This window comes from Stylophora pistillata, chromosome 10 (genome assembly GCF_964205215.1).
Source record: "Stylophora pistillata chromosome 10, jaStyPist1.2, whole genome shotgun sequence".
NCBI classification, from domain to species: domain Eukaryota; kingdom Metazoa; phylum Cnidaria; class Anthozoa; order Scleractinia; family Pocilloporidae; genus Stylophora; species Stylophora pistillata.
Window position 1 is genome coordinate 8,076,224 of NC_142528.1, and position 68,219 is coordinate 8,144,442.

The 68,219-nt window shown below is 39.0% G+C and overlaps 10 protein-coding genes across 13 annotated transcripts in view; 7 read left to right on the forward strand and 3 right to left on the reverse strand.

Annotated features, from left to right (window-relative positions):
* Positions 1 to 7,400: 7,400 nt before the first annotated feature.
* Positions 7,401 to 19,088, reverse strand: LOC111334036 (18S rRNA aminocarboxypropyltransferase). The gene is made up of 7 exons (XM_022939720.2): positions 18,866 to 19,088; positions 17,049 to 17,104; positions 16,492 to 16,828; positions 15,648 to 15,717; positions 9,879 to 9,988; positions 8,564 to 8,621; positions 7,401 to 8,464 (listed from the first exon to the last, which is right to left on the reverse strand). Exons 1-7 carry the CDS (start codon positions 19,038 to 19,040, stop codon positions 8,095 to 8,097), a joined length of 1,176 nt encoding a protein of 391 aa, XP_022795455.2. The 5' UTR covers positions 19,041 to 19,088; the 3' UTR covers positions 7,401 to 8,094.
* Positions 19,089 to 19,103: 15 nt separating this feature from the next.
* Positions 19,104 to 25,042, forward strand: LOC111334038 (cornifelin homolog). Its single transcript, XM_022939721.2, has 4 exons — positions 19,104 to 19,230; positions 21,773 to 22,103; positions 22,358 to 22,497; positions 24,114 to 25,042. The coding sequence occupies exons 2-4, from the start codon at positions 21,794 to 21,796 to the stop codon at positions 24,210 to 24,212; spliced, it is 549 nt and encodes a 182-aa protein (XP_022795456.1). The 5' UTR covers positions 19,104 to 19,230; positions 21,773 to 21,793; the 3' UTR covers positions 24,213 to 25,042.
* Positions 25,043 to 26,906: 1,864 nt separating this feature from the next.
* Positions 26,907 to 31,199, forward strand: LOC111334034 (cornifelin homolog). The gene is made up of 4 exons (XM_088736698.1): positions 26,907 to 27,058; positions 28,757 to 28,949; positions 29,377 to 29,516; positions 29,754 to 31,199. Exons 1-4 carry the CDS (start codon positions 26,957 to 26,959, stop codon positions 29,850 to 29,852), a joined length of 534 nt encoding a protein of 177 aa, XP_088592824.1. The 5' UTR covers positions 26,907 to 26,956; the 3' UTR covers positions 29,853 to 31,199.
* Positions 31,200 to 33,222: 2,023 nt separating this feature from the next.
* On the forward strand, positions 33,223 to 34,598 carry LOC148721667 (uncharacterized). Its single transcript, XM_088736697.1, has one exon. It carries the CDS (start codon positions 33,232 to 33,234, stop codon positions 33,994 to 33,996), a length of 765 nt encoding a protein of 254 aa, XP_088592823.1. The 5' UTR covers positions 33,223 to 33,231; the 3' UTR covers positions 33,997 to 34,598.
* Positions 34,599 to 41,475: 6,877 nt separating this feature from the next.
* On the forward strand, positions 41,476 to 46,575 carry LOC111334035 (cornifelin homolog). The gene is made up of 4 exons (XM_088736699.1): positions 41,476 to 41,613; positions 44,605 to 44,758; positions 45,740 to 45,879; positions 46,106 to 46,575. Exons 1-4 carry the CDS (start codon positions 41,608 to 41,610, stop codon positions 46,202 to 46,204), a joined length of 399 nt encoding a protein of 132 aa, XP_088592825.1. The 5' UTR covers positions 41,476 to 41,607; the 3' UTR covers positions 46,205 to 46,575.
* Positions 46,576 to 47,265: 690 nt separating this feature from the next.
* On the forward strand, positions 47,266 to 47,728 carry LOC111334016 (small ribosomal subunit protein uS8-like). Its single transcript, XM_022939697.2, has one exon. It carries the CDS (start codon positions 47,325 to 47,327, stop codon positions 47,715 to 47,717), a length of 393 nt encoding a protein of 130 aa, XP_022795432.2. The 5' UTR covers positions 47,266 to 47,324; the 3' UTR covers positions 47,718 to 47,728.
* A 420-nt stretch (positions 47,729 to 48,148) lies between these two features.
* Positions 48,149 to 53,156, forward strand: LOC111334000 (DNA-directed RNA polymerase III subunit RPC8). The gene is made up of 6 exons (XM_022939677.2): positions 48,149 to 48,305; positions 48,384 to 48,480; positions 49,475 to 49,561; positions 50,026 to 50,089; positions 51,240 to 51,435; positions 52,714 to 53,156. The coding sequence occupies exons 1-6, from the start codon at positions 48,195 to 48,197 to the stop codon at positions 52,762 to 52,764; spliced, it is 606 nt and encodes a 201-aa protein (XP_022795412.1). The 5' UTR covers positions 48,149 to 48,194; the 3' UTR covers positions 52,765 to 53,156.
* On the reverse strand, positions 52,786 to 57,317 carry LOC111334001 (armadillo repeat-containing protein 7). Of its 3 annotated transcripts, XM_022939678.2 has the most exons (7): positions 57,154 to 57,314; positions 56,650 to 56,748; positions 55,895 to 55,963; positions 55,749 to 55,815; positions 54,815 to 54,885; positions 54,091 to 54,182; positions 52,786 to 53,537 (listed from the first exon to the last, which is right to left on the reverse strand). In XM_022939678.2, exons 1-7 carry the CDS (start codon positions 57,260 to 57,262, stop codon positions 53,493 to 53,495), a joined length of 552 nt encoding a protein of 183 aa, XP_022795413.1. In that variant the 5' UTR covers positions 57,263 to 57,314; the 3' UTR covers positions 52,786 to 53,492. The 3 variants fall into 3 exon arrangements, with proteins under 3 accessions (XP_022795413.1, XP_022795414.1, XP_088592830.1); XM_022939679.2 differs by lacking the exon at positions 56,650 to 56,748 and having other exon boundaries at positions 57,154 to 57,315; XM_088736704.1 differs by lacking the exon at positions 52,786 to 53,537 and having other exon boundaries at positions 54,139 to 54,266; positions 57,154 to 57,317.
* Positions 57,318 to 57,352: 35 nt separating this feature from the next.
* On the forward strand, positions 57,353 to 63,052 carry LOC111333999 (ras-related protein Rab-24). 2 transcript variants are annotated; one of them, XM_022939675.2, is made up of 8 exons: positions 57,353 to 57,573; positions 58,931 to 58,999; positions 60,205 to 60,283; positions 60,424 to 60,491; positions 60,804 to 60,903; positions 61,302 to 61,355; positions 61,702 to 61,752; positions 62,189 to 63,052. In XM_022939675.2, the coding sequence occupies exons 1-8, from the start codon at positions 57,457 to 57,459 to the stop codon at positions 62,266 to 62,268; spliced, it is 618 nt and encodes a 205-aa protein (XP_022795410.2). In that variant the 5' UTR covers positions 57,353 to 57,456; the 3' UTR covers positions 62,269 to 63,052. The 2 variants fall into 2 exon arrangements, with proteins under 2 accessions (XP_022795410.2, XP_022795411.2); XM_022939676.2 differs by lacking the exon at positions 58,931 to 58,999.
* A 197-nt stretch (positions 63,053 to 63,249) lies between these two features.
* Positions 63,250 to 68,219, reverse strand: part of LOC111333998 (putative ATP-dependent RNA helicase DDX47) — an 8,885-nt gene continuing 3,915 nt past the window's right edge. Inside the window, exons 8-16 of the mRNA XM_022939674.2 lie at positions 67,140 to 67,211; positions 66,717 to 66,775; positions 66,533 to 66,590; positions 66,145 to 66,227; positions 65,828 to 65,891; positions 65,109 to 65,246; positions 64,307 to 64,377; positions 63,919 to 64,048; positions 63,250 to 63,388 (exon numbers count right to left, since the gene is read on the reverse strand). Coding sequence (XP_022795409.1) covers positions 63,260 to 63,388; positions 63,919 to 64,048; positions 64,307 to 64,377; positions 65,109 to 65,246; positions 65,828 to 65,891; positions 66,145 to 66,227; positions 66,533 to 66,590; positions 66,717 to 66,775; positions 67,140 to 67,211 — 804 coding nt within the window. The 3' untranslated portion in view covers positions 63,250 to 63,259. The remainder of the gene's footprint in view (positions 63,389 to 63,918; positions 64,049 to 64,306; positions 64,378 to 65,108; positions 65,247 to 65,827; positions 65,892 to 66,144; positions 66,228 to 66,532; positions 66,591 to 66,716; positions 66,776 to 67,139; positions 67,212 to 68,219) is intronic.

Here is a 68,219-nt window from a genome sequence, read left to right on the forward strand (position 1 = left end):
GCATTTACTTTATTCCGTGTGATACACTCTACCCACTCTACAAATTCCATCCCATCTACACACGGCTTCGCCCAGCTGCAGGGTTATGACATTTATTTTGAGTTGTTTTTTGTGTCCTTGTTTTTTCGTCGTTAATTTGACCGATCAGACGAACACCAAGAACAACGATGACATGGATGACGAAAGATTGTCAGGACATAATCACGCAGTACAATCCGCACTCGTAGACTAAACTAGAATTGTCCCGACAAAATCAAAGGACAAATTTCGTCTTGACAAATTTTTGTCTACTCTGTTGCATCTTGCATCCGCACTAAAAATGTCGAAGCTGTTAAAGCTGTCAAATTCGGTTAACAGCCAAAAATAACACCGATACTATATTTTACTTTAATTTTAATCAATTTAGCTTTTCCTTTCCCTTTGCTTTGAGTGGGCACTTCTGGATCTCGCGCCACATTTACTGCTTCATTGTTGGACTGGTAAAGCGGCGACTGGAAAATCAATCAACCGTTGTACCTTGCCCCGGCTGCATCCAGGCCAGCGCCTGACCTGCCCGTAATACTGGCCGCTATAATTTGTTTATTTGTTTTTATGTTTTTTTTCATAAGTTTTCCTAGTTTTAGTAAATATCAGGTGGTTATTACTAGGCTGGCTTGCAAATAGCGAAGAGCTAGTCGCGGCAAGCCAGACAATTGAAAAGTAATTTTACACAATTTTACCTAATAATATTCACATAAAATTACAACATGACAGAGGAAAGAGGAAAACTACAGACTAAAGAGACTAGAGACTAAACATAATTACAGTTACAAATTAACCTTTCATCAAATGATAAAAAGTATCTAATTCGCCTTTGGAGTCGACTACAGACTAAACATAATTACAGTTAGAAGTTAACCATGTTCATCTTATTAATTAGAGTATCTATTTCAACATAGGAGTTTTCAATTTCTAGAATTTCGATTATTTTTGTTCTAATGGATTTTTTAAAAGAGTTCTTGGATAAGTTTTTAACACTAGTTGGTATCCCATTCCAGATTTAAACGCCAACACGTGAAAAAGCCTTACTTTGAACATTAAGCGCAGATTTTTTAGTATAAAAATGCTCAGACGTTTATGAACGTGTGCCGTAAGAGTGAATGCTGGAAATGTTAGAAAATAAATTCGAAATATTACTTGGTGCAGAAGTAGCATTGATGTCGTATATCAGATTAGCAATTTTTTCATAATATTGGAATTCTAGTGGAAGAAGTTTTGCTTTCAAAAAAAAGGGTATTGCATGCTCCCTTACTGGGGCAAAGTGAATAAGACGGAGTACGCGTTTTTGTTTAGATGCAGTTCCCCAAGAAGTTAATCCATACGTTATAAAAGGTGCAATGTAAGGTGCAATAATTTTCCTGTTTGAACACAGGGAGCCCAGACAAGCGACGAGTGTGGCTGTTTATTCGAAATATAAAGAAATGTATGGAAGACACTTCAATAAAGTTTATGTATGTATGTATGTAGAATATTGAAGATTCTTCTTATCGTAAACTTATATCATGAAATGTCTGAGTTAAAGCTCAAAATAAATGTAAACCTACCTCACTTGCTGTGTATTGTCGTTTCTGTGGCTCTAAATGGCGAATTTGAGCGATTTGGTGGGTTTTGCGTCGACTGTTACTATACATTATAAGAAGGAGACAAGGGTTGAAAAGTTCATTTTCGACCGCGCTAGCGCGAAGCCGATTTTCACCCAGAAATAAGAATCGCCCGGATTCCAAATCGAAAACCAGATAAACTGAAAGGTTGACGCTTCTTCTCGTCGCATTCAATCGAAGATCCATTCAAAATCCAAGCGCTAACCGCCAAAAAATTTTCGAGAAATGCAGCTTTCGAAGCGATCAGCATCCGCGGCCCCGATTTCGTGTGCCAAGGAGCAACCGTCACGCTGTTTGCCCCACACTGATTGGATGATGCTAAACAATGCCCGGGGTGAGATGTAGACATGGTGGTCCAACAACTTTTGTACTCAAAACCGGTTTTCGCATAAAGAGATCGAGAAGAGTGAGTGAGTGAGTGAGTGTAACAATAGAATTCCAATCTTGACGCAATTTTGACTCAATTCTTCCCAGTGCTACTTATTGTTTTTTTTCAGAGTGTCTTAGTTATTCGAAATTCGCACTCAATACACAGCAGACTTCTCTCCTATAGGAGGCAATAGCCCCAACCGCTCTGTCATGTCGGGCGGTTTACCAGCATAATAACTTGCTTAGGGGTTATTGAAGCGAACACTCAAAAAGTAAACTTTTCTCGTGCTCTTAACATCCCTAGCCAGCCTTGACACCCATTCGTTTATCATTTCTCTAAAGTGTTTTTCCCTCGCACTGGATATACATTTTTAGTCTCGTTGAAACTTAATGTAGTTTCACGTGGCGGAATACGAAAAGGGAAAAAGAAGAAATTTTTCGGTTGAAGCATCAAACCGTACGTGAGTGCCAACACCCACAGGGTGTTGGTTAGTGCAAATTAGGCATTTGAAAAATTTATCCGTTGTTGTTTTAAGTTGCGCAAACTATGAGGTCATTCCTTTACTTTTAAACTTAATTGAATGTTTCATGGTACTTCGGGCGATAAAGCTCATTTTAGGACAGAAGAAGAGCGAAAGATCTGCAAAGGGCATAGCCCATCATACATCACTGCAGATGTGCGACAAAGAAAAGTGTAGAGTTTGAATATTTGTTTATTTAAAAGAAGTTTTATAAGGGTCAAACCTGGAAAACCACAACTTTCGCTGAAATGTTTGTTAAAGCCAACGTTCAACAGCTTTATATTTAAAGGCTGATAGTTTCGAAAGAAACTGTTTGGGGCTGCTTCGGTGGGAGTAACGAAATAATTTGGATATATCAACAAAGTTGAAATGGTAAATTGGCCACCGTAACGATTACAAAAGCTGACGTTTCAAGCGTTAGCCCTTCGTCGGAGCGAATAGAATGCTGTGGATTGAAAAATGCTAAGACAAAAGTTAGTAGTCGCAGCAATCAAAATACTCCGACGAAAATCGCTCCGACGAATGGCTAACGCTCGAAACGTCAGCTCTTGTAATCGTTTCGGTGGCCAATTTACCATTTCAACTTTGTTGATATATCCAAATTATATAGCTTTATATTTATACTACTTGTTCTCCAGAGGCTACTGTGCCTAGTTAAGTTACTCGTGCCGGTAGTAAGACTACGACCCAGGTAGCACGTTCACAATTTTCACACCCACCTTTTCCCGGCAGCGGTCCAAAAAAAGCTCACATCTGGAAATAAAACCATTTTTGCGTATCTCGGAACACAAGAAACGCTTCGAGTAATCATTGCACCAGCTGACACAGCAGACTCGAGTGCGAGTCGGTATACCTACATCAAAGACTTGCATTTTGGAAACAGTGGCTTTGAAAAATCAACTCAACTAGTTAGTCATTTAGTATTCTTGCCCAAGAAGGTAGCCAAGTAGTGATCTATCCCCCTCAAATATGGTCGGGTCCAAAGCCATCAATGCATTATATGGCGAAATATTATAGAGCGTGGCTGATGCGTAATGAAAAATTTAACATAATAGTGTTGTCTGGTCAGACCAGAATGTTCACGCCCATCGGGAAAAGATTGACATCTAGATTTAACCAGAAAAAAGAAAGTAAACAAACCCATGTTGTGCCTATCTCCTTAAATCGTTCCTTCCATGATAATAAATTTGAGAAGTGAATAACTACTTCTTATAGGAGTCCAAAGCCAATCAATGCATCACATGGCGATATATTATTGAGCATGGTTTGATATATCAGAAGGAACTCTGCGCCTCGAACTAGAGCCTCTCGTTCACCCCAAACCAAGCTTTGTCATGGAATGTATGTCAGCAGGAGGAGAGAATGTGGCTGCTCGGCTAAGAACTAGGTCAACCTCGTCTTTTGGCCCGGAAAAACCGAGGCTAGCGGAATTGCTCTCAATCCGCCTTGAACAGGCAAGAAGAGGTATAATTACTGTTTCCCCTTTTCTGGATCGTCTATCGAAGTCAAAGTGTACTCTTACTATAGTTTTGAACGAGCAACGGACATCCTTATGAGGAGAACGACACGCAATGCTGTTGCAGAGTTCATATCTTTTCTCTGCAATTCACTTTATTGGTAAACGAAAATGCCAGTTTCAAGGTAATTTCTGTAATTAATCAAACATTAAAATAGTAAGGAAGAGGAAAGAAATACGATTCAATTTTTCAGCGTCTTAAAAAATACTTGCAAATGATTTAAAATTCTTACCTCTACTCGAGACAATTGTCATCTCGACCGGTTCCTTCTTACACAAAGTAAGCGCCAAGTGTTTCTATACTCAGTGTGGTTTCAGCGACTAACGATAAAAATACCCCTCTGAATTTCATTTGGTAGGTTTGACTGTAACTCATTTTGAATATTACCATGACATACCGTCAATGGAAGAAAATTTAGTAAGAGTGCAGGGAAGTTGAATACTTATCAACAGTAAAATACAGTAGAATTGTAGCAAGCAGAGGTTTTAATCACCGAACTAGGTTTATCATTTCGTTCTTTTTGTCCTAAAATGAGCTTTATCAACCTAAACAATAATTAACAAAATAAAAATATGAACTCAACAAGGATCGGAGTTAAATAATTGTTTGCTCCTGTTTCCTTTAAGTAACACACGACCTTAGTTCCTACAGCCACGAGAAACATGTTTCTAACTAGCAACATTTCGCCAACATTTGGTTCGCGGTTTAGTTGAAGACTTATATTTAAACAAAGATCTCCCACGTGAAGTAATTACAGCCTCCTTTTCAACGAAATGGAAAGAGAGAAACCCTGAGATACGCTTTGTAAACAATCATTATCAGGATGCGTTGACTATGCTGCCAAGTTATAACGTTATTATGGGAGCAATGCAACAATTTCAGGACTGTAATCCCCTTTTATGGTACAGCAATATGGACGGTAAGATGATATTACATTAAATAAGCTGTAGATTGGATGTGAAATGCGAAACAATCGAGTTTGCGTGTGAATGTGTACATTTTCGAATAACTGATGGCATCGTCATATAGGCTCATTTTATCGAACTTTAAAGTTTGATTAAATCGCACTGAATCATTTTCCCAAAAACTCCTTTCGAGATCGAAAAGAACCACACTTCGCCTTCCAAAAGGGATGTTACTAAAACTGGTAACGGAGAATGGGGAACGGGGAACGGGGAACGGGGAACGGGGAACGGGGAACGGGGAACGGGGAACGGGGAACGGGGAACGGGGAACGGGGAACGGGGAACGGAGAACGGAGAACGGAGAACGGGGAACGGGGAACGGGGAACGGGGAACAGGGGAACGGGGAACGGAGAACGAAGAACGGGGAACGGGGAACGGGAAACGGAAAACTAGGAAAGAGGAACGGGGAACGGGGAACGGGAAACGGGAAACGGGAAACGGGAAACGGGAAACGGGGAACGGGTGTACAGCGGTAATCCACCTGAGAATTCAATATAGCGGAGTAAACGATGCTTACAAACACTGATTTTATCGCTAGGTCGCCGCTTACAGCGAAATTAGACGACCCACTTTTATTTAATTATTGCCCAGGCGAAGCCACGAAGCCTAGTATTCCGAGGCGAGAATTTGAAGTCAACGTTTCTGCAATGGCTGCCACCATTTGTTCTGACGTCTCTCTTTGTTTTTCCTTCCTGAAATCTGCATCTTTTGGTAGAGTTTGGGTATGTTGGTTGTTTGCATTGCCCAACAGCATTTTTTGCAGATAAGTAGCCAGGAGGTAATATCTTAGATTAACAGAAATGAGCGAGGAAACGTAATAACCAGCCTAGTTATTAAAATTACTACATGCAGATATCTACTTACCTAACCGCAAAATAACATCGGGAACATATCTTTGTATCGACCCAAAAACTTCCATGTAAACAATAGAGAAATCAAACATTGACAGAACTTTTAATAACATTTAATTTAACAGGAAAACATCAGTTATGTCTTCAAGAATGTAGGTGTATGAATTCACATTCATGCTAATGCTTACAATAATATTTACACTGCATTGATCATATTCAAGAGAAAGTGATTCCCATAATGGGCGTGAAAGTCATTCAGCTGTTTGCTTTACAACATTATTGATATTGCTAGGTTGTAACGGTGAAGATATTGGAGGTAAACTTCATTACCTTGCAGTACAATTACTCTATGAATATAAGAATAAATGCCGCGAACTTGTAGTTCTGTGTTGATTGTTCAAATGTTGTGCATGAATTGTCTGATACTCACCTCTCCGAGGATTTGATTTCTATGCAACCTGCAATGTGTGCCAGACAAAAACTAAATTTATGAGGCATTCAACATTTCAAAGTAAAATCCTTCAACAAAACCTACACTTATTGTCCATGCTTTTGGCTCCGACGATCGCGCTCTAAGAGAGTGCTCTAAACTAGTTGCCAGACCCTTTTAGTTCCCTTTACTCCGCCATTTTGAATTCTCAGGCGGGTTACCGCTGTACACCCGTTCCCCATTCGCCGTTCCCCGTTCCCCATTCTCAGTTTTAGTAACATCCTTCCAAAAGCCAGATTTTCAGTCGATTATTTTGTATTGCACATAGTTAAATAACAGGTTACTTTTGACCTATTTTTAATCTTGTTAGAAGAAGGTCGGATAAATTCAATTACGTTGTGTAAATAAATGATCAAGAATTGCTCAAATTGCTGTCAAATTATGTATTGATGTTGTTTTTCAAGATTTAGTAGTTTTTATCGGTCCAAGTGTTTTCAATTCGTGGCGGGACGCTCCGAGGTTCGTCTGAAATTTTGAGCTTCGAAAGCGGCAATTGGACGAAATTCAGCTTTTGTCGATTTTCTCGAAAAGAAATCGATATTCAGCCAAACGAAGTATTGAGTGCTTTGTTTCACCATAAGGCCTACCTAACTTGAGAATATGGGCCGAATCGATTTTTCGGCTGTTGTCACCACATTTTGAAAATGTTCGATTTTTGACAACATTTCCTCTTAACATCAAGCGCCTGTTTTCGGTCTTGAGACTCGATGAATATTCTGGTGATTGCACAGTTAATGGTCTCTCAGGGTACTTAAGCTTGAGAAACATCTCTTTCAGGTTGTCACATTCGGTAGCGAAGAGGTCAGATGAAGATGAGAGTCGATGTGCACGATTTAACGTAGTCGTTAGAAGAGATCGTTTATACCTATTGTCCAAGATAAGGGTGTCTAAGAACTTAACCGGCGTATAAGAACCAGTCAAGTTTCCCTCCGAACCGACTATCGACATGAAAATCGCTAAGAACTAAAGAAAAAAGCCGAAAGTGACGATCCAGACCTAGTTAAGAAAATAAGGTTAAGGTATTAGCAACAAAAACAACTTCATCGTTGACCGCTTTTTGCTGATTTAATAATACTAAGACATAAGTGGAAACACTCTTTCAAGTGCATTAACAAAAATTTCCATTATTGAAAAACCTATCACGCAAATCTTGAGCAAACTACTTGCTGGCTACAACCCACATGAATGGGGGAAAAACGGTGGGCGGGGGCCCGGGAAAATACTGGGTGCAAGGTTACCGTAGGGATAAAGGGGTTACCGTAGGGATAAAGGGGTTACCGTAGGGATAAAGGGGATACGAAGACAAAAGAGGAAAGGGTGGCTACTGGGACTCTAATGATGGCGGGAAATGTAAGAGTAATACAAAAATGTGAGCATTTGTTAATCAGTAATCTGCAGTTTTTAGTATAATGAGCATGAGACGAGAGTCGAAGTTGTAAGATGCGGGACAGCCGGATGTGGGAAGCGGGAGATCATCACTGAACTCCCTTTCTCGCAAAACCCCTCCCCCCTCCCCTCCCCCTCCCCTCCCCTCCCCCTCCCTTCCTCCTCCCCCTCCCCTTCCCCTCCCCCACAGACAGGTACATCACTCTGGTTCACATTCCTACTATGTTCTCGGTGTATCAAAGTTAGGTGAAAGCATAAAAAATCCATTTCACATCTCTTCTGATCTTCTATTTCAGACAGGTATGGGTTCAGAAGAACAGATTACCCGCTTTGGAATATTAAATAAAACCATTACTATCCATCACCTAAATGAACAAGTTCGGTCCTTGTGCATAATTCCAGCGTATCATCCCTAGCGGAAGAGTCAAGATTGTGATCATTTTTTCGCAAGTTTTCTTTGCCAAAACAATCTCCCAAATGTTTCTCTTCAACAGAACTAGTACCGCAATACAAACCAACAGTTTCGTCGCCTAACAACTTTTGATTTTCTGTTTCTTTTTGTCCTTTTTCGTTTCCAATATTACCAAAATGCAGTCCAGCTTTGTCATCTTCGTCACTTTCGTATCCATTCTCGGCATCATCATCTGCTACATCGTCCCCATCTTCGTCGTCATCGTTAGCATCATCACTGACGTCACTGTTACTGCCATTTGACTCACTTTCACTGTGGAGAAAGGATTAATTGAATTTGTCTCAAGAAAATGCCGATTCTGATTTCAAAACTAAATTATAAAAGCTTTTTTTGAAACTCGAGTCAACAAACCTCAGAACAGGCCGGTTTGGGTTAAAATGTTCCTTAGTCATATCAATGTCCATCAAATCTGGAATTAAAGTGAGAAACACATTTGATGATATATGATTTCTGTGCCAATGAATGAGACCTTCGTTACAGCATTAAAAAAATATTATTCCCTTGGTTCAGGCCACTTAAGTTACTGATTGCAGTTCTTTTTAACTTCAATATTTGTTTTATCCCTTTGTCAATCTGCACTCCAGTTTGGTAACCATCTCGTCTTTAGGTTTTACTAAAACTTTACAGTTGCAAGTGAAACACACAAGTTTGCCAATCACCATACAATAGCAAGATCAATGTGTGCATTTGCCAAATTTCCCTAACAGTTTCAATACACTTTTCAATACACACTTGACTCTGATGATGACTTCCGCACAGGTTGTCGAAACGTCAGTCACTACCACCGACAACAGTCCTTCCAGGACTACACTCACCCGGACGATCACACTACACTTTCACAGTTTCAATACAGTGACATGTACAAATGTAGTGAGCATTCATTAACCTGTTAAACCCAACGAGCGACCAGCATCTAATTTCTCCTTACAGAAATACTGCTAGATCATTAATTAACGTCATGAGAATAAAGGAATTGATCACCAACCAAAGAAGCTTTGATTGTTAAACAAATTCTCCTTGTTGGTACCAAAGGGAATGTATAGAGGATTATGGAGAAAATGGATACTGATGTTAAAGTGTATTCAATTTAGGTAGAAGTTGTTACCTTGATTGAACACTAATTTCTCTTGACCAATTTGTATAGGTAATCACATGATTTCGAGTGCAATTTGGAATAAATAAGCACTTTTAAATTTTTTCAAAGACTAACAAAATTGCATGAGCCGTAGGGTGAGTGCAATTTGTGGTCTTTGAAAAGATTTAAAAGTGCTTATTTATTCCAAATTGCACGAAAAAATCATGTGATTATGTCTTAATAATATACATGAAAAAATACGAGGTAGCTTCTCATAACTACGCAGAAGAAAAGCGCGCGCATCACGTGCAAAAATAATTCATTCAAACCCTGCAAGTGACATTGACCTTCACATTGACCTTGACATTGACATTGACCAATCATTCTGACCAATCAGAATGTCCAGTGTGTTTCTTTCTTTCTCTGAATTAACTCTCTTCTGCACTGAATTAACTGAAAACTGCATTCATCTTAACCAATCAGAACTGAGAAATTTTTTCCTGTATATTATTAACAAGGAAATGTGAAGCAGCTAGAGGGGAGAATTAGCAATCAGATTTTGGGAGTTGAAAGGTAAAACCAGTGAAAAACCTTGTGATGATTCTGCATTTTGTTCTTCTTTCATTTCTTCCAGCCATTTATCTTGAACTTCTACAACATCTTTGCTGGATGAACAAGCAGCATACCGGTCCAACAGAGATCTAACAATTTCACAACAACAGAGGATCAAAGATCATTTACAGCTTATTAAATTCCAAGGCCAAGCCTAATGGACTGAAATCAAGAAGAGATTGGCTGGATAGAATGCCACTTTCTTGTGAATAAAAAGCAGAGAAAAGTTCACTAGCAATGAAAACATCATTACCTTTCAGATGTAGAGAAAGAAAGAGTTAACAAGTAACTTTATTTAGTGAGGTTGAATTTATAAACATAACTGAGGTTTTGATTGAAATCCATCTAGTATAATTAATGATTTTTAACCAAAGTGGGATGAATAGTGATGGTTATTAATCAAGCTAATTGCCCTAGTTCATTCCTCACAGAAACCAAAGACTTAAAAAATCGTCAGATATGTAACTCTTGACATGTGATTTTGTCTCTCCAGCTGCTCAAAGGTGAATAGTACTTACTAATCACTTGCAGACTAGCTAGCCAATCAGTAACATGCAAAAGCACTATTCACCAGTGTGGTATACATATATCTTATAAGACATTTTGTTGTGCAGTATTGCTGAGTATTTATACGAGTTGTGCCGTATTTTAACGAGCCCCTAGGGTGAGTCAAATTACAAACAACAAAACGTCTAATAAGAGATTCATCATCCAACACTCCAAATTGTTATTTCAGTGCGGGCGAATTTCGTGGATATTTCTGGAGTACAAATCTCGCATGATATTTTTACTCATTGTTGTGCTTCGCGGATTTAAGTCAGACGAAAAACTACAACTCAATACAAACTCAACGTCTATATTTTCAACATGGCGGTTCTAAAATCTACAAGGTATGCACATGGCATGCGTGCGCATATGTGACAGATACCGCGGGCCGGCATGCCCGACATAGCATTCCTCCCCCCCAAAATTCAGAACTAATCTAAAATATATGAGTTCAGTCCAGTTCAGTTCATAGGTTTAGTTTTTCAGGGGGTTTCCGCAGCCGACGGGGATAGCGCTTAGGTGGTGGTGTTGCTGAACTACTAGTCGTGATCTCGTTCTGGTTGCCAGGAGAGTTGGTCGGTAGGTTGGTCACATCTATGTCTATGGTTGGTAATTTCTCCATATCATTCGCAGAAGGAGGTTGTGGTTCTTCACTTCCGACGCTGCATGTCGCCGGTGGAATTCCTACTAACACATCTGGGTCTAGGTGTGGGGTGTAGTACTCCTTATTAACGCTTGGAGTTACTGCAGTCTCCTTGAGTTGATCGATATGTCGTCGCCATAATGTATTGGGTCCGACTCTGACTTCGTAGGATAAGGGTATTGTATTGTATTGTAATCTTTATTTAGACACGATCAATTCATCAGCCTATAAAAATACATATCACATACGCTAAGATATTTAAAATTAAAACTACATACTATAACACTAAAGCTGTTTTCCGTGAATGCCGTGCGTTAAACTTTAAAAATGTCATTGATCTTACGTTTAAATAACCCCAGAGACTCTGTGTTCCTTATATCGCGTGGTAAACTGTTCCATAATGTGTTCCATAATGTGGTCCAGGGTGAGCTGTGATGATACCAGGAACCCACTTATCTCCGGTTCGGTAGTTTCGGGCAACGACAGCTTGACCTATGGGTAACTGACGGGTAGGGTTGTGGCTGGATCGTAACTCTTGGTCGTGCTGCTTTTCTTGCACTCGCTTCCGTATGTTAGGCTTCAGTATGTCGAGTTTCGTTCTTAGGTTTCTTCCCATGAGGAGTACCGCTGGTGCCTCTCCAGTCAGCGCACGTGGTGTCGTTCTGTAGGTTAGCAAGAAGTTTGTCAACTTCCAGGAGAGGGTTTTCTTCTCAGTCAGTGCTGCGCGTAGAGCTTGCTTGAATGTCTGTACAAAACGTTCAGCGCTTCCATTTGTAGCTGGGTGATACGGCGCTGACCTTCTGTGTTTGATACCATTATTCCTCATGAATGTTCTGAATTCGTCTGATGTGAATTGTGGGCCATTATCACTGACCAGTTGTTGCGGTAATCCGTGTGTCGCAAACAGCTTTCTTAGTTCCTCAATTGTTCTTGCAGCGTTTGTAGTAGTCATTGGTATTACTTCGGGCCACTTTGAGCGGCTATCCGCGACAATGAGAAACATTGTTCCCAAGAATGGTCCCGCAAAATCTATGTGGATACGTTGCCATGGGCGTGCTGGCCACTCCCATGTATGAAGTGGGGCGGTCTTAGGATTGTTCTGGGTGAGTTGACAGCCAGTGCATCCTTTTGATGTTTGTTCGACTTCCTTGTCCATTCCTGGCCACCAAATGTAGCCCCTAGCCAACGCCTTCATCCTTACGATTCCGGGGTGGCCTTCATGGAGTTGTTCTAACAATTGTGCCCGGTACTTAGGTGGAATTATCACTCGAGAGCCCCACATAAGGCAACCATCCTGTAATGTAAGTTCATCCTTCCTTCTGTAGAATGGTTCCAATTCTTTTTTACTGACTGTTGGCCACCCTTGTCTCGTGTGTTCTACCACACATGATAATACCGGATCTCTCTGGGTTGCTTGACAAATCATATCTGCATTGACTGGCAGCACTTTGAGCTGTGACACATGAAAAATTTCCGCTGGATCAGCTACTTCCTTGCTGTACGCCTTTTTCAAGGGTAGGCGTGATAGTCCATCCGCGTTTCCATGTTGGGTGGTGTTTTTGTACTCAATGCTGTACTTGAATCCTGCTAGGAACAATGCGTAGCGTTGTAAACGGGCAACTGTCATGGCTGGTATCCCTTAGTTGGGGTTAAGAATTGAGGTCAGAGGCTCACGATCTGTGACCAGCGTGAAATGGCGGCCGAATAGGTATAGGTGGAATTTCTTGACTCCCCAAACCAAGGCTAAGGCTTCTTTGTCAGTCTGGGAGTAGTTTCCTTTCTGCCTTCGTAAGGGTACGTGACGCGAAGGTTATGGGTCGTTCTGAGCCGTCTTCTATCACATGCGATAGTACGGCCCCGACTCCGACTTGTGAGGCGTCGCATGCTAGTTTCAATGGTCGTTTTGGATCATGGTGGGTAAGTACCATATCTGATGCTATGAGTTTCTTCACCGAGGAAAAGGCTTCCTCACACTCTGCGGACCACTTCCACGGCTTGCCTTGTTCTAAGAGCCCTTTTAGGGGGTTGAGGGTGGTTGCGAGGTTGGGTAAGAACTTATGGTAATAGTTTACCAATCCCAAAAATGAGCGGACTTGTTGAACGTTCTCTGGCCTTACGGCATTGACGACGGCATCAACTTTCTCTTGGCTCTTGTGTAGTCCGTATTGGTCCACTTCGTGTCCGCAGTAGGTGATCTTCGTCTGGAAAAACTCGCATTTCTCGCGATTTGTTCTTAGGCCATGTTCCTTTAACCTCTTCAGTGTTTCCTCCAGGTGGGCGAGATGCTCTTCGTCATCTTTTCCTGTGATTATCATACCGTCTAAGATGCAGCTTGTTCCTTCTAAGATTTGATCCATTGATCTCTGCCAAATGGCTGGGGCTGACGTTATCCCAAATACCAGGCGATTCTATCGGTACAGTCCTTGATGGGTGTTTGACTGTCAGGTACTCTTGTGACTCTTCCTCCACCTCCATCTGATGGTATGCCTGTCTAAGGTCCATTTTGGTGAACTTCTTCTCCCCCTCCCCACCCCCCCCTCCATCTGATGGTATGCCTGTCTAAGGTCCATTTTGGTGAACTTCTTCTCCTCCTCCCCACCCCCCCCTCCATCTGATGGTATGCCTGTCTAAGGTCCATTTTGGTGAACTTCTTCTCCTCCTCCCCACCCCCCCCTCCATCTGATGGTATGCCTGTCTAAGGTCCATTTTGGTGAACTTCTTCTCCTCCTCCCCACCCCCCCCTCCATCTGATGGTATGCCTGTCTAAGGTCGATTTTGGTGAACTTCTTCTCCTCCTCCCCACCCCCCCCTCCATCTGATGGTATGCCTGTCTAAGGTCCATTTTGGTGAACTTCTTCTCCTCCTCCCCACCCCCCCCTCCATCTGATGGTATGCCTGTCTAAGGTCGATTTTGGTGAACTTCTTCTCCTCCTCCCCACCCCCCCCTCCATCTGATGGTATGCCTGTCTAAGGTCGATTTTGGTGAACTTCTTCTCCTCCTCCCCACCCCCCCCTCCATCTGATGGTATGCCTGTCTAAGGTCCATTTTGGTGAACTTCTTCTCCTCCTCCCCACCCCCCCCTCCATCTGATGGTATGCCTGTCTAAGGTCGATTTTGGTGAACTTCTTCTCCTCCTCCCCACCCCCCCCTCCATCTGATGGTATGCCTGTCTAAGGTCCATTTTGGTGAACTTCTTCTCCTCCTCCCCACCCCCCCCTCCATCTGATGGTATGCCTGTCTAAGGTCCATTTTGGTGAACTTCTTCTCCTCCTCCCCACCCCCCCCTCCATCTGATGGTATGCCTGTCTAAGGTCGATTTTGGTGAACTTCTTCTCCCCCTCCCCCCCCCCCCCGCCGCCAGCTTGTGGTTCTAAATGGCGAATTTGAGCGATTTGGTAGATTTTGCGTTGACTGTTACTTTACTGTACTGATTTTTCGTTGACTGTTACTATACTGTTACTGTACTGTATATTTTCTCATAACATAAAGTAACAGTCAACGCAAAATCTACCAAATCGCTCAAATTCGCCATTTAGAACCAGACAATACACAGCAAGTGAGGTAGGTTTACATTTATTTTGAGCCTTAACATAGACATTCCTTGATATAACTTTACGATATTACGACTCTTCAATATTCTCCCATACATTTCTTTATATTTCGAACAAACGACCAGACACGCCGCTTGTGTGGGCTCCCTGCGCCCTGTGACTCAACCTTTGTATTTTCAACATGGCGGTTCTAAAATCTACAAGGTACGCACATGGCATGCGTGCGCATATGTGACAGATACCGCGGGCCGCCATGCCCGACATAGCACTCATCTCGCGCATTAATTGTACTCTACGAAGCACAGTTGGATGACAGAGCTGAATAATGAAATGTTACGTCAGAGGGTATGCGGTCAATAACGCGGGCTCAAGTGTCCTAGGTCTAAAATTTGCGAAATTAGCGGAAAATAACATGGGCTGACTTTCAAAACCGAGGAACTCTGTTTTCGTCGCAGGCATTTTCCTAATTCCAGAGTTCTTAAGCAGAAAATTAATTTTTGAAAATTTTTTGGGGGTGTACCAAGTTTTTGGAGGTTGTTCTGTAAAAGAAAAGCGGCAAGGAAATTTCTAAAGCAACAGAAGCAACAGAATAGGAAATCAACCATGCGAACGACTCAAAATCCGTGTTTCCGCGGCAAAACCTAGCGCATGCGTATACGTTAGTCAGCTTTGTCCAGTTGGATAATAATAATCATTACTGAACTGTGGTGATTAGAGTAAAAAGAATGACATAAATTTTTTCAGTCAATGAATGTAACACAGGAAATAACTTTGTAAAAGGAGACTCTTGTTATGGTTTTCCTTGGACATCCGACAGCCTGTTATTATTTACCCAAATTTAGTTTTCCTGAGAAGAAAAAATCTAAAATTTCAAGATATTCCATATAGACCTATAACCCACACAAAACCCTGCGTTAGTTCTGAAGATTCCCTGAGTATCTGGATTCTAAAATTCTTCATTGACACCATAATTGCGATGCCAATAAAAATGATTGCACTTCCTGTACCTGTTCAATGCATGAAATGACGTCCCCCACTTGAAACGTTTTAACAATGTTGAGCCAAGATCTTGTTGACCTGTAGTAATAATAATAACAAAAATGTGTTTTTAATCTTACCATTTCCCTTCTCCAAAATAACACTCAAATTTTAAATATGATTTTGCAACAGAATCAGTAAAATCACTCTGGCGAGGAAAATGAAAAACAGTCTAGGGAATTCCAGTAAACTGATAGTAGGATGACTAACCTGGTGTGTCACTGGAGAAAGTGCTTTATTAATCTTTGAGCCCTAACAGTGATCAGCATCTAACTTCTCATTACAATGTAAAAGGAGGGGGGGGGGGAAGTTTCAATCCCATTTTGCACAAAATTGTTTTAGAAATTTTCTTATGTCACATATATTCATGGGTAACTTCAAATCTTTCTTCTTGTGTACACAGTTTCAAGTAAATATTGAGGTTTTCATGAAATGAAAGAAGAAATTCATGGGTAATGTATAATTCCAGAGGTAAATAATGCCTCATGCTGGTTTATAAGTTCACTGATTCACTTCTCATATTTGCCTTTCTATAAAATTCACGAATCACATTTTAATTTCGGCCTTAATCATGCTTCACTCATAAACCCATTGTCATCCTCACATTAAGGTCTGGACAAGAAAGGAAATGAAAACCAACTAAAGAAGTTCTTGATCATTTAACAAATTCTCCTTGTAAGTACCTTAGGAAATTTATGATGAACAGTATGGAGAATATGCTTACTGATTTAGGGCTTAAAGGTTTTATTACTAAAACATTATCATTTTAAAACTGTGAAAAGTGCAATTTATGAAGAGTATTTTATTTTTTACCAGTAATGTACAACGTGGCAGCAAATGCTTCTACACAGGACAATTTACAGGGCTTCCCATAGTTGATGGGATTCGCGGCAATTAAGTATGGTAACAGGCGCATGTGACATCCTCTCATTCTTCCAAATGGTGTGCTCTCCAATTTGGCCCATGAACAGTCAATAACAGCTATCCCATGATCCATAACAAGGGTGTGGTCCTGGGGTGAGACACACTGCCTTCCCAAAGGACTCAAAATCAGACCATTGAACCTCTGAGAGATTTTAAGTGTTTTCACAAAGCCAAGTCTTGAAAGCTTTCTGCCTGAACACTTCTTAGGATCACAGTGCTCCAAATCCTAAAATATGATTGATTAGTTGACTTTGACAAACAGAACCAGTGAAAGCTGGGTTCATCATCCTCTAAAAAAGTCAAATGACTCAACTTAATCTATGATGTTCGAGACACATTTCAAGACAATCCAATGCCTGGAAGTGTCTCAAAGCTTGAAATTACATGACTGAATGTCACTCTAAAGTTTAAATAATTTATTAAATTAGCTGATCCTTCTTGCTTACCCACATGGCCAAAGGAAAAGGGAATCCTCTGCCATAGTCCTTTTTCTTACCATCGTCTGAAAGAAATACGAACAAAAAAATAATATACATTTTTTGCCTTAACTCTGTAGTTTAGATGGACATTCACCAAAAATACATCAGATGTAAAGGTCTCAGGTTTGGCTCTAATTGTTCATTGGTCATGACAATTTGGGAACAAATAAGCTCTGAACTAACAAATTATATTTGTTTAAAAACTCTACAAAATGATGAATCTTGATTATGTGCTGATATTAAGTTCAATCAATGTCACCTTAAAAAAGGCTGCTGAGCTTGTGGTTGATCCTTCCAAAAAGGAAAATCTCCTTGTCATTCCCATTCCTTTTTTTTTTTTCAAGTAAAAAGGTTGTGAGAAGACAAAGAATACCAACCAGGTCATACTACTTCCATTGAAAAAAAAATCATCTGAACCAAAGTTGTCAGAAGTGTATGGAAGACAGCATGGGGATGTGAAATTCAGATCTTAGATGTGAAAGAGAGTCAACTATGAGGCACAGAATGCTGACCAAGGTGTTAAGTGTCACCATGGTAACATCAACAGTTGCCATAAAACATCACTCTGCCCGCAATTGTATTGCATAATGGACAAGTGATCTTGAATTGTTTTGCTATTTGATTAGAAAAGTGAATGTCAAACACCAATACCCATAGATACCTCTTCAATATTCACCGCATTAAATCATGATGAAAATTGCTGCATAGACTTGTTCCCTACTCTTCAAAGCATGCCAACCAGGTTTATCTCACTGAGTTCATGCCATAAAATCAACACTAAAAAGGATCTATGAGAACCATTGACCAGTAACTCCTAAGGGTGACTAGAATCTAATTTCTCCTTACAACATCACCTCTGAGTAACAAATTAAAGTAAGGAAATAAAAAAGGAAATAATCATTGACTAAAGGAGTTCTTGATTGTTAAACAGATTCTTCTTGTCAGTAACTTAGGAAACTTATGGAGAACAGTATAGGGATTATAATAATAATAATAATAATAATAACAATAAACTTTATTAATGTGTCAAATCAACAGCAGTTTCCCACTAAATAAGGACACCTAAACTAAACTAATCTAATATATATAAAATGCATAAAATATGCAATCCTACCCCGCATAGTTGACCCTATATATACGTACTACCCTACCCTGTGTAATTAAAATTACCTAAAAGATTAGAAATACAATACTGATAATATAAAATATTAAGATTTACATCAAAATACAGTTCTTTCAATCGTCCGAGGAGATTAAACTTTGTATATCTAATGTATTTGAAGCAATTTTAAATTCTTGTAGCGTTTTTAGTGTTCTTGTTTTTCCATCTAACTTAGACCAGATTACTAGACCGATTACTGGATATTTTTACTGATGTTAAGGTGTAAAGGGTTAACTCTATCAATCCCATGATCTCGTTAGTAACTCTCCTCGCAGTCTGCCATACAGTTCTTATAATGTTACTTTAGAGAATTTTGAATTGGATCAACTAATAATCTCCTGGCTCCGGTTGTTCAAAGGGCGGATAACGCTATCCAGCGGATACATCGCTATCCAGCGGATAAGTGTTACCAAAACGTACTGCGCTCTCCACCGGACAGAGATTTATCCAGTGTAGAGCGTTATCCATCCTTTGAACAACTGGGGCCTGGTTGATATTTTCCTTTAATTTTATCACTTGTCTGCTTGATATTGTATTGATATTGTAAGGAGAAATTCTGTCTTGGTCACTCATGGGAGTTAAAAGGATTAAGTAAGCTTAAGTACGCTAGCTAGAAATATACCTTGTGTATCCTTCTCGTCGCCATCAAAGTCTCCTGTTCCATTCCAAGCAACTTCAAACCTAGAACTCTTACTGAGTTTATGGCGAGGCGTAGCCACTTTAGTTTTCCCTCTATGTTTTCCCATACCCACCTCAAATTTTACCCAACAGTTTTGATAAAGACAATGTGCAATCATCGAAAGACTTCTACCTCCATCTTGGATAATACTTATGGAAATTTCTCCCAATCAGCGAAACACTCCTACCCAAGTTCTCACGGTAACCACGGATTAAAGGCTTGCGTTACTAACCCACGGAAGGTTCGTTTTCGGTTAGGACTAACTTCGATTCTTCCACATTCTTGTACGGATTCTAATCGGCCAAGAGGTAATCATGTATTTTACATTTAGCTATTAGTTTTCTCTGACAAAGTACAGTGTTTTTGTAGCTGTGTTACCTTCACGAAGAGGTTTAAAATTCCATGCTAATTTTTCAAGGAGTGACGAATGAAGTCCTTTCGACTTCAGCACTTTGTTGACGAAACAAAGACGTTTGTTACTGAAGCTATCACATCGATTGGGGTAGAGAGCTCATTGACACGCTTTTAGTATGATCTGTATTTATTTTAGTGCATTCACACGATCAAACAAAACGAAATACAAATCGTTCGATAGATGGTCGCATTTCAAAATTTGAGAAGGACACGCCGAGGTATTTCTTTTCACGTGACGTTGCGTTGGAACAAGATACCTGTTTCGATACAGATTTTGATATCAGATGCTATACAATCCTTTTTTTTAACCGTCTGTGACCTGCTAAGTGTTTATGGGTAATGCATTAAACCAAAGCAAGTGCGCTCTAAAAGGATTGGAGTCTGTAAATGGAACAAATAAGCGCATCTGGGCATAAAATGAAAATTGTAATTTACACTCCCGGGTTTGCTGAAACACTCCCAGATGTTTTTTGCGTCTTTAAACCTGACCACTACCATAGACACAGTACTTCACATTTCTTTAAAACGTTGGATACATTTCGGTCGAAATCCCATCGTTTTTCAGTAAAAAAACGAAACTTTCCAAATTAGCACGACAAGTATTACCATATTCAAAATTTCGAAGGCGGAAAACATTTTCAATGCAAATTTACGTTTGCTGTCATAGAACGGAAAACATTGCCTGTCAATATTTTCGATGTTCGCTCAATTATGATCTTCTAGAAACCAGAATTGGCTAAGAACAAGTTCTTTCTACCGATGGAGCACGTTCGCGTACGTGCTTTTTGTCGTAAAAAGTTGCCTTCAAACCAATGTTCCTACGCATGGTTAAACATTGATATCCCAAGAATTTGCATTCAGGATCCGGTGTTTCCATGTCACTGGTTTATCAAATGTCGGTCAGTAGTTTCAAATACCATTTATTGACGTTTCTTTGTCGCACTGGTGGACGAATACGGGTATCGAAAAGAATGGTGTTAAAGTAGCTATTATTTATATGCTAGGTAGTCTGCAAACTAAATGAAATCGTCATGTTTTTTCAAGGATTTTCGTCACTGTTGTCTCCCATTGTCTTCTTTGTTTGTCGCAACTTTCTTTAAAGCCAGTTGCCGAAGTTTGGGCTTCTATTTCTTGTGGGACGATGTAAATGAGATGATGATTGACCTTGTCTCTTAAGCCATAGAGATTAATTTCAGAAAAATGCAAATCATCTACAAAGCTTAGTTTTCAGGAAAAACATTTCAATAACATTACAAGAATTAAAGCTATTGGACGTTGCGCGCGGTGTAGCAGCTGAGATACTTATCGCGAAATGAACGTTAGCGATATTGATCGAAAAGTATTGCGCCCTGTAGTTTTCGAGTAAATTGGTAAATTCAAATCCGTACAATTATCTTTTTAGAAGCCCTACTGAGTAGAAAGATTACTTTATGCCAATTTCCTCCCTAAGACTAACCCTCATTGCATGATTGTAACTAAATGTGAATAACTTGAAAGAATCAAAAATAAAAACATAGAGGCAAAATTAATTAACGAAGTCGAAACACGATAAAACAGTGTCAAACAAAGAAAAATTTTGGATTGATACAAGATCCACTTTCATTTTTCTCCATAACGTTTCCAGAATTGCGGGAAGTTAGGTTACATACAGAATGGAACGAGATATTTACATCTCAAAACCATGAGTTGCTTTTGTAGCTGAAAGAGTATCGTACTTTGAACCGAATTTCAATGTGATATGTTTATCATAGGTGAAAGGGTGTTGTGTATTGTTTTGCCAGCCAGATTTGATAGAAAAAGGTCAACTTACGAACGTTCAAAATCTACGGTATTGTTTATTTTACAAACTTGTGATTTTCAATGTCTCATTTTCCATCAACTTGAGGAACGATGTTCTTAACAAAAGCCTCGCTCTTCATTAGGAAAGGTAGTGTTTTAAAGAGAAATTAGAGTACAAACAGATTATAAAAGCTTAAGCGTTTCTCTGACAGCAAACGGTTGACACTCCATGTCATATTTTGCTTTCACATGCTAGTTAAAGTGATTGGGCCGGTCATTTACAGGTCTGACCCAAACCGCGGTTTTTATTTTACACAAACAGTGGGCATCAGGAATTCCCTATAAGAGGGTTTCTTTAATAGAATAAATTTCCTTGCACTATTAGCTTTTGACCCTCTTGACAGTGTTCGCAAAAATAAATATTGAAATAAAAGGTACGGCTAAATGAAAGATGGCTTAGAATGCGGTTTTGTTGGACAACCGCTGAACTGCTTGTTTGAATAGTCGGCCCAAAGTGCTTAAGTGTGAAAACCTAAAACGACCCACAGTTAATGTACAGTTTTTCCATGAATCTTAGTACTGTATACTGTAAACTTCATTATAGTTAAGGATATTTAAACTGTAAAATTTTTTTGGAACATTTCTCTTCCGATTCAGCGAGTGAGTCAATCTTGGAACATGTCTTCTGAGAAACCTGGCGCTGGATATAACTACATGACCGAGGAACAGGGGGCTGCAGTCCCCCCTCCTTATGGTATGCAACCCGCCCAACCAGGGTACCCTCCCGCCCAACCAGGGTACCCTCCCGCCCAACCAGGGTACCCTCCCGCCCAACCAGGGTACCCTCAACCAGTCATGACCCAGCCTGCCCCCATGCAAACCACTAACACAACTGTTGTGGTCACGCAACCGGCTGGAGTGATTCTTCAACAAGGGATGCGTGACTGGAACTCTGGTCTGTGCGGATGTTTTGAGGACTGCTACTCTCGTAAGTAACTGCTTGACTACTGCGTTTACGCAAGTCGGAAAGAAACTGAAATAGATCCAGGACACTAGCTGGATTCAGATAGGTGTCTTCGCGATCTCGACGCGATGCTAAGGAAAATTCAAGTTCGTTCTGGTCTGGGAGCTTTTTCACCACATCAAAAAACGTAATAAGCAAGTGCGTACACGCAATTGAAATTGAATGAAACTGAGAAGGATTTTTTTTAAAAATAATTTATCTGATTTTCTTCCTTACAGTTTGCATGGGGTTGTTTTGTCCATGTATTTTACTCTGTGATGTGTCCCAGAGAATGGGTGAAGGTTGTTGCTTTCCGACCTGTTGTCCTGGAGCACTGGTGGGACTCAGGATTAAACTCAGGGCTCAGCAGAACATTCAGGTTTGTTTGTTTATATAAGACCGATCCTGTAACGTCTCAATCACAGAAAGCCCCTCTTTCCCTGCTCAATCCGATAGGTGAGTGAAAAGAAATCGGCGAAAGGAAAATAAAGTGTCGGAGATTTCCGCGCTTAAACGAAATTTTTGTGTTTACGTTAACTTGTTACTCGTGCAACGGGTTAAACTACAAAAAGGAACGACTTTAAGTCTGCACAACGTCTCTTAAAAAAGGTCGAGGTCATTTTATGCTGTGTTTGTTAACAGAGGCTGTAGGAGACGTGACGAAAAGAGCTGAGAAGCTACTTGCTATCCCCAATTGAAGGGTCGCATTGGGGTCTATAAGAAACCGCAAAACCGTAGGAAAAAATCATCCAAAATCATAAAAAAAAATTCTATAAAAACCAAAAACCGAAAACCGCATGCAAAACTGTCAAAACCGATATATTTTCACATCCCAGTTATTAAAACCTTAATAGATCCGATACAATTGGAGCATACAGAGGTTTCGCAGCTATTCAAGATCAGAGGAGGCGCATAATTGCGCAACCGGAACCCAAATGGGAAAAACCGAACAACCACATCGGATACCAAATCCGAAACCCGTTCATTTTTTAGACGACAACCGAAAATCAAATACTGAAAAACAGAAAATCCGTAAACCGCAAGGAATACCAAAACCGAATAAAACCGAAAATCCCAATGCCCCTCTCCTTATATTTAATCCGCAGAGAAGTAGGGCAATTACTGACAGAAACGAAAACAACACTTATTTGCCTCTGATGTAACCAAATCCTTTTTTCTTCTCCTGTTTCTTTCCATCCTTTCTCGATGACCAAATGCCTTTGATAAGCCAAAAACTTCAAAATTCTTAAATAATTTTTCAGTGGCTGACCAGCATTTTTGGAACGATTTAAGATTAGTTACTTAGGTGCCCGTGTTATCAATTGCCGCAGCATTGTCAGCAGCAGTTCGTGGCAGGTGATAGAGGGAGCGTCTCTTCCACTCCTCCCTCCCCCCCTTACTCTACCCAAGGATATGATGTATATGTATAACAAATTATTTATTGGAGCTAGGGCCATAAGCCATCATCCGTTTAATGAAATTCTGCCGAAGCCTAAACCCCAGCAGTATAATTTACGTCGCAAGGTTTGCCTCCGCCCAAAGATTAACAGAACGATTCATGAACATATCTGTAAATAGACTTATTTTTGAACACAACCTGTTATAATTACATAATTTGATTTTGGCCATAGTATATTATTGTAATTTTTCATTACACAGTTTTTCGTTTATGTAACATAGGATATATATCTTTTATCTTATGGTTTATTAAAGACTTCAATCAATCAATCAATCAATCATGGGTGGGGCACCATGATACCAATCTTTTTAACAAAGATCTATCTTTTAACACTATGATTGAACGATTTCAGTTCGTTAAGTAACTTAGATCTGTTACTCGAAACCACAAATAGAATTGTATCAAACTTATGGCATAATTCAAAGATCGATGTTGCATTTAAAAGTGCAACTGTCATATTTAACTCTATCTCTTCTCCAGAACTCCTAGTTTACTTACGAACAACGAATTCTAAACTTTTACTCCTTTCCTTCCAGGGCTCCCTGTGCAATGACTTCTGCGTGGTCCAGTGCTGTGGAGTATGCGTGCTGTGTCAGCTGTCACGTGAGCTGAACCACCTGGGAGTGCATCAGTGATTCTGTGACGTCGTTTTCCATGAAACACATTTGTATCCACTAGTTGATAGCCGAAGTACTTACATTTTATTAGGAAACACTTTTGGCATCCAATTGTTTCTTCATATTCTGATGCAAAGGTTTTTAGGTTATGTGATTAACTTTGTAGATGCAAATAGAAAATACTATTAAATATGTTAACCAAAACCTTGTTAAACTGAGGAAGATTTTGTTCCAGAAAATCGGCCAACGTTGGTTTTTTGGCTGCGCTGCATTCTAAGTAGTGAAAGGTGAATGGAAAAACAGAAATGCATACTCTTGTAATATTTTATCACCAGTTTAACAAATACCTTTAATTGCACGCCAATGAGTTACTGTTATTACTGAAAATAATTGAAGAGATAAAATAGAGTGCAGTTTACAAAACGACATTTTGAATCAGTACCCAGATTTTGTTACGTCCGATTCGAGAAAAACTTCTCAGTTTTACATGATTCTCTATGTAATAGTAGAAAGGCATACAACTCGCAGAAAGCGCACATGCAATAGCCAAGCTATATTGTTAATGAGAAAGGACTTTTTAAGAGCATAATTTCAACTGACTACGACAGTTAACACCCGCACATGCGCAAGATATGACGCACGAATCCTTGCAACAAATTCGAGCTGATGGTCCTACGCGTGAAACAACTCCAGGACAGACTGCGCCAGCTTCGTATCTTGCTTACCCGCTCTCTTGGTGGTCTCCGCTGACCCAGCGAGTAATTGGGACAGCCTATCCATGACTAGAAAATCTGTACCATTTCTTTCAAACTCATACGACAAATAAACCCGTTTGAAATCCAACCTTACAGACTTGCAGCGTGATTATTATTATTATTATTATTATCATTGTGGCCTTTACAAAGTAAATTTGTGACAAAAACAGTCGATACGAAAGAAATATCAGAAGTGTTTCAAGAAAACGCGATGAATTAAAAAAAAGCGGAGAGTTCTAGAGAACGCTTGTGGAGAAACAAGAATCTAAACAACGAAGCAGTCAAATCGTGACAAAGAGGGGCTTGAAACTACTATGGATGATATACACAAACACGACTCCACCAAACTTTCTGCGATATTCTTAGCCCCCCCTACCCCCTAATTGGCATTTAATTGGCATTCAATTTCCCATAAAGCCCCCCCCCCCCTTTTGTACTCTGTTGGCGACAGCTAATCTCCCGTCCGTTGCACCTCAAACCATAAAAATCATTCCCCCCCACCCCACCCCAGGTGATTTCAGGAGTATGTCCTAAGGTGCAATGTGCTAAGTTATTAGGAGTTACGATATTCAAAGATCTAAAATGGACTGAGCACGTAAATGAGTCGATATGAAAAGTAAATAAGCCCTTACACTTAGTGCCCCTTAAGAGGGCCAGTGTGGGACACCAGGACATTAAACAATTCTATTGCACAGTTACAAGACCATTATTAGAATATTGTACACCCATTTTCCACCATAACCGTCTCCCGGTTAGCTCAGTGGATAGAGCGCTGGACTGTAGTGCGAGAGGTCGAGGGTTCGAACCCCGGCCGGACCAACACTCAAGGTCTTAAAATAATTGAGAAGAATCTGCTACCTTTCTATAAAATCAAGAAATGGTTAGATATTCTAGTCTTCTCGGATAGGGACGAATAAATGGAGGTCCCGTCTCCTGCAGGGTTGGGGCAGGAGACGTTAATTTCCCACACACGAGATTACTATGTGATGGATGTCCTCCCCTGGGGTGGGATGGGTGGTTTAGGACAACAGGTCCACATCAGCTATTACAGCTGCCAATTAATCAACCTACTTAAACAAATAAATGAACTACTAGCCTTCCTGAATATCTTAGTGAAGACCACCAGGGTTTTCAGAAAAGAGCCATGTCAATAATTGCGCCTTACCAATCGATGAATAATCCCCAGATAGCTATGAACTCAGTACTCTCTACGACAAAGACGCGATGATCACTGCTCCTCCCTATTCAGTGACATCACCAATTCGAAGGATAACAGTCTCGCCCACCCACTCCCCCACGTCATCTAGACTCATGTAGCTTGAGAAGCAGAAGAGCTTTCAATCTGCCACGATTCCACACCAACCGTTTCAAGAACTCATTCATCTCGACCATGTGTCATCGAGTAAATGGCAATGTCTCGTAAACCGCAGTGCTCTTAGCCAGTAATTTGTACGCGGCACTTGATTTTTTACATAGAGACCCTTTGAAAATAGCCCTGGTTTTAAATGAATCATAATTATATTGTAAATGATTATTCAATTCAGCCCTTGACTACGACTTAGTTATTCCTATTAAACTATCCGATCTATTTATCTATATGAGTAGCGTTCTTATTGAAAGACTTTTACGCATGCGCATGAAATGAAATTACCATTAAAGACATTAGGGGAATACTTTTTTCTATATTCTAGTCCTCAGAGCTACAAACAGTACTTGTAAATGTAGCAGTTATTTCCTCTTTAATTGTTATCTCAGATTTTTCCATTTCCTTTTGTGATCATCTCTTAAGATTTCTCTGACAGCTGTGAATCGATTTGACAGTAAACCACCCAAAAACAATAAGATAATGGTATGGGAAATTTTCTTGTCGGTTGAATTAAGATACCAACGATCTAAGCTTTGAAAATTTATACACAAAATATATTCTGTCCCAGACATCCAATCAACTGTCAGCAAAGAAACGGCACCAGAATCCGTTGGAGCCATTACTCTTCCTTTTGAGATCACATGACAGACAGTAAGTTACATTTTCTCGGAACCGGAGGAATCGGAGCATTACGGATTCAAGGAAGAAACTTTTTTATCAATCATTGTTTTACAGAAATGGAGGTTAGTTACTCCCTTTTCAAAGTTCGATTTGTTTGAGGTTTTTTGTAATTCATCGGATGTCTCAAAAACGGATATCAAAAATAGACCATCTTGGATGGGTTATTGATTCTGGAATTGTCTATTTACACTCAGACGGATGCTTGCAATGCAAAGGGATACGGACCTTGTCTCGTTTTTATTTAGCTCATGAACTGCAAACTGAAGAAACCTACAGAGCGATAGCTTCACATAGAAGTTGACTCAGGGCAGTCAAGATTTTTTTCACATTCAGAATCACCAGTCGATCAATGATGTCTCTTTGCTCAGACATCTTTCGCTGTCGCCTAACATAAAAATTCTACCATGATATTTCTACGCTCGTGGTTCAGTTCGCAAAGCGCGCTGGAATGTTTTCCAACGCCCTGCACAAGCAAATCATCTAGATTTCGGAACCCAGCATGAAGAGCTTGATCAAACTCCTAGCAGGGAGAAGAAATCAACTAAAGAATAGATCTCTTTCGTTGCGAGCACACAGCGATACGGTTCAATTTGGTGCAATTCGTTTCTTACGAATTACCTCTTCAGCGGCGGAAAAATTCCAGACGTTATCCTTGCACCTAAGCTCTTTGCATACCTCAGCTCTTAGAGTGCATTTCTTATATTTTCATTTCATACAATGGAAACGGATTTTCGCCAGTCTTTGCACGCACTAACTATATTTAATGACAAATATATGCCCCAAAACGTTCACACTTCGTATTCATACCGTTCGAATTCAGAGAAGTTCCGCTCAGACATAGGCACGAAACTCAATACCTCTTGAGAAGCTTGGTATGACCCCACTAGACGTAGGACGTGTTTAATCGCTGCAAGGCAGCCAGATTTCACGAGAATTTACGACGCCAAAATGTTTTCGTATCGGGACTCAGGGCACTTGGTTTTAAGTCATAACTTTGTTGCTAGGAAATTGACTTAACTGTGCAGGAAATTCTTTAATCTTGCCCACAAACATGTGAACGACCTCGTACGTTATTCACCTCGTATTATATTCGTTGCCTGTGGGTCTATCCCGCACTAGCAGACAAAACTAGAATTGTCCCGCCAAAATCAACGGACAAATTTTGTCAAATGAGACAAATTTTTGTGTCCTCTGTTGCATCCACAGTAGAATTCTCGAAGCTGTCAAAGCTGTCAAATTCGGTCAACAGCCAAACATAACACCGATACTAACTAAAGTTCACTGTAATTTGACACGTTTTTTATCTTTGGGGTTTCCGTTTGATAGTTCAAACAGCTGCAGGCGAGAAAAAAAGGTCTGTGTCAATTTTCGTCAAAATCTTCGTGTGATGCATGCGGCTCTTATTCGTGGTGCTGAACCGTACTCGCAACTTCCATTTCTTGTGTCAACTGAGGGTTTTGACATTTTTCTACGAGACACTCTTAAGGCAAAATAAGAACACTTTAAGGCCCACAAAACCGAATTTTAATTTGTTTTTAATTTTATGTTTTTTTTCGAAATATCAGAATTGGTTTGTACATATGATAAGCTAAACAAATACACACACACACACACACACACACACACACACACACACACACACACACACACACACACACACACAAATTCGTGTCTTAGGCCTTTTAGTCTCTGGTTGCTCTAACCCGTGACAAAAAGATATTACATTTTCTTCATACTATCTTTAAAACTGTCATACCTAGTCTGCCCAAGTCTACCCAATGATGACTCAACCAACCAGTGTTCAGACCACCAAAACAATGACAGCTGTACTTGTAACTCAGCCAGCACCCGTCGTAGCTTTTCAGGGACCGAAGAGAGAGATACCGGAGAGAGAGGGACTGAAGAGAGACTGGAGCACCGGTTTGTGCGGATGCTTTGAGGACTGCTACTCTTGTAAGTAAAATACTTTTTAAGGTGTCTCGAAAACTAACGAATTCGCGAAATAAAAGAAAAGAAAAGCGCAGCCAGCATCGTCAACTTCTCTCGCTCTTCTAATATCGGCGACTATTTCACTTTCGTTCCCAGATTCCCTGCTTCTCTTTAAAACGTGGGTTCCCTGACATGAATACGCACCCGTTCATGGTAATGCCCATTGCGTAAGCATAGGATCTCAAGCTATCAAATGACATATAATTGCGTTTGTCATTTTTATAAATTTTCATTAATGCCCATTGCGTAAGCATAGGATCTCAAGCTATCAAATGACATATAATTGCGTTTGTCATTTTTATAAATTTTCATCCGTACCTTTTGGAATATCGAAAATAGTCTTATACTACTCATACGATAAACACTTTGTTTCCGATTTGTTTTCTTGTAGTTTTTATGGGGTGGTTTTGCCCCTGTATTCTACTCTGTGATGTGTCTCAGAGAATGGGTGAAGGTTGTTGCTTTGCGACTTGTTGTTCTGGTGCTTTGTTGGGGCTGAGGATCAAACTCAGGACACAGCAGAACATTCAGGTAAACTCCTCTATGTCAGTCCTAGGTTAGCGCAGATTCTGGTTGTTAAAAATTTCCAAATATTTTCATACCAAAAGATAACATGCGATTCTACACCGTTCCATATATCTTACCCTCGCCTAGAGGGTGTTCATCAAGAAATGCGTTGATCAGCAATCGCTGGAGAACATTCTTGTGCCAAAAATTAATAACCTGCAATTATTTGAGTTGAATTTGATTTTTTTTTTCTATTTTCAGGGTTCCCTGTGCAATGATTACTGCGTGGTTCAATACTGCGGATTATGTGTGCTGTGTCAGCTGTCACGTGAGCTGAACCACATCGGATTGAGGCAGTGATTTTGTGACTAAACTCGGTGGAGATATACTTTGAGCACAGGAGCGTTGCTGAAACAGTGTTGTTAATCTCCTTTGTAAGCCTGAAAGGTTATCTTTACAGTGTTATGATAAAGTAGTTCTTAAAGAATTTGGGAAGAACGTTGTACGTCCAGTGACCTTGACGTGGTCAGCAATGGCTGAAGTATTGTCATTTTTAGCGAGGGCTTTAAAATGTTCGGTTTTTCTATCGTGAAGCCGTCGTTTAGTTTTACCAATGTAACAATCATTACAATTCCAGCAATTTGCTTTGTAAATAACTCTGGATTGTTGTGAACGATTAATATGGTCCTTGTAAGGAAAGAAGGATTTTATGAATCGAGTGCTCTGAAAAACGGTTTTTAGGTTAACAAAAGAATAGAATTTGTACAAACATGATTTCAGGCGTTTAGCGACTTGGTTGCTTTGCAAACCTAATTAAGTGGGGAAGTAGGATAATGATATCTTTCTTAGGAACTGTAGACAAAGGGATGTTATGCTGATGTCTGTTTTTGTTCAACACATCGTTGATATGATAGTTGATTATGCCTTGAGGGTAGCCGTTCTGAAGAAGGAGTTTTCGAAGATCATCGAGGGTAGATTGTAGCAAGGAGCCAGACGAACAAAGACGGTAGTGGCGATGAGTGAGGGAGCGGATGAGGTTTATTTTGTACTTTCGTGGGGTGAAGGAATCCCAATTCAAGTAGAGACCTGTGTAAGTTTTCTTTCGGTAGATGGATGTCATGAAAGTGTTGTTTTGATTATGTGTGACAAGAATGTCCAAAAAAAGAAATTGCATTATTCTGTTCAAATTCAATGGTAAGTTTAATATTGCTATGACAGTTTTTTAAATAGTGCAAAAGCTCATTTGCACTGTCTTTGTCGTGAAACATGGTGAACGTGTCATCAACGTACCGATGCCAAAATGAAGGACTAATTTTGGTATTCGTCAACCATTTTTCTTCAAAATCACACATAAAGATGTTGGCCAAGACAGGGCCCAATGCATATGGCGAATTGATGAATACCAAAATACAAACAGTACTTGTAAATGTAGCAGTTATTTCCTCTTTAATTGTTATCTCAGAAGTTTCCATTTGCTTTTGTGATCATCTCTTACGATTCCTCTGACAGCTGTGAATCGATTTGAAAGTAAACCACCCAAAAACACTGAATAATTACGGTAATTTTTCTTTCAAGATAATTGTCTAGGGAATTTTCTTGTCAATTGAATTACAACGATACCAACGATATAAGCTTTGGAAATTTATACACAAAATATATTAGGTCCCAGACATCCAATCAACTGTCAATAAAGAAACGGCACCAGAATCTCTGTTTGAGCCATTACTCTTCCTTTTGAGATCACGTGACAGACCGTAAGTTACACAATTTTCTTGGAATCAGAGCACTGCGGATCAAAGAAGAAACTTTTGCATCAGTCATTGTTTTACAGAAATGGAGGCAAGTTACTCCCATTTTTTAAGGTTGGATTTGTTTGGGGTTTTTTGTAACTAGATGTCTTAAAAACGAATACCAAAAATAGACCATCTTGGATGGATTCTTGATTCTGGAGTTTCTAGGTTATAAGGCGCTCTCGGTTATAAGACGCGCCCCAAACTTAGCAACTTAATCAAGCCAAGTTCCCAAAATGAAAATTACGTGAAAGTACTCGGTTATAAGACGCGGAGGGTGTAATTTGCAGGTTGCAGGTTGCAGGTTGCAGGTTGAAGTATGAGAAACAGTCCGTGTGTTTTTCATGACCCTGTTTAAGACTGTGGCCCAAATGCCCTGTTCAAGGAAATATTTTCTTTTTAGACAGAAAAGAATAAAATACAAAATGGGAAAAATTCCAAAGACTGTTAAGCTTATTTAAAGCTATCATCAAAGGAAGGGACTACGCGCTCCAGTCAAGTCACACTATTTTCAGAAAAAAACTAAGCTGGAGTTTACTAAGTCACAGAGTTGATGTAGCTTCCGTTTAAGATGCACTTCAATCTTTTAATAGTGGATCTGTAAATCATGCTAAAATCATGCATAAAACGTGATAATTTAACATTCTGCAAAGAAAACTAACAAGCTGGGCCCAGCGTTAGAACTCTACATTCACGGACTAAAGAAGATCGCCTAGTCATTAACATCCAGAATACAATTTGGAGAAAAGTTCAACCTTTATTCAGCCGTAATAAAAAGCCTTACGCTTCAAAGGAGGTCTAAAAAGGAAAAGTGGGAGATTTTCCACACTTCTGTACATACAGGGCTTGATATTCTGATGCCTGAGAAAGAAATTCGCACGTGTAGTGCGGACGTTCCTTGGATTGACCATAAGCTGAAGTCAATGATACTGAAAAGACAAAAAGCGTTCAAATCATATGGCGCCGACTCTGCCCAATTCAAGTTCTTCCGAAATCTGGTTAACCGGGAAAGAAACTGAGGCACGCAGAGCTAAATATTATGAAGTGAGAATTCAGAATTTAAGACAAGAAGCCCCAAAGAAATGGTGAGACGAAGTAAAGCGTTTGAGCGGCTCAAAAAGAAAAAATGGCGAGCCAGATTGACGTGGAAGGTTTTTCAGATTTGTCATTAAAAGAAAAGGCCAACACCATCAATGCCGCGTTATTAGAACCGCTGGAGGAGTACAGGCTGCCAACTCCACTAGAGTTTCTCCCCATGGAGGCTGATATAACACCAGAGATCCTGCGCGTAAGTGAACAACGTGTTCAGAAGGTTCTGTCTCGCCTTAACCCTGGGAAAGCGTGTGGGCCTGATAGAATTCCCAATTGGCTACTGAAGGAATATTCAGATGCAGTGGCTTTCCCAGTGACGGAAATCCTTAATGCCTCCTACTCCAAGCAGCATTTACCAAGAATGTGGAAGTTGGCTGACGTGACATCCCTGCCCAAAAAGAAATCAGTAAAGGAACTGAAAAAGGACCTAAGACCTATCTCGCTTACTCCCTACATTTCTAAGGTCGCAGAAGGGTTTATTGTGGACGACTACGTCAAACCAGCAGTTATGAGTATCATTGACGACAGCCAATACGGGGCGATACCAAATTCCTCCACGACTATGGCCTTAATTAGCATGTTACATAATTGGTCTATTAACACTGATGGAAATGGCGCTACCGTAAGAACAATCTTATTTGATTATCGAAAGGCCTTTGATTTTATCGACCATGAAATTCTGATTAGAAAATTGCATACTAAGTGTAAATTGCCAGTTGGTATCACCAATTGGATAGTTGATTTTCTTTCTGATAGATTACAAAGAATTAAGCTGGCTGCGGAGTGCTTTTCGGAGTGGGGATCTGTGCCCTCCGGAGTACCAGGGCACAAAATTGGGCCCATGGTTATTTGTGCTTATGATAAATGCCCTTGAAATCGCGTATCCACTATGGAAATACGTTGATGATACAATAGCCTCAGAGATGGTACCAAAAGAGAGTGAAAGTCACGCCCAAAATATAGCAGATTGTGTTATTGAGTGGTCACGAGAGAATAGAGTTCACTTGAATTCTGATAAGTGCAAAGAGCTTCGGATCTCATTTTCTAAAAGGCCCGGGTTCTTTGATCCCATGGGAATTGAAGGCAAAGAGTTGGAGGAAGTTGATAGTGTAAAACTCCTGGGCCTTCATATAGCTAGCGATTTGACCTGGAACAGTCATATATCAGAAGTAATCAAAAAGGCCAGTAAGAGCTTGTATTTTTTAGTACTACTGAAGAGAGCTAGGGTTCCCTTACAAGACCTAGTACTTTTCTACACATCATGTATAAGATCTGTAACAGAGTACGCGATACTTGTCTTCTATAATGCGCTTCCGCAATATCTAAAGAATGAGCTTTTACGTATTGAGAAACGGTCAATTTCCATTATAACTGCAGGTGATTGCGCGGTTGCTAAAGATTTAGGAATACGACCTATCTTAGAGCATTACAAATTTCTATGTCAGAAGCTTTTTAAAGGTATCTTAGACAACCCTAGCCATAAGTTAAAGGCGCTTCTTCCACCCATACATAAACCCAGCTATAACTTCAAAAATAAGCGCCAATTTGATATGTCACGCCTTCGCACTTCCAGAACGATGAACACTTTTATATTTGCTATGGCAAAGAAGTTTAATGGCTAGATTTTTATCGATACGATATCCTTTACTTTTGTTACGGCACGCGTGGTGATTGTAAAAATAATGATGATAATGATAATGTAGATACTTTTAATTAATTTACATTTATTTTAAGTAATTTACATTTATGGCTAATATATCTTATTTAATTTATTATTATGTTATAGTATTGTAAACTGCTGGTATAATAAGATATGTAATTAGGTTTTTGAATTTTTAAATTTTAAATTTTAAATTTCTTGGATTGTAAAAATGTGTAATTCAGCCCTCGGGCTGCAAATGCTTTTGAGATTAAACTATCTATCTATCTATCTATCTATCTATCTATCTAAGAAAACGCTATTGCATCAGAGAGGAAATCAACAAAAACCACAGTAAATCGATCTGTGTCCAATTAACTCTCAATGTGACATAAGCGGCTAAAATTACATTAGCTCAGTAGAAATGCTACCTTTCCGAGCATAATCTACCTAGCAGAGGTAATTAGAATACTTTATAAAAAGGAGCAGCATTTTGCCATGAGGTAATAGTCGTGAAGGCCTACCACCACCTTTTTTTGCTTTAAAAACGTGAAGCTGTGAAATTTTGATCTATAGGGCTTCGGACGGATACAAATTAAAAAAAAAAAAAAAACAATTTCCTGAGACTAAAGATATTTCCGGTTTGTGTAAACAGTAAATCACTAGCCGCGTACTTTAACCTGCAACCTGCAACCTGCGACCTCAGTGCGACCTGCGACCTGCAACCTGCAACCTGCAACCTGCAACCTGCAACCTGCAACCTGCAACCTGCGTTATAAGACGCACCAAAAGGTTGAGAGTTATCAAAAGGTGTGATGGATCTAAGAAAGTTTCAGGGTTTCTCTGGCGGTGAAAACAAATGTCGAAAAGATCCCACCGAAAGTCATATTCAAAGGTTTTCGACAGCTGAATCAACACACCACCGAGGATGTAAGTTAGGTTTTATCTCCACATTGTTTATTCAGAGAGGGAACCTTTCGAGCGAGCGACACAAACGCGATTCTAGGAATTTGAAACGAGGTTCGAACGGCTGTTTTGTTGTCCAGGATATCATGTTACCGAGCACGTTCTGTTATAAGAACGTATGCAAATTTCCGTTTGTTTGCTTACCTCTAGAAGTTGATTAGTGTTCCAAAAGTAGCATTCCTATTTAATTCATAGGAATAAAGGATTGGATGCTACGCAATCTTCACTACACCTCAGACCAAAAAGTTCTGCTCGTGTGGGATTCGTTTCGTGGTCATTTGACGGAGGCCGTATAAGAAACGGTTCTCAGAACCACCTGTGTACTGCCAGAATTTCCGATCGAGGGAATTGGAAATTCTGGCTGTACACAGGCTAAAGCATCACATCGGCTCTTTAGATTTAGAGCCACCCGGTTCTTTTTAGAAGCACCAGATCTTAAATAGTCAATGACCAACAATTAGTGTCCTTTTCTTGTCTTTTTAACTGTAAGTTCTGCTAAAATTGTGATCTTCATATTTAGTTAGAAGCGCAAAAATACTTGGCTACAAGACGGAGCCTCTCTATGGGTGCTCACGGTCTTCGTTTTCTACGTGATTATTTTGCAAATCTTGGTTTTTTTTTTAGGAAGATCTTCGTTTTTCGGATTGAAATGGTTTAAACGTTTATCCATTGTTATTCACAGTTGATAAATATTTCACTTCAAAAGAAAATTGCATAACTCACTGTTTAAATTCACGAAAAGCAATATATGCATCTTATTAGACGTTTTGTTGTGTAGTATCCGTAAGTATTTTTACGGGTTGTGCCGTATTTTGAAGAGCCTGTAGGGCGAGTAAAAATACAAACAACGAGTAAAAAATACTCGGTGATATTGCACAACAAAACTTCTTATAACAAATATATATGAAATACATATATATTTGTTGCTTGATTTATCATCTACGGGTTTATGTCGAATTAATTTGATGGCCTGCTCCCAGTTGGCTTGTTAGCTCAATTGGTAGAGCGCTGCACTAGTATCGCAGAGGTCAGTGGTTCGAATCCCGTACAGGCCTGAATTTTTTTCAGGTCTGATTTTCACTATTGCTTAAATAGTGCTTTACTGCGAAGGATCGTGCACATATACAAAACTTCTTATTAGAGATTTCTTATCCAATGCGCCAAATTGTTATTTAAGTGCGGGCGAATTTCGCGGATATTTCTGGAGTACAAATATCGCGTGATCTTTGTACTCGTCTTTTTTGTACTCTACGAAGCACAGCTGGATAAGAAAAACAGTTATTGAAAACAATAAAGGATCAAAGGCGTAGCCAGGGGGGGTCCTGGGGTGCCCGTGACCCCCCCCCCCCCTTGGTAGGCCTTCTTTAGAGCAAACAACCAACAATATTCAGGTGGCGAAAAAGCCATGACAATATCTTGGCCGAAAAAGCCATTGTTGAAAAGCCCACTTTTTTAAAATTTGTTTTTTTTGTGAAGTATTTTTGTCAACGGCTCTTGTATTCAGTTAATATGGGCCTTCATGCAGCGTTAATACGACTGAGCCCGCTGATATACACGGGAGAACAGCGGTGTAAATAATGAGTAGCCTCTGTGACCCCCCCTTTGGAAAATCCTGGCTACGCCCCTGAGAACTGTTGGATTCTTTGGCGAAGTTCTGTTTGTTCAGTGTTCTATGCCATTTACGACATTCGAAGACTCGGTTTTCTTTGCGCGATCCCACAATTTTGTAGCTTTAACATACACAACTAACCTGTTGACTTGAAATGAGTGTTATTCTACCCTCCCACCATTTTAGTCATGTTAGTAGTACACCATGTCCTCTTTTCTCCTTTTTCTAATGCCTCTTTCTCTGCGGCTTCGAATTTCAGTTGCTTCAGCGTCAATATATTCGACATCCTCGCTTTCAACAGGGGACTCTTTTTGCAGCTAGTCATTCTGTCCTGGTCAAATGCCAAAATTCAGAAATAACAGATATTTCAACTCCATCGCGTAAAATGCCTGGACATTATTAATTATTCATAAGTACTGAAGTGGGAGATTTGAATGCAATTGCGCCTTGAAAAGCCTAGAATAAGAGAAGAAAGGGCCGAAACTAACGAAGCAGTGTTGATAAAAGTCGCTCTCCGGCATTTGTCAGAAGCAATAAGTGAGAAACCCAAAAGCGGCTTTTTGAAGAGGAAGGGTTTATCTTTAATTTAAGCTTAAAAATAGGAAGTTTGAGAAAGTATAAAGACTATTCCTGACGTAAAGACGGACATTTTTGGTGTGAAGGCAGATTTCAAAAGCGATTTTTTTAAAAATTTAAGCAGGCTTTCAAAAACCCAAGAGCGGGAAATGTAAAATAGATCTTTTCTGAAACAGAATCCGTTTTAACTTTGAAAATTGGTGAACGATAACCACTATTTCTCACAGTTTTAAAATTTCCAGTGGATGATCCTTTCGAAAATGGCGCGTTTCAAATTTGACTCCATTGTTTTCAGCCCACGCGTGAATAACAATGGCTGTCAAACTAAACAATGGCCTATTCAAGAAAACCACTCATTTGTAAAAAAGATAATTTACTGCGAGTTTTAAAAATGATTTCAGTGCATCAGCTGCTTTATACCACTAGACCAGGGATGATGAATGATCAAAGCAAAAATGACCGTAATCGGGAGCTCTTTTCAGAACTCACAGAAACCCTGATCGACCCTGTTCTTCTACATGTAGTCCCGCCTTTTCTTGAAGAAAGCAATCCACGATATGTTATTCAAATAAGCGGTGAAGCTGCTTGGAAATGGAGGGAGTTTTACTGGCTGCCTCGTAGAGTATTCGATTCACTCCAAGCGAGCATCCTGCCACTCGGCAAAAAGTACAAGCTGACTGAATCCTCCTGCGATCGCAAGTAGTTTACGGCGCCTTTATGGGTACTCCCGCAGGGTCTGGGTCCGAGTGACTCGGCCGAGTCTAATTAATGGGCAACGACAGAACACTTCGTAAAGTACTATCGCATCGGAAGCACAGTTGGCGAAAATGTAAGACCATTCAAACAAAAAATTAACTCCATTACAAGTGGCGAACAGAGACAAAATTACAAGCCGAGACGTGGGTGAAAATCATGATCAAACCGGAGGAGATCGCGCTTTCACCAAGATAGGTATTGGCAAGGGTGACAGAAGAAAATAAAGAGCTTCGGACCACAGTCTAAGAAAAGTAAAAAGCTTTTGGAAGCTTTAATTCCAAAGGGCCTTGTTGACTAATATTTTGTCGACAAGATTTAGGCCTCCCCTATGACCAATTAAAGAGGACTTTACCTTTGCCTAGTAAAGAAAAAGAATACAAGGGCATATCAAGCGCGTGAACAGAAGTAGACAATGTCTAACGTAAGACAATACTTTTTTGCTACCCAGTGTAGCAGTCCGACGTTTCCTCTCCAAAGCAAAAATGCGAACTAAAAGCTTGCGACACACAGACAAAGAAAACCCGCACAGGCAACGACCAGCGTGGATTTTTTCAATGAAAAATGTCAGTTTTTTATATAGAGTGGTGGAAACTGTCGTTAACATGTGATAATCGAATGAAAAAAGCATAACTTTAATTAACTAGATAATACAAGAAAGAAGCCATGACAGCATAAAGAAATGAAACATCTGACGAGAACTTTTAGTTACAGTAGTTTTGTAAATCGTTTGTAAAAATAAGACACAGGGTCAACGATTTGAGTTATGTAGAGCTTTGGTATACAATCAACAGGCAGATCGCGGAGACTTGATGCTGAACAGTGCGCCTTAAAAACTGTTCAGACAATTCCTCTAAATCTAAACCTACTACAGCGGCAGAACACTTCATTTCCTCTCCTAACCACTCTGCTCACGACATGGAGCTAATCGCTATCGAAAAAGTGTTTTCCAAGCGAGACTCGATACGCAAGGCCAGGGAAGCTTTTTTAATTTCAAGAGGCAACACTATTTATCCAGATGGCCTTAACGCTCGCGAAGAAATGTATTAGTTTCTAGTTATTTATCCAATTTACCTTACTTCATTTCTATTTTTGCTCACTATTTCTATTTTTATTGTTATCTCATTTTCAATCAAATTAGTTTTACATATTTCCGCTGTTACATCATACAGCTATCTATGAAGCATCACCACAATTCTCTGTTAATTCCCACTGCACCTGAAGAAGGCTGGTTTGGCCAGCTGAAATATAGTGCTCCGTCTTAAAATTTACTTATCTACGTTGTATCGGTCTTGCCTCTATATTTATATTTCATATCCGTTATTTTGGGCCGATCAGATCATCGCTGATCCAACGTACAAGAGTAGGAGTATCGTCCAAGGTTGCCTGCTGAACATTTCCTAGTTTAGAGGCCGAACGAATTATTACAACACCCAAATCAGGACGACTGCGTACCCGCTCTCTTGCTGGTCTTCGTTGCCTCAGGGATTGGGACAGCCTATCCATGACTAGAAAATCTGTACAATTTCCTATGGACTGATACGTCAAATAAACCCGTTTCAAATCCAACCTTACACACTTACAGCGTGATTACTATCATTATTATTATTATTATTATTATTATCATTGTGGCTTTCACAAAGTAAATATATGACAATAACAGTCGATACGAAAGAAACATCAGAAGTGTTTAAGAAACGTGATGAATGAGAAAAAGCGGAGAGTTCTGGAGAACGCTTCAGTGGAGAAACAAGAATCTAAACAATAAAGCAATCAAATCTTGACAAAGAGGGGCTTGAAACTGCAATGGATGATATTCACAATCACAATTCCAAGAAACTTCCTGCAATATTCTTAGCCCCCCCTCTCCCTCTTACTGGCAGTTGATTGGCAGTTGATTGGCAGTTGATTGGCAGTTGATTGGCAATCAATTTCCTATAAAGCCACCCTTTATAATCTGTTGGTGAAAACTGATCCCCCCGTTCGTTCCACCTCAAACTATAAGAATCATTCCCCCCACCCCACCCCACCCCAGGCGATTTCATGTGTATGTCTTAAGGTGCAATGTGCTAAGATATTAGAAATTATGATATCCAACGATCTGAAATGAAATAAGCACGTAAATGAGTCGATAAGGAAAGAAAATGTGCTTGCATTTCTTTCTGGTGTTAGACACCAGGACATTATACAATTCTGTTGTACAGTCATAAGACCAGTATTAAAATATTGTACTCCCGTACCTCTTTCCACCAAAGCCTTCCTGAATACCTTAGTGGAGATTACGGGCGTCTTCAAGAAAGAGCCATGTCAATAATTGCGCTTTACCAATTTTATAAACAATCCCTAGATAGCTATGGACTCAGTACTCTACGCCAAAGACGCGATGATCACTGCTCCAAGCTATTCAGTGATAATTCGAAAGATCCCAGTCTCCCTCACCTACTCCCCCCATGTCATCTAGACTCATAGAGCTTGAGAAGCAAAAGAACTTTTAATCTGCCACGATTCCACACTAACCGTTTCAAGAACTCATTCGTCCCGACCATGTGTCATCGAGGAAATGGCAATGTCTCGTAAACCGCAGTACTCTTAGCCAGCAATTTGTACAGAGCACTTGATTTTTTTATATAGAGACTCTTTGTCAATGGCCCTAGTTTTAATTGAACCATAATTATATTGTAAATAATTATTCAATTAAGCCCTTGGCTGCGACATAGTTATTCCTATTTATCTATTTATTATTTATTATTTATTATTTATTTATCTATTTATATTTATCTATCTAACTATCTATCTATCTATCTATAAAGGGGGTAAGTTTTTAAAGAAACTGTGGTGCTGTGTCGGTGGGGTTAACAAGGTAATTTGGTAATATCAACTACATTGAAATTGTAAATTGGCCACCGTACGGTGGCCAATTTACAATTTCCGATGGCTTTACGGTGGCCAATTTACAATTTCAATTTAGCTGATATTACCGAATTAGCTACCTATCTATTTATCTATCTGAGTAGCGTTCCTATTAATAGACTTTCACGCATGCACCTAAAATGACATAGCCCATTTCCGAATTGCCTTTTAGCCTCTTTTTCAAAGCGAGTCCAGGTGCTCATCCTTTCGTATGGTAATAAGTTTTCATTCACATGCAAGTTAAACTCATTTTCATACATAAGGTTGAGCAACAGGTCTCGTTTTGAAAAGAGGCCAAACGTAATTCGGAAATGACCTAACCATTAAAGACATGAGGGGAATACTTCCTTAGTTATCCTAGCCCCCAGGGCTACAAACAGTACTTGTAAATGTAACAGATATTTCCTCTTTAACTATTATCTTAGAATTTTCCATTTGCTTTTGTGATCATCTCTTATGAGTTCTCTGACAGCTGTGAATCGATTTAACAGTAAAGACAGTAAACCACCCAAAAAAAAGAAATTATCGTAATTTTTTCTTTCTAGATAATGGGATTGGAAATTTTCCTGTCGATTGCATAACAACGATACAAACGATACAGGCTTTGAAAATTTATTCACAAAATATATTCTGTCCCAGATCGACAACCAATCAATTGTCAGTAAACGTCACCCTTCCTTTTCAGATCACGTGACAGACAGCAGGCTTTATGATTTCTCGGAATCATAGCATTGCGGATTCAAGGAAAAAACATTTGCATTGGTCATTGTTTTTACAGAAATGGAGGTAAGTTACTCCCTTTTCAAAGTTCGATTTGTTTGAAGAGTTTTCATAACTAGATGTCTCAAAATCAGATACCAAAAATCGACCCTCATAGATGGGTTCTTGATTCCAGGGCTTACTGTATTTTGCGAAACGAAACGAAACGAAACGAAACGAAACGAAACGAGTAAACCTGGGAGCAACTTCAGAATACCCGTCCACATCATTTACATGTGTCGGGAGGCTTTGAAGAATGAAGCATAACACAATAGATGCTATTCTTATAAGTTATAGATCGCTAGAGTCTTCGAAGAGCTGGTTTCGCAAAATGCAGTACGGTTCGTTTCGCAAATTACAGATTTACATATCTGTAATTTGCGAAACGGCGCACTTCTTACCTTTTGGCTCAAACTCTATATTTACAAATCATCGCTGCATCGAGTTGTATCTACGAAAAGTGTTATAGAATCGGAAGAAATAAGTTACATATCATTAGAGTCTTCAAAGAGCTCGTTTCGCAAATTACAGATTTACATATCTGTAATTTGCGAAACGGCGCACTTCTGACCTTTTGGCTCAAAGTCTTTATTTATAAATCATCACTGCATCGAGTTGTATCTACGAATTGTGTTTACCAATCGGAAGAAATAAGTTATATATCGCTAGAGTCTTGGAAGAGCTGGTACGGGTTTACTCGTTTCGTTTCGTTTCGTTTCGCAAAATACAGTAAGGATTCTAGAACAATCCATCGTCTATTTATACTCAGATGATACTTGCACTGCAAAGAGGTACGGATCTTGTCTAGTTTAATTTAGCTCATAAACTACGAACTGAAGAAATTATGCAGAGCAATAGCTTCACATAGAATTTGACTCAGCGCAGTCAAGACTTTGTTCATATTCTGGATCACCAGTCAATCAACAACGTCTCTTTGCTCAGGGATCTTTCGCTGTCGCCTCAAATATCAATTCTACCATGATCATTCGTACGCTCGCGGTTCAGTTCACAAAGCGCGCTGGGATGTTTTCCGACTCCCTGCACAAGTAAATCAACTAGATTTCGGAACCTAAGTAACATGAAGATCTTGATTATTCCCAGCAGGGGGAACAAATCAACTATCGAATAAATCACTTCGGTTGTGAGCACACATTTAGTCCGAGTCGTTTCTTACGGATTGCCTCTTCGGCGGAAAATTCACAACATGTTCCTTGCACCTAAGCTCTTTGCATATCTCAGCTCCTAGAGTGCGTTTCCTATATTTGCAATCATACGATGGGAACCGATTTTCGCCAATCTTTGCACGCAGTAACTATATTTAATGACAAATGTATTCCCCAAAACGTTCACACTTCGTATTCATACCATTCGAATTCAGAGAAGTTCCGCTCAGACAGGCACGAAACTCAATACCTCTTGAGAATCTTGGTATGACCTCACTAGACGTAAGACGTGTTTAATCGCTGAAGATCTTTGTGAGGCAGCCAAATTTCGCGTATATTAACAACGCCTAAACTTTTTTATTTTTATTTTTATCGGGACTCATGACATTTTGTTTGAGTCGAAACTTGTTGCTAGGAAATTAACATACAACAACAAACATATGAAATATATGTGTGAACTGCGGTTATGAGACGTATATGAGAACGATCCTTCGCAGTAAAGCACTATTTGAGCAATAGTGAAAATCAGACCTGAAAAAAATTTCAGGCCTGTACGGGACTCGAACCACTGACCTCTGCGATACTAGTGCAGCGCTCTACCAATTGAGCTAACAAGCCAACTGGGAGCAGGCCATCAAATTAATTCGATATAAACCCGTAGATGATAAATCAAACAACAACAAACATATGAAACATATGTGTCAACTGGTATCGCAGAGGTCAGTGGTTCGAGTCCCGTACAGGCCTGAAATTTTTTTCAGGTCTGATTTTCACTATTGCTCAAATAGTGTTTTACTGCGAAGGATCGTTCTCATATACGTCTCATAACCGCAGTTCACACATATGTTTCATATGTTTGTTGTTGTTTGATTTATCATCTACGGGTTTATATCGAATTAATTTGATGGCCTGCTCCCAGTTGGCTTGTTAGCTCAATTGGTAGAGCGCTGCACTAGTATCGCAGAGGTCAGTGGTTCGAGTCCCGTACAGGCCTGAAATTTTTTTCAGGTCTGATTTTCACTATTGCTCAAATAGTGCTTTACTGCGAAGGATCGTTCTCATATACGTCTCATAACCGCAGTTCACACATATGTTTCATATGTTTGTTGTTGTTTGATTTATCATCTACGGGTTTATACCGAATTAATTTGATGGCCTGCTCCCAGTTGGCTTGTTAGCTCAATTGGTAGAGCGCTGCACTAGTATCGCAGAGGTCAGTGGTTCGAGTCCCGTACAGGCCTGAAATTTTTTTCAGGTCTGATTTTCACTATTGCTCAAATAGTGCTTTACTGCGAAGGATCGTTCTCATATACGAAATTAACATAATTGCGCAGGAAAAGCCTTTAATCTTGCAGTCCACAAACATGTGAGTCGACAGTCATGTTTCATTTACCTCTTATTGTATTCGTTGTCTCTGACACGCATTTTTAATTTGCGGTTTCTGGTTGACAGCTGGTGAGAAAATGTCTTTGTCAGTCTTTGTCAAAATCTTCGTTTGATGCACGGGATTCTTATTCGTGGGGCCGAACCGTAGTCGGAACTTCTATTTCTTGTGTCAATTGAGGGTTTTCACAGTTTTCTACGTCACCACCCGCTAACTCGTTACTAGTCAAAGGGACACTCCTAAGGCAAAATAAGAGCATTTGTAAGAGTCCGAAAAAAAACAAGTTTTAATTCTTTTTTTTTTTTTTTTAATTTTTGTCCTTTTGGAAATATCGGAATTGGTTTGTACCTATGATAAGCTAAACAAATACACACACAAAAAAATTTGTGTCCTAGGCTTTATAATCTCTGGTTGCTCGACACCGGTGACTAAAAGATATGACATTTTCTTCATTTATCTTTAAACTGTCAGCAACAGCAATACCCCCCAGTGATGGTTCAGCCAACCAATTTCCAGTCCTCCAATACCACTGTTGTTGTAAATCAGCCCGCACCCATCTTGTATCAGCAGGGAATGCGAGACTGGAGCTCCGGTTTGTTGGGATGCTGTGAGGACTGCTACTCTCGTGAGTAAAATAATTTTTAAGGCGTCTCGAAAACTAAAGAATTCGCGAAATAAAAATGGAATTTCTGGCGTTTGAGTGCCAACAAATAAGCCGGAAATTAAATATTTCTACGGCACGAGAGCAACAGGACAAGGGCCTGGGCCCTTGAGTATAGATGCATTATGGGTATAGTGATACGAGTATTAAACCTTGTGATTGCACGTGGGCAATCATTCTAGGCCGACACCTTCTCAGCTATTGCTAAGTTTATTTATCAATTTTTTTTGTAAGTATGCATATAGCCTAGTAGGAAGGTTACTTGAGCTTGGGCCTGGTTCCTACCCAGATTTCCTGTCTCTTTTTCCCTACGGGGCTTTTTATGGTAGGTTTTTTCTGGCCGCCGTTCTAACCACGATGTTTGCTAGTGGTTGCTAAGCTCTCGGTATGTCTTTTTGTCGTGTGCTTTGGTAACGATTACCGAGAATGCAACGGTTTTCTATATGTCTTTCTTCATTATTGTACGCTGGTGCTCGGCCGAAACATGCAAAATAAACCTAATGGTTCACTATATTAGTGTCTGTTGAGTAGTGTAGCTGAAATGAAATGAAAAATGCAGCCAGCATAACTTCTCTCACTCCCCTACTATCGGCGACTATTTTACCCTTGTTCCCAGAGTCCCTCCTTATGCTCTTTGAGAGTCTAACTTGAATTGTTTATAGTACTAGTAGTGCAGTATCCTACTTCTTCTAGTATCCAAGAGGGATGTTCATTTTCAAAACTTTGGTCCAGTAGTCTTTAAATCGTGGGTTTCGTTTCCTGAGACGAATATGAGCTAGTCCATAGTAGTGCCCACTGCGCAAACGTAGGATCTCAAGTCTATCTGATGACATATAAGTGCGTTTGCCACTTAATGAAATTTCCATCCTTAACTTTTGAAATATCGAAAAAAATCTTGTACTACTCATACAATAAACAGTTTGTTCCCGATCTGTTTTCTTGTAGTTTGTATGGGGTGGTTTTGCCCCTGTATTCTACTCTGTGATGTGTCCCAGAGAATGGGTGAAGGTTGCTGCTTTGCGACTTGTTGTCCTGGAGCTTTGTTGGGGCTGAGGATCAAACTCAGGACACAGCAGAACATTCAGGTAAACTCCTCTATGTCAGTCCTAGGTTAGCGCAGATTCTGGATGTTAAAAAATTTCCAAATATTTTCATACCAAAGGTAACATGCGATCATCCATATCTTTTACCCTCGCCTAAAGGGTGTTCAAAAAGAAATGCGTCGAGCAACAATTGCTGAAGAACATTCTTGCGCCAAAAATTAATAACCTACAATGATTTGAGTTGAACTTGAATTTCTTTTATTTTCAGGGCTCCCTGTGCAATGATTATTGCTTGGTTCAATGTTGTGGAATATGTGTGCTGTGTCAGCTGTCACGTGAGCTGAACCATATGGGACTGAGGCAGTGATTTTATGACTGAACTCGGTGGAGATATACTCAGAGTATAGGAGCGTTGTAGAAACAGTATAGTTAATATTCTTTTTAAGCCTGAAAGTTATCTTTACAGTGTGAAGATAAAGTAGTTACTAAAGTTTTTAGGAGAAACGTTGCACGAACTGCATTTAATCTTCCAGACTGAAAAATGTTAGATTTTTTATGTAGAAGGATGGAAACTGTCGTTAAAACGCGATAATCGAATGAAATAAAGCTTAAATTTATTTGACTAGATAATATAAGGCAGAAGCCATGACAGCATAAAGAAATTAAGCATCTGTCTAGAACTTTTAGTTACATTAGTTTGTAAATCGTTTGTAAAAATAAAACACAGGGTAACACCGATTTAAGTTATGTAGAGCTTTGGTATACAATCAACAGGCAGATCATGAAGACTTGATGCTGAACGATTCTCCTTAATTAAAGACCGCCCAGACAATTCCTAGCTTAGAGGCCGAGCGATTTATTACAACACCCAAATTAGGACGACTGCGTGGACAGTTCAACAAACTCAATCCCAGTTTTCTACAGCATGTTTATGGTACGATCTAAAAAAAAAAAAACAGTGGAGGAGAATTATTACTCTGCGTCTACCGAGCGGCTTCGATAAAAAACTGAGACGCGAGGCCGGTGTGTTTTGCGTCTCCTATTCCTCAACATTTACTTTGCTTTTCAGGAAAGTGTACGCAAGTTGTTTCACTCCTGAGGTCTCTTGCATTAGTTCTTTATCTTGTCTAAAATACATTTTCGATCATAAATACAACAGTGAAAATCAGAGGAGAGTTGCGTCACATCCCAAAGAACTACTGCGAACCCTGCAAAAGAGGACTATTTCTTGATCCTCAACTCCCTCGTTCTCAAAATAATGATCATAAGATAGGTATATATCTCAACCTCATTAACATGGCGAGGTATTAGAAAATGTTCTAGCTTAACCATGACTCGTTCGAGATTACGGTACATTATCCCCTTAAAGCATACCAATACTTCTGGATAAATACCCCTTCCGGATACAAGTTAAATCTTGTAAGCCGATTTCGTGAACAATTTGACAATTTCTCTCTCGCGATCGTGATTTTCCACCAGGATTCAACATGGTGCGAATTAATGTTTTAAGCGACGCTCTAAATTCCATATGTAATGCTGAAAGACGAGGAAAGCGTCGAGTTCTTCTGCGGCCCTCCTCGAAGGTCATAGTCAAGTTTTTAACCGTAAAGATTAAACACGGTTATATTGGTGAATTTGAAATTGTGGATGATCACAGATCAGGCAAGATTGTCGTTAACCTTACAGGACGATTGAACAAGTGTGGTGTCATAAGTCCTCGTTATGATTTGAAGGTTCATGACATTGAACAGTGGGCAAGCAATCTTCTACCATCAAGACAGTTTGGATACCTTGTGATCACCACATCATGCGGCATCATGGACCACGAAGAAGCCAGAAGAAAGCACACTGGTGGAAAACTTCTTGGGTTTTTCTATTGACCAAAATCGTTGACAACGCACTTAGAAAAAAGATAATCTGAATTTTTTTTTGGTCTCAAAAAAGAGAAGACATAAAGTATATTTTCATCATAATCAACAGATGCTGGATGTTCCTTTAAAAGATATGCTGGTATCTTTGTCCATATTTTACTCTCTTCAGGGTAACTATACGTGATTCCATTTCGGATTTGGGTATAAGGTATGATTCAAAATCAAACTTCCAAGTACAGACTTCAAACTTCCGGAGTTTGGCATCTTTTAGAACGCCTTTCCCTGAAACTTTGGAAGACGCTTTCATACATAAATGCGCAAATGAAATTTATCCACGGTTAGGATCACAGTTTTATGTACCAAACCTGGACTTGTTTTCGCATTGTCCGGTAGTCCATTCCAGCCTAAAGTTAATATATTTCCCTTAGATCCCAGTTTTACTCCGGCAGAACGACTCGTGTAAAGTCGCCTGTTCGATTCAGCGAAATGTTCGTCCTTGCTGAAATGAAAGATACTGTGAGGGTAAAACCTTGGCATTTTGGAGTCGATCTTCGAGAGGCTATCGCTACCAAGTTGAATAAAAAGCTTGCAAACAAGGTGAGTGGATTTAGTAAGTCGAAACGAACATGAATGTTGAAATCGATGGGATATCTGATTGCCAGTCACTGGTCGTAGGTCGTTCACAACGTTGGTCTGTGTATCGTTCTACATGACATCACGCATATTGGTGACTCTTATCTCTTTCCTGGCGATGGATCGTCACATACTCCAGGTGAGTTTTTAAACCCATACTACTCTAGTTCGTTTAAAAAATCAGAGAAAGTTTCTGTGACATTCGACCGCTACATATCATAACTAATAGTAAGCGACAGAGACAATACCGTAATTGTAATTCGCACCTTATTTACACAAGCTGAAATAAAAAATTTAAATAGATAACCCAAATTATTAAAAACTAGATCATTGGATAATGCAGTTCAAGACTTTTTATGGGCCTAGCCATTATGGTATATGAGCAAAATACCATAATTTACAAATATGGTAAGCATGCGCATTAGCGTAGGTAGGTAGGTAGGTAGGTAGGTAACTTTATTTTAACTTGGGTTGTTGAGACTGATTAGGCCCCTAGCAATACATGCTAATATGCGGAGCAACACCCACCCACCTCACCCCAGGGAAAGACATCCACCACACAGAAATCTCGTGTGTGGGAAATTAATGTCTCCTACCCGTAACCCAGCAGGAGACGGGGCCTATCGTTCATTCATCCTTATCTGAGAAGACTAGAATAACTATCCATTTCTTGATATTATAGCAAATTCTCCTCACTTACTTTAAGACCATGAGTATTAAAAGGGAGCTAAAAAATTTAATAAAATTTAATGATTTTATTTAGTGTTTTTAATAAAACAATTATTCTACTCTTGCTTGTTGGATATGAGATGATTATAGCCAACTCAGCGCTAGGTGCCTCGTTGGCTATCTATCACCTCGTATCCAACACACGCTCATGGAATAGTTGTTAAATAAACACAAGCCAAGATGATGGGGAGGTTCCATGAAGCTATGCTCCGGAGGGAGTGGAAGGGAGTAAGTCAAATAACATAACGCAAGCCACTATAGTCGCAGACACCCCAAGCTCTTTGGGAGACTAGGTTATTTGTTGTACCTCATCACACAGTATATTTTGTTGGTATTAGTTTTTGTTTATGGTGATACTAAATTTTAAAATGAACATTCTGCATGACATTGGTTTTTCTTCTCAGTAAGATTTCGGTTTGTTGTGTTTCGTCCATTCATTGATGAAGTACTCACCGGAAGGATCCGAAGTTGTAACCATGAAGGAGTTCAAGGTGATAATGTTTTTATTATTGTAAACAGTTTGTCAGATATGTCCATAACTGTAACTCTGTGGGAAAAGATTTTCAAATTTTTTAAGCATGATCACTTAAACAGACTCTCTAGCATAATAATTAATTATTACTCAACTAGACGTCCTAATGAGAGCTCAGGTTTCCACCGATGATTCTGTCACTTAAATGTGTTTTTGGGAGAGAGTGGTGCCTCAATCCCTACATAATAGAGTGGAGCTTCCCTATATACCTCCCCCCTATAGGGGGGAAACCTGCAACCGACTCCCTCCACAACCAGGGAGAGGCAGTAATACTCCTAGTCTTTTTATTCCATGGAGAACAAGGTCGGATAAGCTTCCACAGGATGAGCCTCTTGGCTTGTATTCTGATGTTCCCCAATTTATTCTGGTTTTCATACACAGTTTTGAAAAGTTTGTAACAGTCATGTTGAATAATATTGACAGTGTCATTGGAGTTCTTTGATGATATTACCATCCCATATGAGTACCTTCAGCAGCCCTCAAAGTTGTATCCTTTCGTTATAAATATTTAAACTATTACAAAGTATTTTGCCTTGTGAGAGATATGGATTCCCCTTTCTTCATTTTTTAAAAAAGCCCTAGAAAAAGAGCTACTTGGCAAACAATTTTAACCTTAGTACTAAAACAACAAGCCAGAATTCACAGCCAGGATAACATCAACCCTTAAAACTCCCAAGATTTGATTCATAACTCTCCCTTCTGGCTGCCTTAAATTGTCCGTTAATTTAGTTTGGAGAATTTAGGTTTGAATTAGTAACTGCCTTGTGACATCTTCATTTATTACTGCATAATGGTATTACTGGATATGGTAAATAGAAGTTACATATTCATTACTCCCTGGAATTTTACAGAATCTCAAATCCTGTTTTTTGGCAGTATTCTGTGACATATTGGGTAGAGCATAAAAAGTTAGGGGACGTAAATTTGTGCTTGTTTCATTCCAGTGATCCATAAAATACAAAAAGTTGCCAATCCACAGAATAAGATTTTTTTGCCTCACAATCAGATTCAAAATACTTTACATCAACAGGATTGCTTAATAAGTTGTTGCCTGTGAAAGAGCGAGGTGTAGGTGACACAATAGAGATGTAGTGGGGTTTTTCACTCATATGTTTTACAATATTGTGAAGTTTTCCATGAAAGCTTCTTTCATTCTGTAAACATTTTGATTAAAAAACTGGATCATTGGATAATGCAATTCAAGACTTTTTATTGGCTTAGCCATTATGGTACATGAGCCAATATACCATAATCTAATATCTGTACATTGTAATATCTAGTTTCTTTTTACAAAATAGAGTTGAGAAGATTTGTCTAATATCTCGGGGGCTTTTTTTCATAATAAAGCAATTATTCCACTTGCACTATCATCTCATATCCAACACACACTCATGGAATAATTGTTAAAACACCCTAAGAGCGACCAGCATCCATTTTCTGCTTACATTATCACTTCAGAACCAAACTTCAAGCTCCGAAAAAATAATGAAAGTAGCTCTTGATTGTTAATCAAATTCTCCTTGTTAGCACCCTGGGAGATGTACAGAGAACAGTATGGAGAATATGCATACTGATGTTAAAGTGTAAAGGGTTAAGAAGTGTTTAGCACGTAGTTCCTTGACAGGCAACCATTACAGTGACGAGGATGAACAGCTGTGGGTGTGGGAATATACAACAGAGGATGGGGGACATGACCTCTTTATGGACATCAATGAAGAGATCAGATTTAGGGTGGTTGATGAAATGTTCACTGATTTGAGTCCTGCAGGGCCTGAGATGTCAGGAGAAAAAAAAGATGAGACAGAAAACAAGAGATCTCCATACACAATCACAGTAAGTCACATTATCCCCTGGAGATTTAGGCTGCCTTGCCGGCACTCAATATAACCAGGCATGAGTGATTCAGAAACGTATCTCCATGACAGAAGTCACGCATGTAAGAACCATGCATTTTCTAATTATGAAGCTATTTCAGCGGCTAAGAAGGTCACCCTTCCTTTCAGGCCCTTAACAGTAACCTTTGTTTATCAATGGCTAATGATAAAAGCAAGGGACTTGTTATTTGTAAAACCAAATTGTACACCAGGTTAGGTTAAAAATTCTACAATTTATTCTTACATGTACATTGAGGTGTAATAATCTTTATTACACGACTTGGGCAGTCAGAGGGCCAATAACTAAAATCAACCAATCAAAATGCTCTATTGCCAGTCCAATATTCTCCAAGTATTGGACAGGGCACTGTCCCAAATGGTCCCAAATGATACGACACTTGTGTCCCTTTGAACTTCAGTCGTATAATAAGTCTCTTAATAACCAAGCTTGCTAGGGACCATACTGGAAGAATATCGGCCCTCAGTCTTTTTTGTATGGACCTCGCTGTGCTCGGTCCATACTGTCAAGACCTCAGGCCGATATTCTCCCAGTACGGCCCTCGCGCTTGGTTAACCCATTAACGTCCAGTGCGCCCGTATACGCCCATGGGGACCCACACCCTTTCTACGCCCTGTGACTTCATCAGTTTTAACCCTGGAGCACGAATTCGAGCATCTACTTGAACGGGTTGAAAATATCTTGCAGACGATACCAGAATGAGCGCAATTGAGTGGAGGAGATTGGAGAAATAGCTAAAAAAACGTGTCACTTTGACCGGAAAATCTGCACGAAGATCGTGTTTCACTACCCACCTACCTTTCCGAGCATGTGCTTTGAAAATAATGAGTAGTTTCTGAAAAATCTCTACACCAAACTGAAGCCTACTCAATTTCCAGCAAGTGAGGAGAAACTTTAGGCAAGGAGAGGGAAAAAAAGGGCAGGAGAAAGAGAGAAAAGTAGAAGTCGTAAGTGGGGCATGACTTTTCAACCCAAAAACTATGTTGAAATTTTGCTCTCTGCGCCTGCCCGAGATTTTCAGGCCGCCATTTTGCATTTGGATCGAAAGGCCGTCGAGTGCACAAGCTGTCAAGTGGTTTTTGGTAAGTTGGAGCTTTTAAAACCCCAACAGTGACCTGAAATCTGCTGGACTAGCTTCAAAACACAGTTTTCCACAAAAGCTGCGGCCATTAATGGGTTAATAAGATTTGTTTACATGGAACTTTTCTTTTTCCATAGGGATCCATAACTGAGCCTGGGCTGGGACTGAAGACATGGTGGTCGAGTTGACAAAGAAATATCAATGCAATAACCTGTAAAATTTTATTTATTTTACAAACAATGATGACTTGTCTGTGATCAAGTAAAACTCAGATGGCCAGCAAAGATGCAAACAAGTGCAAGATTTTGGTAACATTTACACAAAATTTTATAGCTTAGCTGTAAGTGATGTGCCTCTAGGATACAACCAGGGAAAAAAATGTGTCTCAAGTCATTGTCTTACACACTTGGTCTCTCAAGATCTGAGTAGCAATTCTCACAACTATGTGCTGCTGATTTCCCTGCAAATGAGTTAAGAGATTTGAAATAATATCAAAATAGCACCATACTGGAAAAAAGTTTGTATACTCCAATCACCTGTAAATAAATAAATGTGCTAATAAAATTGTGTCAGTTACAAATTCCTGGAACTGTAGTTGGAACACTTTTACACTGGTTGTTGAAACATCAGTCTCTTTCATGAACTCAGGAGTACTCTTACCAAGACAATCCACTTTTAAATGATTTCAGTACTCTTAGGTGGGAACTGCTTACAGTCTTGCCTTGACTCAAATAATATCTGTAAGGAACTACCGTATAGTGGAGTACTACCACACAGTTGTCACTGTATATTAGCAACTGTGTGTGTATGAGGTCATGACTCTTCCCTTGATTAGAATTGTGCTGTAGGCATGGACAGGCTTGTAACATCTTGGTGTTCAAGCAGTGGCTTTGACCAGATGCTCTTTATCTCTGCTTCAATTTGTATGTGTAACATTTTGTTTTGACCTTTTGCAATAATCCTGAAAAACATTGTTATTAGTAACAGGCGCATAACAATATTGTTTTAAAAGAGATTAATATTTTAATTGACAGCACGGCTAAAATAGTCTAAAAACTACTTAGCTTAGCTGAATAGGATTTTGCTATTCACAGAAGAGAGGGATTGTTAGAGCATTTAATAGAAAACTTGAGCAGAAAAGATTATTGTTAAATTCTCCTAGCACCCTCAAACACAAAATTTCTGAAACATGTGCAAGGATGAAAACACACAAGTTTTGGATGTCTTCTTTGGCATATTCATTTAAGAAACAGTTTGGATGTCCTTTGAAAATATTGTACAGATAGGACCAAAAAAGCCTTTAATGTGCACTAACTAGCTGCAATAATTCAGTTTTCACATTCAATCCACCCCAGCAGTGCCAAAAACCTGTTTAATCAGTCCAACACTACATCATGACATCAAAAATCTAGTATGTATTTTAAGAAGTCAAAAGATTAAAAAGGCAACACTGACACGAAGACAACAAACTTGTCTCTGATATAGTTGAAATTCAGAAACTAGGCATCTCATACCTGTAGGAATACTTTAGCCAAGTTACTTAGTCGAGCATTTGAGGAGGTTGAAAATCTTTCCATGCAGTCCACAACAGGTTCTGATGTGATTTCTGTGAACCATACCAATACAATGACCACAATCACAATTTATTCAAGAATTCAATTTATTAAGAATTGCTTGAATTTTTGCCTGGCTGCAAAAAAAAAATCCCCTATTTTGAGTAAGTACCATCCTTGAAGTAAAAACAACTTTATACTAGTCAGGGCCCTTATATTTAATAAATACCTCCTCACTTAAAGACAAATAGTCTACCTAGGTCTGGTTGAATAAATTGTTCCACATGTTATTGTCTGCAAAACCCTTACCTTAGGCTAACATAAACAATAAGAGGGCCTATCATTATATAAAAACCAATGAGAAATACCGGGTCAGCTTTTGCACAAAGATGTGATATCTTCACACGAGAAAATAACACTGTTACTATGGTTACATGATAAATTGTGTCTTTCACTGCACAAGTGAAATGGTTTTGTTTTTCATTGGTGTTTATATAATAGATAGAATATTATGTGGCCCCTTGGGGATATAAAATTTCTTTTCCAGTATTCAAAAAAATGTTTCACTTGGTTGTAAACGCTCTGAGAGAAATTTCTTATCTCTGCACGGCCATGTAATGTCCTCTATCTCTTGCCATAGTGGTGACAAACAATTGACATCAAGTTTTTTAAAACAGAATCTGACCTTCTTGTGTCTGTGGTGTGGTGAGGAACATTAGAGTGGTTATAGCTGACAAAACAGTCTCCTCGTTGGAACTAAAAGAATAAGATGCAGTCACCTTCACAGTATAATCTTAGGAGCTCTCGTGATAACTTCCTCCTTAGTTGCCCTAAAAAGTTGTCTAAGGTTACTCTTGGTGATCAATCCTACACATATGCGGCGCCGAAACTTTGGAACATGTTTCCTCTGGAGATTAGGTCTGAAAGCACTGTTGCTGGCTTCAAGTCTAAACTTAAACATTTATTTCAGGATGTGTTTTCATAGTCTGCTAATGTTAATTTTTTTGTGTATTGTGATCTTAACCTATTTATTATAATAGTTCTTTAGTTTTTAACTATTTAAATAGTGATATGATTTTCTGAATTTTACCTTCATATGTTATTTGATTTAGGGTTAGTTCTCAACTCTCATTGTAATGCGCATTTGAGCATATCCACATGGAATTTGCGCACTACAAATGTTGTATTATTATTATTATTATGTGTCAAAAACCCACATCATTTTTGCATTTCAATTTCAATGCACGTGCCTCCTAACCTACAGTTCTTTCTCATTACAGCTCTCCATGAGACCAGCACTCTCATTAAAAAAAAAAAAATCAAGATTTTCAGGGTAAAAAAACGGTGATGCATCTAAGTCTAAGTTCAAGAGAACAGGGGTGTAGGTTTTTTTTCTTCCAACAGGGAGGTGGGGGTGCTAGGCACGGAATGATTTTAAATTAACTTGGAGTTTAAAATTACCATTCCAGGTTACTGATGGCCACACACTCTCTCTGAGAGAGTGACCTAGACTTTCTGAGAATCAGGCTACTTTGTACTCCACTGGGTACACCCTTTTGCAATGGGAACCAACAGAACTATTGACTTAATACTGACATAATTATGAAATGTGTTGTTACCTGGAAAGACAATTAATGACTAAAGGAATTCCACCATTCTCAACGATATGTTGTTTGTTTTCCTTATCTGAGAGACATAACATTTACATCATTAGCCAATGAAAGTTAAGCATGACTGCTTAACCTTTCTTTCACCATTTACTTACCCAAACTGCAGTTGCATAATCCTCCAATCCCAAACTCAACAAACTTTGCATTTTCTTCTGTAAGCATATCTGCAAACAGAAGACAAACTTCCTTAATGATAGTATCTCATTTTCATGTTATATCATTTTATCTCCTACAATAGCGCTTTACTCAAATTTTCAATTCCATGATTCACAATCTTCTTGTTTTGCCAGTGATGACAACTAAATGTCCATGTACAAATAACTCTCAAGGTTACTCTTTGCCATCACAAGGAGAAATTTTGAGTTAATTATAGCATTTAGTTTTAATCAACAGCTGCTTCTTTGTATTTATTTAGAGCAACAGGTGACATAGTTACATAAATGTGTCTTAGTATAATCAGTAGTTGGCTAGATACTATTTTGTTAGGTACCCGACCCCACGAGCTTTTTAGCTTAATAATCCTTATCGTATATAAATAAAGATTCTATTTTATTCTGTTCTATTCTATAAAGTATGAATATATGATTGTAAAGACCAACTATTCACAAAACTCTGCAATGTGCTAAAATCAGTTCCATGCATAAATAACCTTGACAATAAGATCGCTATGTCCCCTCGACTGCAAAAAAAAAAAAAAAACCAGCAAACGTTTGCTGTACTATAAAGCACATTGAGTTTCTCTTTTTGTCTGACTAGCATTGAAAGTAAATCCTCTATATCTAGAGTAGAATTGTTCAACTCATAGGAAAATGAATTCGCTATAAAGAAGAAATTATGCCTTTGTCCTTACCCATAAAAAGATCTAACACATTAAGCTTTCTAAAGTGACCATAGTTGATTGGATCATATCCAAAATTGGCCAAGTTGGCCAATATTTCTTCCTTAGAACCTGGAGAAAAGTTATTTAATGTCACTTCAGTTGTGCAAACGGATCATGAAGCTAGCAGAGTGCAGTGTTCACTCCTGAAAGTAATGTGCAGCTCAGTGTGGACTTTTTGTTGTGGAGGTGGTAGAAAATAGAGTTGGGGCCTTTGTTACAATGTGCCGTGGTTTTCAGACGGCCATGAAGTTGTGGATTTAATTGGTAGATTCCATTTTTTCCCGCATTAATCAGGTTTCTTTCCTTAATTTTGTAAGTCTACGTCGATGAGATTGGCGACGTGAGGGTAGAAAAGGTATTTTGGCTTTAAAGAGACTAGTAAATTGTCTGTGGGTGTCATTTGTTTGTTTAGTTTCTTTCTTGATTTTTGGTCTGCATATTGCTGTAATTCCAAGTGAGAAGAAAACGCACTACCTTGCTTGTCAGTATCTTGAAATTCCGTTACCAAAGCCTGTAAATATTCAAACCGTCCAAGATTATCCGGGCCAGTTTTGCTGTCAATACGAGCTTGACTTGTGAACATCTCAGCTGCTTTCTTTCCGTCATGTCTTTGATAAATTCTTTCTCCCCAGTAGCTCCGCAACTTTTCCACCCTAAGAGCATCTTGAAAGATTGCGTGACTACTTCATTCGTGACCAAAGTGTCGGCCAACGTTTATTTACATCCAAGTTTGATAAGCTGATCACTTTGGCTGTCATCTCATGCGCGTCGCTGTAGATGGGTTCTAGGGAAGAGAAGAAAGTTATCATAGTAGGAAAATACTGCGTTGGGAAAACCGCCCTGATAGAAAGGTTTACAACGAACAGATTTAACGAGCTTTCATCGTACGAACCCGTGAGTATAGTTTCCAGCTTGACAACGGGTGTGTTGCAGTATAATGTGATGGATCGAGAGTTTTGAAGCTTATTTCTCTTTCAGCTCAGGAAGTGAATACATCATTTGAATTCAGCTACAATTTGATGTGACTCCTGATTCATCCAGTTTCTAAAGGTCTTTAGATTCTCAAATGCATATTTCGAATTCGCTATCTGTGATACACTTGTTGTGATCACTCACATTCTATACGTACTTGATATCGTTTTCCCCAATGGTGAATTTATGTGAAAGTGCAAAAACCCAGTATCCACACTTAAATTCTGTCGAAATTCCTTCACCGTCGTGTGAAAGCTCTCTCGCTACCCTGCGAGCAGAGATCCCTTTGATCTTAGTAGAAAAGTCGGAAAGAGGAAGAGAATTTTCAAGTAAGATCGAAATATGACTTAACAGAATGGCTTGCCAGAAAATATAAGCAACGGGGAGGTCAAGAATGGAGTCGATCGGCACTGATTACAAATTACAGTTTTGATAAATAAATTATTTATTCTGTAGGAAAGTGAAAGCAGTTATGAAAACAAACTGTTGGATGAGGGGGAGAGAGGAGGGGAGAGAGAGAGAGAGGGAGAGAGAGAAAGTGCAGATGATATCACAGATCATCAGAGCCAAGACGGACTCTCTTTAATTTAGGTCTTGTCGAATCTTGACTTACTGGAAGCCGATGACGTCGTTTCAACGAGCCAGGCCGCTCGAGGACAAATAGTCTCTCTGAACATACTGTTGTCAACGATCTATTGTCTCTTCTACATTGTTTTCTTTAATTAAAGTTTCAAATAATGGTCGAAAATTATTCGAAAAAATTTCTGGTTCAGTTCCTTTTTCTTATCTATGCATTTATTTGTTCATTTATTTATCTACTTATTTGTTGTTGACCCTGTTTTCGATTCTTTTAGAAATTTTTTAAATATATATCTAGTCACCACGCAGTCCTAGATATTCAAAAGAGTCAGTTTGCCGCTCACATGGACTTTCCTCCCTAACTGTGGCCAGAAATGAAACGAAAAACTGTACCTGAGAAGTGTCCAAACCGCACTTGCCAAAGAGCTCAGAGAAATACCATAATCTCATTTTGGGGGAGAAAAGACTCTCTGAAACTGTTCACATTATTGAAAACGTTTGCAAAACCGGAGATTAAGCAAGATCGTACTAAATCTCAAACAGAAAAATGTGCAGAAGTTATGTAAAATCAAACGAAATTGCATTTCTTGCCTGAATTTGAAAACAGGGCTGAATGAAAAACTTGCGCGTTAGGGTCAAATTTCGTTTGGCGAAAGTTCCATTTCCGGCGAACTCATGTTTATACTTTTACCCTTTGCAGACAATAGGGGCGGCGTTTGTGGCGAAGAAAGTGACCGTGGGTAAAAAATACGTCACTCTTGGAATATGGGTGAGCCAATCTTTATCACAACATGAGTCACCGTTTTCCAGCTATGAAAATTTCTATACTCCTATGCAGATTGTCTGGCAGTAAACTTTCTGACGAAATTTGATCAGACCCAAAAAACATCCATACAGAAATGCAATAAATTTTAGCCGTAAAAACTTTTGATGACTACGGCACGCTTAGTTAAGTATGATTTAGTCATTCGCTTAATATCATTATGTAACATTTATTTACCATTTGAATTCAAAGTCCAAACTTGTTTGTGTACGTGAAGCTATCGTGATGAGTTTCCAAATTTGACTGTCTCTTCTAACTTCAATTAGTGGATGAGCTTTGTTTGTCTACTGACCTTGCTTTGGACCCACAAGAAACTTCTTATTTTGGTTTACGTTGGTTAAATTAATCTCGCTGAGGTACAAAAAGTCATCTCCGTGATTACTTTGGCAACAGTGTCACCAAAAGCAATTAATGTGGCCGTGGAACTCTTGTTTCCACTTTCTACCTAACAGGCCTTACTGGATAAGTCGCTTTTATGACTTTTATTCCACCAGTCGGTTAGGAAACGCATGGAAAAGTTAGGTGTTAAATAAATATAATGTTAAAAACCTCAGAGATTAATGCCAAGCAAACAAAGCATGGGTTTGCCTAGACTTCCAACGCAAACCGTTGGAACCGTCCTATCTGGCGACAGGGAGTTGATCTGTATGGATATTTGAGAGTTTTCAGTTGCCCTCGTCGTCGTCTCATAGGTTTGGGTGACATACATGTATCAGGGGCTCCTACATACTCACGTAAACTCTCATTTAATAGCTTTGGTTTCTGTGATATTTCGGTTTATCTGAGAGTTCTTCAAGCCACTTTTTCATTTTCTAATAGCCTTCAATGCCCTCTCAATTACGTAAGAATCAATAGACAACATTGTAGATTTGTAGATTCATTTATATATACTCGAAATTTATGGAGCTTGTCAGGCACCTAGCTTAGATAGCTAATGAATCGAGTAGAAAATAAATGAAATATAATACTAAAAAGTTACAATAAAAGTTCAGAGATAAAAAGTAAAATATAAGGTTAACTAATTAATTAATTAATTAATCAACCAATTAATAACATTATAAATACACTAATATAGCTATATATATGTTACTGACAAGATAGGATACTAAAACTACATAGCATTTTCCATTCACTCTTCCGTCTTTATTTAGGACACCGCAGGCTCAGAGCGGTTCGAATCAATGACTACGTTATACTATCGTGGAGCTGAAGCTGCCATCATTTGCTACGGTAAACGCACTTTTGTTTACTTAAGGTTATTACGATGGTAAATATTACATAGATTTCTCACTGACTCTCTACACTTGTCCAGTTCTTAAGGCCCAGCTAATCAGCATCCGTGTGTTTATTATCGTTTGCACATGTTCTAGATGTATGCGACTACTCTAGCTTTGAAAAAGCCAAGTTTTACGCAACAGAAGTTCGCCAAAATAACGAGGTATGTGAGTACCACCTTATCCTCCAATTCCCCTCGCGAAACCGAAAATAACGGCTAAAAATGAAAAACAAGGAAGTTTGAACACAAAGGACATTCAATACAGCAAGGAAATGCAAGGATCTATTTGTTAAGTTCTTTGTTCTACGGTCTTGTAGTGTTCTTCGTTAACAAATTTGAATGAATTGTAAAATAAAGTCATTCTTGGCAACGTTGCACTTCCTTGACGCGTTATTCTGGACTGGTGGATGGTCGGACGGAGGAACATGGAGACTAAGAACCCGTGTATGACCAACTGTGATATTGTTGTTGTAGAGTTGTGGGCTTTATCTGTGCGGAACAAAGTGTGACTTGGTAAGTTTCGGCGGCAGAAATAGAGAAGTTACCAGGGACGAGGCAGAGGATTACGCCCAAAGTGAGTTTTTGAGCTTTTAATTCCCTTGCAATCTAGATTGGTGAAATCTTCGTCTCTGGTTAAAAAATAATTTGCGATTCTTGGCTTAACTTAACAACGAAAGACTTATTATTACGTATATGTTGTAGTTCAATTTTATCCTTGGTTCAAATTTTATTTTCCTTTGTTCTCGGTCATGTTAATGTATGATAATGAGCTTGAAAGAAAGGAAAATAAAATTTGAACCAAGGATAAAATTAAACTACAACATATACATCGGCCAGATTCTTTATTTATTTGAGTTACAGTGGACCAGAAGAAGTCAGGGGTCTGGGTATTATTCTGTTCTTCTGGGTTTTACTCGTCATATTTCCACCGATTTACTTTCATTACCTCTGACACTTACCCAATCTTCCCAGAAATCAATGCAAGGAAAGTAATCGCGACGTCAAGTAAAACGGGAGAAAACGTCAGTAAGTACATAACGAAATACTTGTTGTACACTAATTAATTGATAGATTGATTGATTTATAAATCGATTAACTGAATGATATATTGATTTCTGATGTGATTTATTGATAGACTACGAGAAGTCCCTCCTTTTCGGCTAAGTTCGTCGTGCGAGGAAAAAATAAATAGGAAAAAAAATTGATGTTGGCACGCTGCGGAGAATTCTTGGAGTGGCGCCGATGCGACGGACTTCGTCGAAAAGGAGGGACTGCTTGTAAGCTAATTCATGGATTGATTAACAAATAGATTTATCGCTTCATTGACTGATGGTCAAACTGTTCGATGGATTTTATTTTTCATGTTTACCAGCCGAACTCTTCTCGATGATAGCAAAGGACTTGCTGAAGAAAATACCAACAGGTGAAAAAATTAAGAAGATTCAGAAAATAAGGCCAAGTTTTCATTAACGGACGCATTCCGTCTTCCGTTGATTGAATATTTTGCTGCAAAAAAAAACGGCTTTTTTCAGGAAAACAAATTAAGGTAACCTTACAGGACATAACTGCACGGTAATCTAGAACTGATTTGCGGTAATTCGGTTCCTGTGTAAACATAATTGGGTTTGGAAACAATTTCAGTTACAATAGACACGATTACTTATGCTCTTATCCTCATGCACCTGTTTTCTTTTCACGGACTGAATAAGTTCCGAAACTATTCTTGGTTGAGTTCACTAAATGATTGCAGTAAGCACCCCGGCAGTCCTTTAATTCCCTTTCCAGACGCGGTTTGGTAAGTTGTTGAGGAGGTAATGGTGAAAAGTGTTTTGATGAGAGCTTTCTTTGGTGTTTTGTAGAAAATTCAGTACCTTCCCACCAGTTTGGATTACATGAACCCACACAAAACGCTAAACCATTTTGTGGATGTAAAGGATGAGCAAGTTACATCGTCACCATGGAGACATGATTGTCTCAAGAGAGTAGAGGCCTCTTAACATTGCTGTCCAGGGGGAGCTAATGAGAACTTTGTCCTAAAGATTAGAGTTGCTTGTTGCAGGCGTTTGCTCATTTAATAAATGCGCGATGGGATCGACAGAGTGGAGCGAAACAAACTCGCTGTTTACTAATCAAACGCCTGGAAGAAAGCAAAAGATGGAATAGGCGATAAAAGAATTTAGCGTGAAAGAGAAGAAAATAACCACACTACGAAGTTAATTTTGATTGATTTATTCCTTGCTCTCTTAAACAGACCTAGCTTTGTAACCGATTTTTACATCCATGCCAAAAATCAGTAGGAGTGCAGTTATGAAGGAGTTTGAGGCGAATAAAATAACTACGTAGATGAATTAACGAACGAACAAATGGATTAATTGGATTTTGGATCTCTTACACTTTTCAATATCCGGGACACTGGTAGAGAAATACTAGAAATAGCAAAGCAAGAGGGTCACGGTTCCTGTGACAGTGACAGCACTCGGGAAAGATTAACGCTAACACGTTTTTCTATCGGAATGAGAATTTAATGGATTTGAAAAAAAAAACAGTTTGAAGAAGCTTTGGTATAACTGAAGGGTAGTATCATAAAAAAAAAAAGCATATCTGCGACAAACAGTAAAAAATTTCAAATGTATATAAATGCTAGGAATTCTATGTACATATCCACGACTATTACTGTTGAAACTGTTGTGATTTCAAGTCATTAAATTTCACAAATCATGCAACGTTGGTGTGGCAGTTTACGATGATGCTTAAATGGCTCACGCAACGTTTTGATAGAAATTCGTTCGTCGAATGTTCTCAAACAATAACATCGCGATTCCACTGCTTCAATGCCACAATTTTGCGATTTTGAAAAATGGATGGATGCAAGGCGGCACTCTCAATGCAAAGGAGCCCTGCGCGATGAAATACGTTATATGTAATATTGTTTATTTAAATTTCTTTCCCTTTTTCTTGCCAGCAGCAAATTTCTTTTTCTTGCTCGGCATTCTGATCTCCTGACTGTCTTCTCTTTCCTCCAAGGGCCTCTTCTTTTTCTCTTGTAACTCTCGGAGCTCCTAAATGAGAATAGGAAGAATCAAAGTTACTCAGAGAAAAACGAGATCCAGGAGGAGGTGCACAAGATATGCCAAGGGTCCACTGACTCTGGGACTGCAATGAGCAACCCCTACGAAGGGTGAAATTCAAGGCCGGTTATTTACAAGAGGCCTAACCCAAACCGCTGTTCCACGCAAGCAGAGGGGCCTCAGGGATTAATTTAATTTAATTTAATGAATTGAAGGTCCTTCCACTATTAGCTTTAGGCTCTCTTGACGGTGTTCCCAAAAATAAATGTTCAGGTAATAGGTTCGGCTAAATTAAGGATGGCTTAAAACGCGGATTTGTTAAACAACGGCTAAACTTTGTTTAAATAACCGGCCATTAGTGTTCAGCCAACACACTCTTTATTCTTACCAAATTTTGATGTCACCCGTGTTCTTTTACGGCACAGCCGAACAGCAAAATGGAACCTACTCGTTAAACTGTACATACATGTTACATACAAACACGCTTGAATGTATGGAGACGAATGTGAGGGAAATCTTACCATCTTAGCGTATCTCTGTGCCTCCGTAACTCGTTCCATCAGTAACATGACTTCCTCTTCCACTGTCGGATAGAGAGGTAGTTTTTTGCCTATAAGCTGCTCGATTCGTTGATATAATTCCACGTCATACCTGTAAATAAAACAAGGACTTCTTAGCTCTCCATTAAATCATGGAGTGGAAAGAGAAGGGAAGATAAAACAACTAAAAAAAAAAAAGGAAAAAAAAAGAAAAAGCTCACGTTTCCTCGTCCGTTACATTTTTATAGGAATACTAACCCTTGGTAGCTTACATTGCACTTTGTTACGACACTCTATCTATACAGTTCGAGATACATAGAAACAATTCCATCCATTCGCGAGGATTAAAGGAAATTGAGGACTAACTTACTGAGTGACGAACGTGATAGCGCGTCCAGACCGACCAGCTCTGGCTGTTCGTCCAACTCGGTGAATATAATCCTAAAGAAAAAGAATATGAATGAATGAGAGTAAGAGCCTTGTTATCAACTTGACATGATAGTTAGCAAGAACTTCCAGAAACAAATGTACGGTACCTTGCCGGGAATGGGTAGATACGATACGAAACAATCACAGGGAGATGGCTGCACTAAGTTTGATATTTCAACTTTCCCAGTGATTGTCGTAAATTATTCTCTTAAATTTGCTGGAGATGTGACATTATAACCCTCCGATTACCAAGATCTCATCATAGTAATTCTCCTTACTGTCTGCCAAACAATTCTTATAATATTGGATCGGAAATTTTGGTTTTAAGCCAACTAATAATCCCCTAATTGATGTACATTTTATCATTATTATTGTAATTATTATTATTATTATTATTATTATTATTATTATTATTATCATTATTATTATTATCATCACTTGTTTGCTTGATATTGTATGGATGTTCTAAGGGTAAATTCAGTCTTGATCGCTCATGGAAGTTGACCAAACGGGTTAAAAGCTGAACTGGTTTTAACGCGGCCCCATTCAACAAGTTGTTTCCTACTAATAGATATGACAGCCTCCACTTAGCTTTATAAAGGGTTTTGTCCTTGGACATTATTTGCTACTCAAGAGTTTTCCCTAGAAACCGTTTGCCTCTCGAAACAGAGAATATCGCGGACAAAATTCTAAGCATGTTTTAAAGGCAAGTGAAAGAGGCTACTATTTCCATACATTTGTACCTTAGAATGAGTTGGTATATCAAAATTAACGACAACGTCCACATGTGGAATGTCCAGACCCCTGCTGGCGACATCTGTGGCGATCAGTATTGAACGGTCTTTAGACTTGAACTTGTTCAAGGCACCAAGTCTTTTTGACTAAAAAATGGAAAAACAAAATACTTCTGAGCTTCAGTCACCCGATCTCTGTTAACAAATACCGGTAAACGCATTAAACTATTCATAGAAGCTATTCATTAAACTATTCATAGAACTATTCATAGAAACAACCTCATTCATCCCCAGAAGGGGGGGTTTTTACAACAGTGTACTGGCTTACAATCGTGTGCTTGCTTACACAACTACATTATACCACTGCCTATAACACATCTTACTGCCGTCTGTTTAGCCTTAACCCTTTAACTCCCAGAGGTGATTAACATTTAACTTCTCCCGGTAATTTCCATACATTATCCAGAAAAAAAGTAATGAGAATACTCAAAATAATAAGGTAAAAATTATTATCTCGATCTAACACCAAATTCTTGTCACTAATTAACAAGGAAATGTGTAGCAGCCACAGGAGAGAATTAAAAATAATCAGATTTTGGGAGATGAAGGGCTAAGGCACCTTTCCTAGCCACAGCTTCCTATTACACCATTGTAGATTTCAAACTCTCAGTTTGAAATCTGCACATTTAATATTCTTATTGTTAGAATACAGTTACTGTCTTTGATACCTGAGTCATTTGTCCATGAAGAGGCACCGCCTGGAGACCAAGATTTCTCAGCATCAGTGTCACCCTTAAAAAAATAAAAAATCCAATAATGGATGTCTGTATTAGACAAGAGTTTGGGCATTTAAACAGTTTGGCATTTTAACAACAGAATCCAACTTTTCCATACTGTTCTCTCTACAGAATAATATTTGTTTAACGATCAAGAGCTTCTTTTTTAGTTGACGATCATTTCCTTTGTTCTGATAATGTTAATCTAGCAATATATTGTAAGGAGAAATTAGATTCCCATCACTCTTAGAGGTCAAAAGGTTACTTACCTTTGCACATTGTTACATGTGCCGCAAAACACCATGAAACTGTTTCCAGCCAGTTCATTGAGGACAGATACAAGATAACAGTCCTATGGGAAAAAAAAAAAAAAAAAAAAAAAAAAGGAATCACACCTTCAAAGACGAACAGGACTAACAGTAGGAAGAAGAATTATCAGGTAGCAGAATATTTGGAACAAATGAGCATTTCAGCATTAATCTCACAAAAATTGTCAGTGTCCTCAATAAGAATCAGATTAGGTGACAAAGGAGTACGCTGGAGAAATTATGAGCTGCTCTCTCATGGGGGTCAAAGTGTTGAAGGAATCAATGGCACCTCATCACAGATCCTTGTCCAAAGTGGATTCATCAATGGCACCAGAGGCATATTCCTTACCTTAAATTTGTTTGGTATAAACAAATAACTCTGTTGTAACTTGTCCACAGTGGTATATCTTAAATGAGAAGGAAATTCTGTTATCTGAAGCTATCAATAGTACATTTAGTGTCCACAACGCTACTTGATAATAGCTACTTTGTAAACAAACAGAGTGCACCAAACAGGTATGAACAACACTCACTTTGTTGCAACTTCAACTTTGACTGGACTTTGTAAAGAAGCTCTTTGAAGCTTTTGAACCTGTGACAAAATTCAAGTGAATCAGATTTATAAACTGCAGTAAGCAGAACGTGCCTAATAACATAATGCTTTTCAGGCTGTACCAATGTAATTTTCCCATTAAACATTACTGTTACAGTTGCAGAAAAACAAAAGAAATTCTACCTCAATTAAATACAACAGTACTTCAGTTTGAAATTATCTTTTTTCTCCTCTTTTTTCAATCTACTCCCTTCCAAAATAATAATAAAAAAAAAAAACCAGATTGTACAGTGTTCCAAAGAAAATGACAGCTGATTACAAAACTCTTTAGTCACAATTATTAATATACTTTTCACAGGTAACTATTACTATTTTATTACTATAAATAAAGAATATCTGTCACCTTTTTTGTCATAGTTGCAGAGTATAAATAAGTTCTTCTCTCTCTGGGAATTATCTTCAATATCTTGTCCACCTAAAGTTCAGCAAATGTGAGACTCTTTGTTCAACTTAATATCAATTTCCTCTTCTCAGACCCATTAGGCACCTTACACAGTCAAGATGGCAATGCCAAGGGAATTGGTGATTAAAAAAGTGGAGTCACATTATTTTTAGTAAGAATTTTGCAAATTGCTGGATATGTTTAAGGTATGTGATTAGCAATGAGTTCCAAAAGGAAACTTAAATAATTTGCTATCAATACTTCTGTTCTCAAATCACCGAGTCTTAGTGTTTTCACTTTGTTTTCTAAGGATGGGTAGGGAATGTACAAAGTTTTAACATGCATGTTGTTTGTTTTGCTACATCCTTGTTGTCATCGCCATGTTTTATTTGCTTAAGGTCGCTAATATCAGGGCTATGGTCCAACAGTGCCCAGTGGTCCCTCGCCACCTTACTTTTGCGCATGGGTGACTGGGGAATCTTAGTTCTTTTAAATTAATAGAAGATGCTAGGCACCCTGGATTTCACATTATCAGAGCACTGGGCTGCCTTCAATTTTCCCTAGAGCACAGCCTAGGAATATCAATAGCCCATTTCCGAATTACCCTTGGCCTCTTTTCAAAACGAGGTCTGGTGCTCAACCATTCTTGTGAAAATGAGTTCAATTTGCATGTGAATGAAAACTTATTATCATATGAAAGGATGAGCACCAGGACTCGTTTTGAAAATGAGGCCAAGGGTAATTCAGAAATGGGCTATTGTAAAATCAATTTTTTCTCTAATTTCTTCATGTCAACAATACGTAAAGAAGAAAGCAATATAGCTTTACTGAAAGCAATAACCTCGTTCAATATTTTAACTGACTTAAATAAAATTAATTAGAGGACCACAAGTTTACTAGTTTCAGTAACTGTTCAGTGCTACCCTCTTGAATAAAGTGTATTATTTTAATAGGGACAAAACAAGCAACAACATGCATTACCACATGTCAAAAAACCAATAAATGTAAAGAAATACAGATTCCAAGGCCAGTTTCTGTTCC

Excerpts from the sequence above, each read along its gene's own strand:
- LOC111334001 (XM_022939678.2), bottom strand. The coding sequence starts at position 57,262 with ATGTTCACAAGTCAAGCTCGTATTGACAGCAAAACTGGCCCGGATAAT. Across the intron at positions 55,964-56,649 it reads TGTGTTAGATCTTTTTATGG|ATATGCTTACAGAAGAAAAT; the intron begins GTAAGGACAAAG and ends TTCTGTTTGCAG. Across the intron at positions 53,538-54,090 it reads TGGCTAAAGTATTCCTACAG|GATTATTGCAAAAGGTCAAA; the intron begins GTATGAGATGCC and ends AATGTTTTTCAG.
- LOC148721667 (XM_088736697.1), top strand. The coding sequence starts at position 33,232 with ATGATAAATGCCCTTGAAATCGCGTATCCACTATGGAAATACGTTGAT.
- LOC111333999 (XM_022939675.2), top strand. The coding sequence starts at position 57,457 with ATGGGTTCTAGGGAAGAGAAGAAAGTTATCATAGTAGGAAAATACTGC. Across the intron at positions 59,000-60,204 it reads ACGTCACTCTTGGAATATGG|GACACCGCAGGCTCAGAGCG; the intron begins GTGAGCCAATCT and ends GTCTTTATTTAG. Across the intron at positions 60,904-61,301 it reads GGCAGAGGATTACGCCCAAA|AAATCAATGCAAGGAAAGTA; the intron begins GTGAGTTTTTGA and ends CAATCTTCCCAG.
- LOC111334035 (XM_088736699.1), top strand. Across the intron at positions 44,759-45,739 it reads CTGTGAGGACTGCTACTCTC|TTTGTATGGGGTGGTTTTGC; the intron begins GTGAGTAAAATA and ends GTTTTCTTGTAG. Across the intron at positions 45,880-46,105 it reads GGACACAGCAGAACATTCAG|GGCTCCCTGTGCAATGATTA; the intron begins GTAAACTCCTCT and ends TTTTATTTTCAG.
- LOC111334016 (XM_022939697.2), top strand. The coding sequence starts at position 47,325 with ATGGTGCGAATTAATGTTTTAAGCGACGCTCTAAATTCCATATGTAAT.
- LOC111334038 (XM_022939721.2), top strand. The coding sequence starts at position 21,794 with ATGTCTTCTGAGAAACCTGGCGCTGGATATAACTACATGACCGAGGAA. Across the intron at positions 22,104-22,357 it reads TTTTGAGGACTGCTACTCTC|TTTGCATGGGGTTGTTTTGT; the intron begins GTAAGTAACTGC and ends TCTTCCTTACAG. Across the intron at positions 22,498-24,113 it reads GGGCTCAGCAGAACATTCAG|GGCTCCCTGTGCAATGACTT; the intron begins GTTTGTTTGTTT and ends CTTTCCTTCCAG.
- LOC111334034 (XM_088736698.1), top strand. The coding sequence starts at position 26,957 with ATGACAGACAGTAAGTTACATTTTCTCGGAACCGGAGGAATCGGAGCA. Across the intron at positions 27,059-28,756 it reads ATTGTTTTACAGAAATGGAG|TCTGCCCAAGTCTACCCAAT; the intron begins GTTAGTTACTCC and ends TGTCATACCTAG. Across the intron at positions 28,950-29,376 it reads CTTTGAGGACTGCTACTCTT|TTTTTATGGGGTGGTTTTGC; the intron begins GTAAGTAAAATA and ends GTTTTCTTGTAG.
- LOC111334000 (XM_022939677.2), top strand. The coding sequence starts at position 48,195 with ATGTTCGTCCTTGCTGAAATGAAAGATACTGTGAGGGTAAAACCTTGG. Across the intron at positions 48,306-48,383 it reads ATAAAAAGCTTGCAAACAAG|GTCGTTCACAACGTTGGTCT; the intron begins GTGAGTGGATTT and ends CACTGGTCGTAG. Across the intron at positions 51,436-52,713 it reads GATCTCCATACACAATCACA|GGATCCATAACTGAGCCTGG; the intron begins GTAAGTCACATT and ends CTTTTTCCATAG.
- LOC111334036 (XM_022939720.2), bottom strand. The coding sequence starts at position 19,040 with ATGATTGCACATTGTCTTTATCAAAACTGTTGGGTAAAATTTGAGGTG. Across the intron at positions 16,829-17,048 it reads CTTTTCCTTTGGCCATGTGG|GATTTGGAGCACTGTGATCC; the intron begins GTAAGCAAGAAG and ends ATCATATTTTAG. Across the intron at positions 8,622-9,878 it reads AAATGCAGAATCATCACAAG|ATTTGATGGACATTGATATG; the intron begins GTTTTTCACTGG and ends CTTTAATTCCAG.